The 63,447-nt window shown below is 65.4% G+C and overlaps 8 protein-coding genes across 11 annotated transcripts; 5 read left to right on the top strand and 3 right to left on the bottom strand.

Annotated features, from left to right (window-relative positions):
* The first annotated feature begins 5,190 nt into the window (after positions 1–5,190).
* On the top strand, positions 5,191–11,945 carry OCLN (occludin). Its single transcript, XM_074927982.1, has 8 exons — positions 5,191–5,294; positions 5,650–6,355; positions 7,416–7,574; positions 9,670–9,833; positions 9,952–10,140; positions 10,219–10,390; positions 11,135–11,176; positions 11,325–11,945. The coding sequence occupies exons 2-8, from the start codon at positions 5,672–5,674 to the stop codon at positions 11,424–11,426; spliced, it is 1,512 nt and encodes a 503-aa protein (XP_074784083.1). The 5' UTR covers positions 5,191–5,294; positions 5,650–5,671; the 3' UTR covers positions 11,427–11,945.
* Positions 11,946–12,611: 666 nt separating this feature from the next.
* Positions 12,612–20,364, bottom strand: NR2F6 (nuclear receptor subfamily 2 group F member 6). Of its 2 annotated transcripts, none has more exons than XM_074928084.1 (4): positions 19,983–20,364; positions 16,541–16,635; positions 14,761–15,315; positions 12,612–14,277 (listed from the first exon to the last, which is right to left on the bottom strand). In XM_074928084.1, the coding sequence occupies exons 1-4, from the start codon at positions 20,228–20,230 to the stop codon at positions 14,003–14,005; spliced, it is 1,173 nt and encodes a 390-aa protein (XP_074784185.1). In that variant the 5' UTR covers positions 20,231–20,364; the 3' UTR covers positions 12,612–14,002. The 2 variants fall into 2 exon arrangements, with proteins under 2 accessions (XP_074784185.1, XP_074784186.1); XM_074928085.1 differs by having other exon boundaries at positions 14,761–15,285.
* Positions 20,365–26,574: 6,210 nt separating this feature from the next.
* Positions 26,575–31,756, bottom strand: USHBP1 (USH1 protein network component harmonin binding protein 1). Its single transcript, XM_074927706.1, has 14 exons — positions 31,497–31,756; positions 31,317–31,417; positions 30,825–30,952; positions 30,532–30,750; positions 30,334–30,435; positions 29,655–29,761; positions 29,414–29,554; positions 29,260–29,339; positions 28,429–28,564; positions 28,102–28,360; positions 27,770–27,961; positions 27,596–27,681; positions 27,384–27,506; positions 26,575–26,746 (listed from the first exon to the last, which is right to left on the bottom strand). Exons 1-14 carry the CDS (start codon positions 31,754–31,756, stop codon positions 26,575–26,577), a joined length of 2,106 nt encoding a protein of 701 aa, XP_074783807.1.
* A 1,339-nt stretch (positions 31,757–33,095) lies between these two features.
* Positions 33,096–35,877, top strand: BABAM1 (BRISC and BRCA1 A complex member 1). 3 transcript variants are annotated; one of them, XM_074927934.1, is made up of 9 exons: positions 33,096–33,135; positions 33,682–33,989; positions 34,078–34,136; positions 34,250–34,370; positions 34,453–34,531; positions 34,893–34,917; positions 35,182–35,311; positions 35,425–35,511; positions 35,595–35,877. In XM_074927934.1, exons 2-9 carry the CDS (start codon positions 33,714–33,716, stop codon positions 35,793–35,795), a joined length of 978 nt encoding a protein of 325 aa, XP_074784035.1. In that variant the 5' UTR covers positions 33,096–33,135; positions 33,682–33,713; the 3' UTR covers positions 35,796–35,877. The 3 variants fall into 3 exon arrangements, with proteins under 3 accessions (XP_074784035.1, XP_074784033.1, XP_074784034.1); XM_074927932.1 differs by having other exon boundaries at positions 35,398–35,511; XM_074927933.1 differs by having other exon boundaries at positions 33,103–33,135; positions 33,655–33,989; positions 35,398–35,511.
* A 1,912-nt stretch (positions 35,878–37,789) lies between these two features.
* On the top strand, positions 37,790–42,074 carry ANKLE1 (ankyrin repeat and LEM domain containing 1). Its single transcript, XM_074927999.1, has 8 exons — positions 37,790–37,900; positions 38,067–38,166; positions 38,361–38,436; positions 38,549–40,399; positions 40,494–40,656; positions 40,761–40,920; positions 41,011–41,140; positions 41,795–42,074. Exons 4-8 carry the CDS (start codon positions 39,133–39,135, stop codon positions 41,953–41,955), a joined length of 1,881 nt encoding a protein of 626 aa, XP_074784100.1. The 5' UTR covers positions 37,790–37,900; positions 38,067–38,166; positions 38,361–38,436; positions 38,549–39,132; the 3' UTR covers positions 41,956–42,074.
* A 185-nt stretch (positions 42,075–42,259) lies between these two features.
* Positions 42,260–53,019, bottom strand: ABHD8 (abhydrolase domain containing 8). The gene is made up of 5 exons (XM_074928156.1): positions 52,682–53,019; positions 45,981–46,743; positions 45,206–45,376; positions 44,533–44,749; positions 42,260–44,429 (listed from the first exon to the last, which is right to left on the bottom strand). The coding sequence occupies exons 2-5, from the start codon at positions 46,733–46,735 to the stop codon at positions 44,280–44,282; spliced, it is 1,293 nt and encodes a 430-aa protein (XP_074784257.1). The 5' UTR covers positions 46,736–46,743; positions 52,682–53,019; the 3' UTR covers positions 42,260–44,279.
* A 1,301-nt stretch (positions 53,020–54,320) lies between these two features.
* MRPL34 (mitochondrial ribosomal protein L34) lies at positions 54,321–55,202 on the top strand. Its single transcript, XM_074928066.1, has 2 exons — positions 54,321–54,407; positions 54,603–55,202. Exons 1-2 carry the CDS (start codon positions 54,364–54,366, stop codon positions 54,904–54,906), a joined length of 348 nt encoding a protein of 115 aa, XP_074784167.1. The 5' UTR covers positions 54,321–54,363; the 3' UTR covers positions 54,907–55,202.
* A 578-nt stretch (positions 55,203–55,780) lies between these two features.
* DDA1 (DET1 and DDB1 associated 1) lies at positions 55,781–62,527 on the top strand. The gene is made up of 5 exons (XM_074928209.1): positions 55,781–55,839; positions 60,240–60,320; positions 60,771–60,822; positions 61,170–61,231; positions 62,179–62,527. Exons 1-5 carry the CDS (start codon positions 55,837–55,839, stop codon positions 62,287–62,289), a joined length of 309 nt encoding a protein of 102 aa, XP_074784310.1. The 5' UTR covers positions 55,781–55,836; the 3' UTR covers positions 62,290–62,527.
* Positions 62,528–63,447: the final 920 nt, after the last annotated feature.

Here is a 63,447-nt window from a genome sequence, read left to right as displayed (position 1 = left end):
CCATTGTAAAGTGCTTGAGATTCCTGGATGCAATATTCAACCCAGCCCCCTCCCAGCGGGGTGGGCAAGGACCCTCTGCCGGGACCCCCCCGTGGCCCCGGACCCCCCCCCGGGGGCCGGTCCTGCTCCCCAGCCGGGACCCTCGGCATGGGGGGGGCTGGGGGGGGCTGAGGCGCACATTAAAGGAGGCTGAACTGGACGCGTCGCTCTCTGCTCGTGGCAGCGGGGGCCCGGCGGGAGGGGGGGGGACGACGCACGGGGTCCTGGGTGGGGGGGGAATGCTCGGATGGGGGGGGGATGAATCTTTGCAGCTCCCCTCACCGCGGAGGCTCCCCCCATCTTGAGAACCTTGCGGGGAGGGGGATGAGGCTGATGTGGGGGCTCCAAACCCCCCCCGGGGGGTGCATGAGAGGGCTGCGAGCTTGCAGCGCCCCCCCCCCCCCACCTTGCCGACACTGGGGCAGGTTTGGGGGGGCTCAGAGCAGCGGATTTGGGGCGGGGGGGGGGGGGTGATGGGGGCCGGGCTCAGGGCACCCCTGGCCGTGCCGGGGTACCCAGGGGCCCCTCCGCAGCCCCGGGGTGTCGGTGCTGCTCAGCACCAGCCCCGGGGGGGGGGCAGGATGGGGCCCTCGGCGGAGGTTGGGCAGGAGCCCGGGGTGGGCAGGGGCCAAATCCTGCCCACGCAGGGCCCTGGGCCACGCTTCGGGGCGGCACCTGGCTGTTAATGCTTAACCGGTGGTGCCTGGCGGGCAGGGGCGCAGGCAGGGTGCGGGCAGCAGTGAAGGCAGGGGTGCAGGCAGCAGTGCAGGCAGGGTGCAGGCAGCCGTACAGGCAGGGGTGAAGGCAGCAGTGAAGGTGGGGTGCAGGCAGCAGTGCAGGCAGCAGTACAGGCAGGGTGCAGGCAGGGTGCAGGCAGCAGTACAGGCAGGGTGCAGGCAGGGGTGAAGGCAGGGTGCAGGCAGCAGTACAGGCAGGGTGCAGGCAAGGTGCAGGCAGGGTGCAGGCAGGGGTGAAGGCAGGGTGCAGGCAGCAGTACAGGCAGGGTGCAGGCAGGGTGCAGGCAGCAGTACAGGCAGGGTGCAGGCAGCAGTACAGGCAGGGTGCAGGCAGCAGCCGAGGGGTGTCGCGGGGAGCCCCAGGGCCGCGTCCCGCCATGAGACGGGCAGGTAACGCCGGTGGTGGGGGCTCGGGGGGGGCAGATGCCATCTGGAGGGGGCTGGCGTGGGGACCAGGGGACACCCCAGGGCGGTGGGACACGAATCCGCGGGGTCCGGGTGCTGGGAGCACTGGTGGGTGCTGGGAGCACTGGTGGGTGCTTTCCCACGCGGGGGCCCGGGGGGGGGGTGGCAGCTCCCGTAGCTGGGGAGGTGACACCCCCCCCCAGGGCACGGCCGGAGCTCCGGGCCAGGTCGCCGTGTCGGTGGCCACTGGTCAATCCCCGGTGGGCGCTGGGGGGGGGGCAAGGGGGCTCGGGGCCAGGCTGCGGGTTGGGCCCGTGGGGGGAAACTGAGGCACGGGAGAAGGGCCGGTGGCACCGTGCCCCCCCCGCCGCGGCTCGTCCCATCCTGCTCCTCCCGGGGTTCTCCTCCAGCCGGGCTCGGGCCGGACGCGGGGCAGCGAAGCAGCCGCCGGATGCACCCGGGGCCCCCCCATCGCCCCAAAGCTGCCGGGAGCCGGGGGCCGAGCCCCCCCGCACCCCCCGAGAGCCGGGTACGGAGCCGGGCGCTGGGGGGCTGAGCCCCCAGGCTGGGCTGGAGGGTGCTCAGCGCCCGCTTTGCCTCCGCAAAGTCCTTTCTGGGGGGGTGACGGGTGGGGGGGGCCTGGGGGCTGCTCACCCGCAGGCAGCTGCTCTCATCTTCCTCTTCCTCACGGCGCCGCTCGGCCCTCCGCAGCGGGAGGCGCGAGGTCCCCGGGAGTGGGGACAGCCCCGGTGTCCCCCCCACTTCCCGTGTGTGTCCCCCCCCCACAACCCCGGTACGGTGTGGGGGGGTCGTTCAGCTTCAACCCCCCCCCCCCCCCCGGCTCCTTCGTGTCCCGAAGCCTCCACCAGCCCGAGCCAGACACGTCGTCTTCGAGGACGAGGTGACACCCGTGAGGGTCCCCAAGGGGGGGGCCAGGCCCGTCCCCCCCGGGCTGGCACCGCGGCCACGCGCTGTCCCCGACTACGTGGTGTAAGTGACTCCCACGGGGATGGGGACAGTCACAGAAGCCCCCCGGGGACCCCCAACACACAACCCAGAAGGTCCTGCCCGCCTGGGGGGGGGCTCCCCACACCCCCCCCCACCCGCACCCTGAATTTCGTGGCGGTGCAGAAAGTACCCGGCGATCCGGAGCCCGCGGCAGCGGGAGGGCTACAAGGGCGTCTTCCAGGACCAGCTGGCGGAGTACACGGAGCTGCTCGGGGAGGTCCGCGCCGCGCGCCGGGGGCCTGGGGGGCCGGAGGGGCCGGGGGGCCGGTGGCTCCCCCACGTCACGAGCAGGCCAGCGGGTCCCTCGGTGGGTGCCGGCCGCGGGCAGCGGGTACGATTTGTGAGCGGCGTTGGGTGCGATGAGTTGGCCGGTCTCTGCCGGGACTGGGGGGGCCGCAGCGGGGGGGTGTGTGTGTGTGTGGGGGGGCCAGTGGAGGGGCCACGTGGCCACCCCGGCTCCTGCGGCCGCGAGCCGCGACGCTCCGAGGCAGCTGCTGGAAAATGAAGGAGCGGCCGCGGCATTTCACGGCTACGCCCTGGGCGAGGCCGCAGGGTGGAAGGCTGGGTGCCCCCCCGCTCTGTGTGTCCCCCCCCCGGTTCGTTAGTCCCGGCTGCCTCATTAGGGCCGTGCTTGGCCCGAGCTGAGCACCCTGGGGCTGCGGGCCGGGTCTTTCTGCCCCGCAGGATGGGAGCGGGGTGGCCCCCGCCTGCCACGAGCACGCGACGAAGATGAGGGTGAGCTCGGGATCTCGGGCCCTGTGCTGGTGAGCCGGGGGGGGCTACGAGCCCACGGCCTCCGCCACGGCGCCTCTCCCCACTCCCTATTGCTTGGAGAGGGGGTGTCCCGGGGCTGAGCACCCCCCCGGCCGGCAGGATTGGGCCTTCCTGGAGAAGCAGCAGCGCTGCCAATACCTGAAGCAGAAGCTGACGCACATCAAGGCGCGGATCCAGGACTACGACCGCGACAGCACCGGCCCTCCCTGAGCCTGCGCCTCGGCCCGCGCCCACGGCGGGGGGCGAGGACCCCGGGTCTGAGGGGGGGGGACACGCGCCCCAGCGGCTGGCTGCCGGGGAGGGGGTGGCGATGCTGCGGGGATGCACCCGCTGCCCACCCGGCCGTTGCACCCACCGAGAACCCCCCCGCCTGCTCGTGCTGCTGGTTTTGGGGTTCTCTGGGTGCTCCGTGCCCTGGGGGGGGGGCCGCCGCCCCCCCCCCCCCCCCTCCGCTGTGACCCCATGTCCTGGGTGGGTGCTGCCCGTCCCTGCGAGGGAGCCAGGCCCTGGCTGTGTCCCCCGCTTCACCCCACGGGAATTGGGGACCCCCCCCCCCCCCCCTCCCCTGGGCGCAGTGGGTGCAGCTGCAGAATTTGTTTTAATAAAACACGGTGATGGTTTTTTGGGGGGGTCTTTTATTATGGGGGGGGGGCTCAGCTTAACCCTGCAGTTTGTCCTACACCAGCACCCCGGGGACCCTCCTGCCCCCAGGAAAACAATAGGGGGGGTGTGGGGTGTTGGGGAGGGGGCAGAGCAGAGCCCCGACCCCAAAGCCCCCAGCCGGGGGGTGCCCCCCCCCCCCCGCACCCCCCTTTCTGGTCTCCAATTTATTTCCCCCCTTATTTCCTGCCCTCGGAGGCGCCGGGACGGAACCTCCCGGGCTGCGGCGCTGAAAACCGGGAGCGGGTGCGGCCCCCGGGGCTTCCCCCCCCCGCCTCCCTCCGCCAGCCCCCCCCCCCCCCCCCCGCCGCCATCCATCCCACCCCTCCCCGGAGGCGGAAACCGGGGCCGGTCTCCAGCAGCGCTCGGTCGCCGCTCCCGGCTGCCATTTTAAGGTGAACAAAGAGGCGGAGGCGCGGGCAGGTGAGTGGCTCCACGACGGACGGGACCCCCCCGGCACCGGCACCGGGGGGCGAACGAGCCCCCGGTACCGGACGGCGCACCGGGGGTCCCCGCTCCCCGCCGCGCAGGTGGCTCCGTCCTGATCCCGCCGCCCCTGCGCGCACCGGGCTCCCCACCGGCACCGGGCTCCCCACCGGGGTCTCGCCGGGCTCCCAACCGGCCCCGGGGTCCCCACCGGGGTCTCGCCGGGTTTCCCACCGTCACCGGGGTCCCCACCGGTACTGGGCTCCCCACTAGCACCGGAATCCCCACGGGGTCCCCCCCGGGGCTCCCCATCGGCACCGGGGTCCGCACCGGTGCCACTTCGCCAGCGATACCGGCACCGGGATCCCCACCGGGGTCCCCACCGGCACCGGGGCTCCCGGTGCCGCAGCCCCGGCGGGGGGAAGGCGAGAGGCGGCGGCTTTTCCCGTGGGGAGCGGGGCCGGGGGTCGCTCTGTGCTCCCGGTGCCCCCGCCGCGGGGGAGGGACCCCCCGGAGCCCCCGGGCCCGCGTCCTCCCCGCCGGCACCGGGGTGTCCCGGGTCGCCGCACCCCGGTTACAGCTCCGGGAGCCCGAGACCCCCCCAGACCCGCTCCCGGGGGGGGGGAGTGCGTGTCCCCGCCGCTACCGTGAGCTGGCGGCCGCTCGGGCCGGGGGGGCTCCCCGGTGGAGCGGGGGGGGTTAGAGCGCAGCCCCGGGGGTTAATCCAGCTGGGATCGGCGGGTTGGGGGATTTACCGGGGGGGGGGGGGCGCTGGGACCCCTTAAAGCGCGGGGGGGGGGGGGGTTTGGTTTGGGCAGCCGGGGAGGTGCTACCCCAGACCCCCGGGGGCAGCTCTGGGACGGCAGCTGCCCCCCCAGACCCACATTGCCCACCCTTGCTGCAGGTCAAGGGGTGCCCCCCCGCCCCCCCCCGTCCCCCCCAGGGGCCCGATCCTGCCCGCTGGGCCCTGGCACCGCCGGGAGCGGCTGGGTTGAGTTTCCCACGAGGGTTCAGGTTTCCCCCGCGCTGCTCCCGGCGCCGTGGTGGGGGTCTCCAGGCCGGGGGGTGTGGGGGGGTGGTGTCTCTGCATTAGGGCGTCGATTTTTAAAAAAACCAGTAATTTTTGAAAGCGAATTTTCCACTTTTCGCTGCCTGTTGCTACCGTGCCCTGTATTGTTGTTGTTATTTTTTTTAATCCAGGCAGAGCTGCTTACGGAGGAACCTCGGGGTTAGCGCCAGCCTTGGGTAAGAAGTTTTCTGTTTTAATTAGAATTTAAACAATCCAATTCATTCAGGTGGTGTCTGGTCAGGGAGGTGAGGTGGTGGTGGGGGGGTGTCCGGGTTTGGGGGGGGGCCCAGTGTGACGGGGTCTCACGCATGGGGCAGGGCTGGGCTGCGACTGGGAGATGCTGGGTGAGTCACTTCTCCTCCCCGTGCCTCAGTTTCCCCAGTAGCGTCAGTGACTCTGGTGGCGTTGGGACATGCGGGCGGGCGGTTCTTGGTGCTGACGGAGGGGAGGGGGGTCAAAGTCCCCGCTGGGCGCGTGGAGCCGGAGAAACCCGGCGGTGCCGGCGCCTCCATCCAACCATCTCCCCGCCAGGTTCCCCCCCGCCGCCGCCACCATGTTCAGCAAGAAATCCTACGACGGCCCCCCCATGGGCTACGGGCCCCCCACGGGCTACGGCCCCCCCACGGGTGATTACGGCTACGACTACGGCGCCCGCTCGCCGCCGCCGGGCTCTTACTACATCGAGGACGTGCCGCAGCACTTCTACAAGTGGACGTCGCCGCCCGGCGTGGTGAGGATCCTGGAGGCCATGGTCATCCTGCTCTGCATCGCCATCTTCGCCTGCGTGGCCTCCACCCTGGCCTGGGAGTACGGCTACGGCTTCGGGGCGGCTTACGGCAACGGGCTCGGGGGCTTCTACGGCTCCAGCTACTACGGCAACGGGTTGAACTACGGTTTCGGGGGTTACTACGGCGGGGTCACCAACCCGCGGGCGGCCAACGGCTTCATGATCGCCATGGCCGTGCTCTGCTTCCTGGCCCAGCTGGGGCTCTTCGTGGCCAGCGTCAGCAAATCCAGCAGCTCCCGCTCCCGTCGCTTCTACCTGGTGGTCATCGTGGTCTGCGCCGTGTTGGCCTTCGTCATGCTCATCGCCTCCATCGTCTACATCGTCGGCGTCAACCCCCAGGCCCAGATGACCGGCAGCTACTACTACAACCCCATGCTGACCATGTGCAACCAGATGTACAGCAGCATGAACCAGTACCTCTACCACTACTGCACCGTGGACCCCCAGGAGGTGAGGGGGGGCCCCCAACTCAGGCCAGACACCCCCCCACCCTTCTTCGAGCCAAACCGGCGGCGCAAACCCCTTCAAACGCGATGGGTGCGCAGCGCCAGGTCCCTGGCCGGCTGGGGTTTTCCCATCTGTTTTTTTTGTGTTTTTTGGTGGTCCGGGTGGCTGTTTCGGGGCGGAGGGGGGGGTGCTGGTTGTTTTCTGGAGTGAGCAGGAGGAGCTGGGCCGAGCCGGCTGCCTGCACCGGGGAGTTTCGGGGAGGGGACGGGCTCCCGTCCCGGCGCAGAACCCGGTTTCTGATACTTTGGTCTCCCCGGTTGTAAAAGTGTTTGAACAAGGTTGGGGCAGGGGCTGGCTGCGCGTGGCAGGATGGGTGCGGGGTCAGGGTGCCAGCTCTCCCCACGCACCCACGATGCTGCCGGCCCGGCTCGAGAGCCCGAGGGGTCAGTTTGGGGGCAGCGGGAGGCCTCAAAACGAAGTTCATCAGCCGGAGTTTCGGCTGGGGCCGGCGGGGATCCTGCCTGGCACACGGGCTGGGACTGGCGCTGCCGGTTCCCAGCCGGCCGGGCTGGCCGTGCCGCATTCCTGCGCCCTGAGCGGGGGGAGCCGCAGCACCCGCGCTGCTCCCGCTCCACGCCAAGGCCAAGCGGGGCCTAATCCGTCCTCACCCAGCCCCGGTTTTGGTGCAGCCGCAGCGATCTGGCTCGTGGGGAACCGTCCGGGCTGGGACCCGCCGGTGCGGTGCAGGACTGGCCCGTGGCCGAGCCGGCGGCGGGGTTGGGGTGCTGCGTGGAGATGCCAGCTCCCTGCTGCTCCCCGAGCCCCAGACTTGACCCCGGGGGGAAATCAAACCCCTCCTTGTCGCTTGAGCCAGGCCCAAAAGCTCTGGAACCGCCGATGGGCCTGGATGCGGGGCGGGGGGGAGCTCTGTGCCTTTCCCCCCGCCGTGGTGAGGGGTCCAACATCGGGAGGATTTGGGGGTGAGGGGAGCAATTCCTGTGGGATAACAACCCCCCCAGGACCCCCACCTTGAGGTTTCCCCCCCCTCCCTCCACCCCTTCAGGCCGTGGCCATCGTCTGCGGGTTCCTCATCGTCATCCTGCTCTGCCTCATCTGCTTCTTCGCTCACAAGACGCGGAGCAAGATCTGGAAATACGGGAAACCAAACATTTACTGGGACAAGGTGCCGGTGGTCCAGGAGGGTCCCAACGTGGAGGAGTGGGTGAGTCCGAGCGTGGGCTGGGGGGGGCAGCAGTGTCTCCCATCCTCCCCGCCTGCCCTTCATCACTGGGGCTGCACGTGGCAGCGCCCGGTCACCGGGATGAGCCAGGGCAGGGGGGGACACCGGGGGGGCTCCTCCCAGTGCCGGGGCTGTGCCAGAACTTTGTGCCAGGAGCTGTTTTCTCACCCGGTGTGTTTGCACCCGCGGGGGGGGGGGCGGCAGCGTTATCACCGCCGGTGCGACGCTGTGCCCGGCGCTCGCGGGTCCCTCCCCATCACCCCGTTTAGACTCCGTGGGTTTTGTTGTTTTTTTTTTTTTTTCCCCCGGTGCCGGGGAAGGTTTTTGCGCAGGGTGCTGGGCTGGGCGAGCTGGTCTCAAACCTCCCTGAAAGACAAACAGGGTGGGATCTGATGGGCCGGGCGCCAGGAGCACAGCGCCGAGGCTCCGGGTCCTCGTCCCTTCGCTCGCCCCGCGCTCGGTGACACCGGCCCCGCGTCGCTGCCCGGTGACGCTGCTGGGTTTCGGTCCTGGCAATGATTAACTCAGCTCCGCGAGGCCGGTTTGCCGCCACCAAACCGACACAGTTTGGGCATCGAGAGCACCCGAGTCCCTTGGGTGGGGGATGCTGGGGACCCCCCGCGGGCGCTGCGGCTCGGCCCCAGGGAGGTGCCAGTCCCAGCGTGGCCCCGCTGCGGGCGGGGACGTGCCCGTCGTGTCCCCAGAGCAGGTCCCTGAGCCGGTGCCTCCGCAGGGGCCGGTGCTGGGGGAGGGTGTGGGAAATCCGCAGCATCCCATGGGAAAGGGCCTTTGGAATCTGCCCCCACCCCTGAGCACGGCTCTCGGGGTGCTGCGGGGGCAGGGGCCGCGTCCCTGACCCTGTCACTGGCCCCAGCCTGTCCTTGTCCCCATCCCTGTGAGACCGGGGCAGCGGGGGGGGGGCTCAGGCACTGGGGACATTTATCACGTTTATCCCAAACCTTTGATGGAACCTGAGAGTCGAGGCCCAGCGCGCTCGGGCTCCGCGGCCCCTCGCCTCGCTCCCTCTGTAGGTCTAATATTTATTTTTCATTTTGCAGCAATACCTTTGTTCTGGTTTATTTATTTTTGTTAAAAGTCCCTCCCTTGAAAAGCATTTCCTGGCTTGCTGGGGGCCGGGCTGCCGGGGGGGGGGGGGGGGGGGCGGTGGGAAGGACCCCGCACATCCAGCGTCCCCCTCACCTGCTCCTTGGACGGGGAGGGGGGTCCCCACTCTGCCCTGGGGTCACCCACGGGTGCCATGTCCCCACTCGGTGGGGAGGTCCCGGGGTGTGAAACCCTCCCGGGACGTCTCGTTCCCGGTTTATGGCCGGGACTGAGATAAAGGGGTGACCTTTGAGTGGGTGTGAGCCGCCGGGCACCTCCGTCCTGACACAGGGACGTGGCTGTCCCCACGCTGGTGGCCGACTCACCTGGTGGCCCTGTCGTTAATGTGTCTTCGTTAGTCGGGGCGGGGGGAAGGTGCTGGAGGAAGCGGCTTCACCCACCGACATCCCCAGGGCTACCGGGACCGGCTTCCGTCACAAACAACCCACAAAGGCCAGGAAGGAAGGGGGAGGGAGGGACAGACAGACGCCCCACGTCCTCCTTGAGGAGCCCTGGCCGGCAGCGAGGGCTGGGGGGTGATGCTGGACGGCGGGGGGGTGAGCCTGCAGCCCCCGGCAGAGCCTGGGTGGTGCCACCCTCTGGGGGCGCAGAGCGGGGTGCCGGGACCCCCCCCGCGCCGTGTGTCTGTCTGTGCCGGGCTCCCAGCGCCCCCCGCCGCGGTGGGCCCTTCTCGGGGGCACATCCTGCAGCCTCCCCCCTCCCCAAATGCCCACCTATGGGGGCGCCCCTAACCCTTGCCCCCCCCCCCGCTCCCTGCTCTCCACAGCCCTGCGAGACGCCCCAGGGCTCGTCCCTTCAGGACCCCAGGCAGGATTTTCGCGGCTGCTTTGGGGTTTTGCCAGCCCTGTGGGGTGGAGACCAGCCTCCCCCGTGTGCCGGGAGCCCCCGTCCAGGTCCCACTCGTGGGTGGGGGGGTGTGTACCCCACAGCTGAGCACCGCTCCCCCCTCCAGGTGAAGAACGTGGCGGACGGGGCCAGCGTGCAGGACGAGACGGCCACGCTCGCCTACTCGGAGAAGCCGACGAGCCCCATCACTGCGCCGCCATACAGCCCCCCCTCCTACAGCTACCCCCCCCAGAACGGGTACTACCCCTCCGGGACCTACAGCAGCCGGGGGTGAGTGGCCAGGCAGGGGGGTGACAGTGCTCGGGGAGCAGGGGGGACCCTGGGGATGTCTGTGTGTCCCCCACCCCTCGCCATGCTGACCTGGCTGATGTCCCCGTGTCCCTCGCAGTGACCAGCCGGACCGGGCGGTCAGTCCCAGCCCGGCGGAGGAGAAGGCGTGGGAGCAGCCCCCCAAAGCCCCCACCCGCCGCGGCCGCCGCCGCCGCCGCAACCCCGAGCTGGACGAGTCGCAGTACGAGACCGATTACACCACGGCCGTGGAGTCGGGTGACGAGCGGGACCAGGACCACTGGGCCAGGTGAGGGGGCAACCCCTGAGAATCCCCCCAGCTCCCCCCACCCCCAAACCTGGAGCTGACCCTGCCCCTCTCTGCCAGCCTCTACCCCCCCATCACCTCGGACGGCGCCCGCCAGAAGTACAAGCAGGAGTTCGACGCCGACCTGAAGCGCTACAAGCAGCTCTGCGCCGAGATGGACGGCGTCAGCGACCGCCTCAACCAGCTCAGCAAAGAGCTCGACAGCATCTCCGAGGACAGTCCCCAGTACCAGGTCAGGGCTCGCTGGGGGCCACGGGGACATCGGGGGGGGTGCTGGGATGCGGTGGGGTGTCGGGGATGGATGGGGTGGGGCCTTGGGCTGCTGCAGGGTGGTGGGGGACATTGGGGATGCTGCAGGGTGTTGGGGACATCAGGGATGGAAGCTGGGGGATATTGGGGATGCTACAGGGTGTTGGGGACATCAAGGATGGAAGCTGGGGGACATTGGGGATGCTGCAGGGTGTTGGGGACATCAGGGATGGAAGCTGGGGGACATTGGGGATGCTGCAGGGTGTTGGGGACATCAGGGATGGAAGCTGGGGGACATTGGGGATTCTGCAAGATGTTGGGGACATCAGAGGTGGATGCTGGGGATGTTCTGAGGGTGTTGGGGACATCAGGATGGATGCTGGAGGACGCTGGGGATGCTGCAGGGTGGTGGGGACACCGGAGCGGATGCTGTGGGACATCAGAGATGCTGTGAGGTGTTGGGGACGTCAGGGATGGATACTGGGGGACACCGTAGAGGCTTGCAGGGTGTTGGTGGCATCAGGGGGTGGATGCTGGGGGACACCGGGGATGCTGCGAGGTGTCTGGGGTGCCGCAGGCCCTCAGGGATGCCCTGGGGTATCAGGGACGCTACCGGGCGTCGGGGATGCTGCGGGATGCAGGTCACTCCTTGTCCCCAAGGGGCACACCCCGCCTCGTGGCCCCCGGCTGCCCTGTGACCCCCCCACACCCCCCTTTGCCTTCGCAGGGTGTGGCAGAGGAGTACAACCGGCTGAAGGACCTGAAGCGGGTGAGTGCGGAGCGCGGCCGGGCTCAGCTGCCACCTGGGGTTGGGGTGATGCAGCTGCAAGGGGGGGGGTGGGGGGGGTGTGAAAACAGGCCAGCAGCCCCCTCCCCACGGCCCGCGCAGCTGAGGCCGGACCCGCGCTGCCTTTCAGAGCCCTGACTACCAGACGAAGAAGCTGGAGACCAAAACCCTGCGCAACAAACTCTTCCACATCAAGAGGATGGTGAACGACTACGACAAGGTGAGGGGGTAGCCTGTGGCCCCCCCCCCGCCCCGTCTCGCCCCCCCAGCCACAGCAGGATGGGCCTGAGGGGCTCCCCGCTCCCTGCCCGCCCCCTCCAAAGACTTTGGTGCGTTTTGTACCTTTGTATAAAAAAAACCCCCACAAAACAAATCCGAGATTCAAAGCCACCCCACCACGTCGGTGCCAAGGGCGCGGGGCTGGAGGCAGCTGCTGGAGTGAGACCCACAACCCCCCCACCCTCCGTCCGTGCCCCCCCTGTGCCTTATTCTACATGTTGGGGGCTGCAGGTCCCCTCCCTCTGCTGTAAATATTTTGGGCAGGGCCTGCAGCCCCCCCACCAGCACTGGGATGGGGCAGAGCATCCCTTGGCTGGGCAGCCGGGGGCAGGGGGGGCAAAACCCCACATGCCCTGAGCCCCCCGGGGCTGCCCTTTGGGGAGCAGCCCTGGGCAGGGGTGGTATTTTATAAGGAACTGGCTGAAACTGTGTAAATTTTTTTTTTTTTTAATAAATAAATTGTATCTATTGATTTTAAACCCGCGCCGGTGCGAAAGGGGCTGTGGAGCCCGTGTCCTGGGGGTGCCGCAGGGCTCCTGCACCCCAACCCCTGTGTGTGCTGTGGGGAGCGGCTGCAGGCCCCAGGGCAGCCCCCCCAAAGGCTGCAGCAGCCCCAGGGCTGCCCAGAACCCCCCATATCCCCCCCCCCCCGAAGCTGTTGCAGCCACTGGTGCTGCTCAGACACAACATCCCACCCTCGCAGGGCAAACAGCACCCAACTCCCAGCCTCTTCAAGATGGGAGAAACCCCAAAATGCCACCTTGAGGGGGACCCCCAAACCTATCACCTCGGAGGAGAGGCCTCCCCAGATCCCCCCCTTTGCCCCCACAAAGACCAGGTACAAACCTCTGCGCTGGCTCCTGCTCCCCTTGGTGCTGCTGATCCAGTTCTTCCCCATCAGGCTGCGGGCAACGGGATTTATTCACAAGACCCCCCCCCCCCTCGCGTTGAAGAACACCCAGACACCCCTTCCCAGATCCCCAGGATTGCCAAAAAAACCCCCCATCCAATTTCACGTGCCTTAAAGATCTTAAATTTCTGGGACTGCTTCATCTCCCCCCACCACCCCAGGGTGGGCTTCAGCATCGCCGCAGGATAAGCCCCTTTTCCCCGCTCGCAGAGCCCCGGCGTCGTAAGAAACATCTTTTATTGACTTCAGTTAATTTGTTTAGTATCATTGAACAAGGATTATATTTTCAGTGAATCAATCTAAATGACAAATCCTCGGCTAATCCTGCCTCCGTCTGTTTGCACGGTGGATACCCCTGAGAAGCAGAGCCCAGGGGTGGGGTAGGGGGGGGAGGCCACGGGGCATCCCCCATCCCTCCGAGGTGGCTCTGCCCCCCCCTCCAATCCCCACCATGTGTCCCTTCCTCCCGCACGGCTCAGCCCTGAGGACAAAGACTCCCCCAGCAGCGTCACCCCTTTCCAGCCCGATTTTGGTCCCCCACAACATCTCCTCTCTGCCCCAAACCTGACTTTTAAAAAAAAAAAAAAAAAAAAAAAAAGAGGCACAGGAATATAGCGAGCGTGGGGAGGGGGGGTGCTGGCACCCATCGCCCCCAGTGTGGGGATGGTGGCAGGTGCTGGATCCGGCGACAAAGCACTGAGTGAGGTGGGGGGGAGCGGGGCAGGGCAAGCGCAAAAAGGACCCCGTGGTTTGCACCCCGCGTGGGGCACGGCCCCGCTCAGCCGCCCCTGTACCCCCATCCCCGCCCCAGCGCCCCCATCCCCTCCCGTGAGCCCCTCCCCGTGCCCCAACAGTGGAGATGCTTCAGTGGAAAGTGCGGGGGGGGGCGGCTGGGGTGAGGCTCAGACAACCCGGGTCCCCAAAAAGGGGCCGCTCCAAGCTCAGCGCTGCAGTCCTCAAGGCTGGATATGGCCCGGGCGGGCAGGGGCAGCCCCTGGGCAGGGCACAAAGGGGCTTGAATTGCCCCTTTTCCACCATTTTCAGGACTGGGGGTGGCAGAGGCAAGGGCTCCCGCAGCAGGACTCCCCAAAAGATGGCTCTGCACATCCAGGGGCCCCCCCACACCCCAGCCCGGCTGGTCCCACCTCCCATCCCCTCCTGTCCGAGCCTCCTGGCACCTGAAATTCCGATTTGGAGGGGCAGCCAGAGGATGGTGACCCCCCCCCGGGCTCCAGCCCGGCTCCGACGCAGGGACAGAGCGAGGGACCAGCCCCGGGGATGCTCCAACGTCCCCGGGAGAGACTTGGGGGGGGGGCGGTTCTGGGGAGCTCCGCTTCAGGGGCGCAAAGAAGAGTTCGGTGTCCGACAGCGGCGGCACGGCCAGTACCTTCGGGGTTGGGAGGCCAACACCACAACCCCTCCGCTTTTGGGGGGGGTGGAAACAGCCCCCCGCCGCTGCGGCGGACGGACGAGCGACGAGACGGCTGCGGGGCGGGGAGGGGCCGGCGCAGTTCAGGGCTCCCCCGGGGACAGGCACCATCTCGGGGTGCTGGAGGGAATCCAGGTCCGGCTGCTGGGGGTTCCCCAGCGTTGTCCCTGGGGTGTCGAGGCTCTGTCCCCTACTGCCCCGTCCCGTAGGGCCAGTTGAAGGTGCTCCCGGACAGCAGCATGTCCCTGATTAGTGTTTCGATGGGCGTTTTCCCCACCAGCCTCATGAAGAAGAGTTGGGAGATGAGGGCGGCCGGCACGGCCCGGAGCGCCGGCAGCCGCAGCAGGAGCCGCCCGAAGCGCTGGGGCTGCGAGGGGTACTGCGACCGCACGTACTCCGTCAGGGCCACCTGCGCCTTCTCCTGCAAGCTCTCCACGTGCGCCGGGTCCGAGAGGCCGCAGGCGTCTGCGAGAGGGATGGGATGGAGAGGGGTCAGGCTTTGGAGCTCCCCCCGATATCCCCAGTGAGCCCCCCCTGGTCTTTCTCCGCCACCGGCTGCCGTGGCCGCGCGAGGGGCTGCAGTGGGGGGCAAGAAGGTGGCTTGTCCCTGCCAGGAAGGACCAGGCACCTCCGTGGCACGAGCTGAACGAGGGACGGGGCTCCCCAAAATCCCCCCCGCAGTGCACCGGGGGGTATTTGTGTCCCTGCAGGTCTCATCCCCATCGCCCCGGGGAAGCTCATCCCGGCACCCAGGCGGCCAAGCTGGGCTGCTGCGAACCACGGCGCGAAGTTCCAAGGCCCGAGGACTCTCTGCCCTCACCCCCAAGAGCCCCGCTATGCTCTCTGGATCCCAAACCCCTGGGGGAACGAGGGCGGGATGCTCCCCGAGATGGGGGGGGGGGGTCACAGCTCCGTGGGACGGAGATGGGGGGACAGGGCCCGACCTACCCGGTGTGAAGAGCGCGATGGCTTTGAGGCAGCTGTACTCAGCCGAGTCCACCTGGAGCCGGTTGAGCTTCTCCACCTGATCCTGGAAGATGCGGATCTGGTCCATGAAGGAGACGACGCGGTCGGCCGACATGGGGGAGGCGTGGAAGCCGGCGGCGGCCAGCAGCGGGGCCATGTGCAGCGGCAGCGCCGACTGCGCCGCGTTGAGGACGAAGAGCTCGCTCCAGCTGAGCCGCAGCAGGGCCACTTGGTCGGAGACGGGCAACTCGGGGAAGAAAGGAATATTCCGGGCCCATTCCACCGTGCTGAAGAGGAGGCGGGCGGCCAGCTCGCAGATGTTGTCGATGCCCATGACGCTGCCCTGCTGCGCGTACTGCGAGCCGTAGCGGGCGGCCGGGTAGGGCTCAGCCCGCAGCAGCTGGGAGATGAGCTCCGACACCGGCTGCCCGTTGAAGTACTCGCCGCTGGGCATGGTGTTGGGGCTGGTGCTGGAGTGGGTGGGGGGGATCCGGCCCCGCTGCACGGCTGGAGGCGAGAGGAGAGGTGTCTGCTTTGCTCCTGCACCCCATTACATCCCCCTGCCCGCTCCTGGGGGGGGCACACGGGGCCCCCCCAGCCCCATGCGAGGTGAGGGAGGACGGGGATGCTCCCACCACCCACCCAGCATCCCGCCAGGGCCGGATCCTGCCGCCCTAAGGGAACAACGGGCGGCTTTTGGGGAGAGGGAGGTGGCCCGTGCCCCCCCCCCTGCTGCGCTGCGAGAGCTGCGCTCGAGCTGTTTAACACCCGGTGATTCACCAGCAGCTCCCGGCGCCGTGGCTTGGCCGCGGCCTCCGACCAGCAGCCGGGGCTGGGGCAGCGTCCGTGCTCCCCCCCTCCTCTGCCAGGAGCAGCCCCTGTGTGCACCACGGCCCCCCCCTCCCGCCCCACCCCGGCTGCAGCAGAGCGGGGCGATCGCTACCCAAGGTCATCGCATGGCAGCGATCATTTATTTGCAAATAAAACGTCCATCTTGGAAGCGTCGTTAACCCGGGGGCACTCCCCCTCCTAATTGCATTCAGGGAGAGCCATTTTTCAGCTCCCCCCCCCCCCCTCCCATTAGTGCCCACTATTTGCTCAGTCCCTAGTAATTAATTTATGGGCTGTTCATGAGCCACTTAAATGAGAGCTCTAAATCATGCTAAGTGGCAATAATGCCATCTCGACTCCTCTGGAAAGCAGGGAATTACTGTCCTGCTTCCAGTAGCCTCCCCCCACCTTGCTCCTCGCGTTAATGCCACCTGCCACCGAGCCACCGAGCCACCGCCCGCGCCGAGCCCCGGCACCTCCAGCCCCGCACGTGCCGTTGGTGCAGCCCCATCCCGTCGCGGGGCTTGGGAGATTTTGGGCTAAACCCTGGTTTTCAGTGGGAAGTAATTTTGGGGGTTCGCACCCTTGGGGAGCAAGGGGAAACGCCGGGAGCTCGTCCCAGCCGACCTCCACCGCGCGTGGGGCACCGGGACCGGCTCCAGGTGTGTCACCTTATCAGCTCAAGGCTTTTCCAAACAAACACCACCTGCGCTGCTGGCACCGAGGGCGATTCAAGGAGAAAAAAAAAAAAAAAAAAAAGGGCAAATAGGGGGTTTTGATGCAAACGGGTTTTCTGGAGAGGTGGGAGAGAGCCCGGCTGTGGTGGGAGCAGAGCGGGCACCGGGAGCCTTCGCAGCAGCCCCAGGCCGCGGTGACGGGGCTCGGGGGGGGCCCTCGGGAGCCGTCCCCGTGCCCGCGGCGTCGCCGTTACCTTCCTTCCTCATCCCCACGCGGAAACACTTCTTCAGGCGGCAGTACTGGCATTGGTTGCGGTGGTGCTGGTCGATCTGGCAGTCGCGGTTGGACCTGCGGGCGGGATCGGGCAGGTGAGGCGCCGGGGAGGAGCGATGCGATGCTGCTGGGGGGGTCCCTGCACCCCACCCCAGCTGCTCCATCACCCATCTCCGGGCAGAGGCCTCGGAGAATGGAAACAGCCACTTCCTGATGCCCTGGGCCGACCGCAGAGAGACCCCCCCTCGGGGCACAGGACCCCCACCTGGGGGACACGGTGCCAGGGAGCGACGATGCCCCGTGTCCCGGGGCATGTGTGGGGCGAGGGGTGGTGGTGGGGGGGGAGAAGCGACAGAGCAACCCCCCCCCTCCAGCCTCCCTGCTAGACGTGTGAGGAATTTTGAGGAATTTCAACTATTTCCTCGCGGTGCTGAGCCCGTGACCCCTCGGGCACCGAGCGCTTGCCACGGCGGTGGCCACATCCCCTGCGAGCGTGGCAAAGCGCAACCCAGAGTGGTGCCCGGGGGTCTGCACCGGACGGGGGGACGCTTTTTCACCCCCCAAACAACCTCGGAGCCTGCAAGGGGGCCATGGCCACACGGGTCCTACCCTGGGCAAGGAGCTGCGGGCACTAGGTAGCCCTGCACCATGCGGCGGGGCACTGGCCACCACCAAAGCCAGCTCTGCCACGGGGAGCGAGACGCCGGGACAAGCCGTGGAAGATGTTCCCGAACGGCACCGTTAGAATCCAAACCCCCCAGAATTCCCAGAGGCCACATCGGACCCACGGACCCCGCAGGGCCGAGGGCCGGAGCTGGGCGCGGGTGACACCGGGCGCGGCGAACGGTGGCGGGGGGGGAAAAGGGGGTTATCACCAAAACAAGGATAAATTAAAGCATTTCAAGCAGCAGGCAGGGCCGGGTCGCGCCGGCGTCCGGCAGCAGCTCGGCTCTGCCTGGGAATCCTGACACGAATCTCCTCATCCCTACACGACTCCAGAGGCGAGACAGACGGGGATTCCCACCGCGCTCAAACCGGAATTAATTCACCCCGAACATCACCACTGCGCTTCGCACATTTTAAAACGTGTTGCTGATAAAAAGTTCTTCCAGCGGAGAAGCGATAGCTAATCAAAACGTCAGATTACATCTTCATCAGCCGCCCGCGCCGTGGCGGGGGTAAAGCTCCCGGCACCGCGGCCGAACCGCCCGGCCGGGGCCTGGCTGACCCTCACCGTGGCCTCGGGGCACCGTCCCCAGCACCAGGAAAACCCCAAAATCATCTCAGCTCCCGCCAGCCGCTCGTAGCCCGTTTCCCAACGGACAGGCTGCAGCGACCTGGGAAACTGTGAGAATACAAAAGGCGTATACTGTGCTAATTATGTAATTAGAACATGTAATTATTTAGTGCAAGAACTAAACTGAATCCAACTCACTTTTAATATTCAAATTAGAGCAATCTTGGCTTGATGCTGCTTTTGACTCCTTGAACAAAGCAGATGCCAAAGGCTGCTGGGGGAGCATTGTTCCGGCCCCTCTGACACTTTATTCCCTACTTGGAAAACCAACTTCCCAGCACAAAGAGGGGGGGAAAAAAAAAAAAAAAAAATCAAAAAACACCTGAAGTAGGTGCCCGGACACCAGTGACAGGCACAGGATAAAATCCTGGATGCTCCCAGCCCGGGAGAGGCCCCTCCATCACCCACGCACGGAAGCGGCATCTGGGACGCAGAGTCCGTCCCTCTCCCGGGGAGCCCTGACTTGGCCTTTCCTTTGTTCCAGGAAACTGGAATTTCTCAAAAGCCATCTGTATTCCCCATCTTCGAATCATTAAATCCCCAGCAGGCGCGGGGCTGGCTCTGCTGCTGGGCTCCCGCTGAGCCGATGGGGAAACTGAGGCAGGGCCCAGGGGCGCTGCAGACGCCCGGGAGGACACGGCGGGGCCGGGGGGAGCTGAACCCGGCCCCACGCCGGCAGCTCCGCGGCCCCACGCCACGGCCACCGGCGGCTCGGCTGACGTCAGCCGGGACCCGGCAACGCCGGTGCCGGGAGCTGCCGGGAGAGGAGATGCTGCGCACGGGGGAGGACGAATCTAGGCCGCCCAAACCAGAGCAAGGAGGCGGCTGGGAGACGGTTCCCGCCGCAGCAGCGGCGCTTGCCCCTTCCCCTCCCGCCGCGTCTCAGCACCGCCACGAGACGAAGCTCAAAGAAAGGAGAAAAAGCAGCGGGGTGCCGAGGCGGGGTGCCCCGTGCCCAGCCCGGTGGCGGGGTGCTCCCGGCCAGAACGTGGGTGCCACCCTCGCAGCACCCTCAGACGCCGCTGGAAGTGCCTGCACGTGGATCCGGACGTGCCAGCGAGCCCCTAGAGCCACGTTTCCCCCTCTGGGAAGAGCCCAGGGCTTGGGGGTTGGGCGGGGGGGGCGCGGGGGGGTGTTTGTTGTTCACATCAGCCAGCCCGATGCTCCTTTTGAGCCCGACAGAAACTCCGGAGTTATCTGCGGCTCCAAACTTGGCGGGGGTCGTGGCGCGGGGCTGCTGGTGGGCCCCGATCTGCCGCCCCGAGCGCGGGGGCCGCGGCCTCTTCCCACCACCTCGGCGGCTCGGGGCCCGCAGCACGCCCGGCTTGTTGACACCTCCGGTTAAAATTATCCTCGCTGCCGCACTGGTGCCTTCTCCGGGGAGAGCGGCCGTGACCGAAGTGACTCACAGCCACGGCGGGTTTTCTGGCATTAGCCTGGAACGGCAATTAATGCCGGAGCGGAGCCGGGCGATGACGAGGAGCCGGACAGCGGCGGTGGCCCGTGGCCCGGGGGTCGGGTCCTCCGTCCCTCCGAGGGCTGGGGATGCGCCGGGCAGAGGGGCTGCTTGTGTGGGGTGTGGGGCAAGGGGGGACCCCTGCGCTGCACTGGGGGCCACTGCGCCGGCACTGGGACCAGTGCACTGCACCAGGGGCCACTCTGCTGGCACTGGGGGCAACTGTGCTGCACCAGTGGCCACTGTGCCGTACCGGGGACCACTCTGCTGGCACTGGGGACCACTGTGCGGCATCAAGGGCCGCTGTGCCGTACCGGGGGCCACCGTGTCGCATCAGGGGCCGCTGTGCCATACCGGGGGCCATGGTGTCGCATCAGGAGCCACTGTGCCGGCACTGGCACCCCTGTGCCACACCAGAGGCCAGCGTGCCGCGCCGGGGGGGGCCACTCTACGGCCCCATCAGGGCCCCCATCAGCGCTGCAGCAGGGCCAGCGCCGAGCGTACAACGGGGGCCACTGCAGAGCCACGCCGCGAAGCCACAACCGGCGGCCAGCGGCCACCAGCACCGGCTGGGGGGTCACCCTTAGAGCCACAACCAGGCCAGGACTCTGCCCCCAGCCCCCCCGCGACCTCCCCTGCATCCCCCCCCCCGGTCCCGCAGCCCCTTACCTGCAGGTGTAGCTGAGGTTCCTGCGGATGCTGCGCTTGAAGAAGCTCTTGCAGCCCTCGCAGGTGAAGACCCCGTAGTGCTTCCCGCTGGATTTGTCCCCGCACACCACGCAGTCCACGGCCGCCCCGGCCCGCTCCTCCTCGCCGTGCTCCGCGTCGCTGCCGCCGCCCGCCGGGGACGCCCCCGCCTCCTCCCCGCCGCCGCCGCCGCCGTTGGGTTCGCCCCAGCCACCGGCCACCATGGCCATGGCTCCGCGGCCCCGGGCTCAGCACCGGCCCCGCCGCCGCATGGAGCGGAGCGCGGCGCCCGGCGCCTCCCGGAACGAGTTGAGCAAGTTTTTTTTGTTGGTTTTGTTTTTTTTGTTGGTTTTTGGGGGTTGTTTGGTTTTTTTGGGGGGGGGGGGGGGGGGCGGCCGGTTTGGGATTTTTTTAAGGTTTGGTTTGGGGTTTTTTTCTTGGTTTACCCCCCCCCCCCAAAAAAAAAAAAAAAAAAATCTCAGAGAGAGCTCGCTCCCTCCCTCCTCCCTCCCTCCCTCCCCCCCCCTCCCCCCGTTAACGGGGGGGCCTCACGGAAACTTTACGGCGGCGGGAGCGGGGCGCGGCGCGGCGCATCCCCCCGCGGGGCACGGCGGCTGCCCCGGGGCTCGGCCGCATGCGGGGGCCGCCGCTGCCCGCCCCCGGTGGCTCCTCCGCTCCGCGGCACCGGCAGGGAAGGAGGAGGAGGAGGAGGAGGAGGAGGAGAAGAAGGAGGAGGCGGCGCTGCCCCGGCCCGCCCTCGCCCCCCCGGGCCCCGCCGCCGCCGCCGCCGCCGCAGGCAGCCCGGTCCGGGTCCGGCGGGACCCGCTCCGCCGAGCCCCGGGGCTCTCCCCGCCTCCCGCGAAAGAGCAAAGTTCAGCCGCTGCCGCGGTGGCCGCCCTGGATGCTCCTCCCCGTCCTCCTCCCCTTCCGCTCGCCGCCCGCCGGGTCCTGCCCCGGCCCCGGCCCCGCCGGGCCCGAGGGGGGGGGAACCGGGCGGGGAGCCCCGCCGCACCGGGGCTGGGCCCGGCGGGGTCGGGCGGCTCCGCGGGCCGGTGGTGCCGGTTGTGGCGGAGGCGGGCACGGCCCCGCTGCGGGCAGGGGACGGGCAGGGCGATGCCGTGGCCTGGCAGCCGCGGCACAACAGGCGCTTTGGCTAGCGGAGGCGGCGGGAGGTGGCCCCCGGCCCGGCCCGTGGCCTCTGGGGACCTTTCGGTGGCCTCGGGAGCGGGTGGCACCTCGTGCTGCCCGGGGGGGCACCGGGAGCCCGGCGGGCAAGGCCGTGGCACGTCACCGGCTGCGCTCCTTGTGTGTGTCCCCCCCCCCCCCAGCAAGTGACCTCTAAGCTGCAGAGAGCGGCAACGGGGACCCCGGGGCAGAGCGGCCACTGAACGCTGCCCGTGGGCATGCTGGAGCCCCCCGAGCTGCCCCCGCCGTGGTACAGGGGGTGACACCGGCACCGTGGCACGCGGTGACACGGTTCCGGGACGATGGGTGGCAACTCCCCACGCCTGGCCCGTGGCCAAGCCGCCGGCACCGGCCGATCCCCCCCTCCGCTAGCCCCAGCGGGGTCTTTAACTGCCCGCGGCGCGAGGCCACCGCTCCCCATCTCGTGTGGGACACGAGGGCCGGGGCCGTGCCGGGGGGGGGGGGCTCCCGCCGCGCCTCGGGACGCGTCGCCCCGCGCAGCCCCCGGGACGGGGGCGAAGGGCCGGGTGCGGCCGGGCCCCCTGAAATCCGTTTGCAACTTGGTTCATCAAGTGGGACCCGTGTGAGCCCGTCAGCCGGCCCCGCAGGACGGGGGGGGCTGGGGGTGCCGGCTGGGGGTGCTCAGCGCCTGCCTGCTGCCGCCCGCTTAATTATTAACGAAGAAAATAAACTGTGCGGAAAGGTGCTTGACCCAGGAGCAGCCCCGCGCCATCGCCCTGCCTTCGCCTTTCACCCGCGGGCCAAACTCTCCTCCCGGCCGTGCCGCCGCGGCCCCGGTGTCTCCCGGCAGCGCGGCTTCACCCGGACTTCAGGGGCAAAGTCCGGCGGGCAGGGTGTGGAGCGGGGGTGCGGGAGGGCTGGGTGCCCCCCCACGCACCCCTCTGTGCCCTCGCAGGGGGACCCCGCGCCGCGGGGCCGGCTCGGCCCGGGGGGAGGCTGCTGATGGCGAGCGCAGCGGCCGGCGATGCCGGAGCCTCGTGCCGCCGGCCTTGGCGTTCCCACCACACGTGCCAGGGCCGGCGTCTCCGCCAGGGGTGGGAGAAAGGCGAAGCGAAGCGGGAGGGATAGAAAAAACCCCGGCAAAGAACCGAGCCCGGAGCCGGGGCGCAGCGGAGGCGGATGGATTACGACTCCGGCCATAAATAAAACCTCCATTTCCTCCTGTCTGGAGGGAATCTCTGCTCGCCAGGTACCTGCTGCCGCCGCGCCGAGGTGCCTGGCGAGGGCCGCGCGCGGGGCCGATGCCGCGGGGCTGCCGCGCTTGGGGAGCAACACCCGGCCTGGGAAGGGGCCAGGCTCGGGGGGGTCCTGGTTTGGGCAGAGAAGGCTGGGGGGGGGTCACCCCCACCTGCAGCCGGCCCTGTTTCTCCTTTCTCTTCTGTCAGGCCGTGATTTATGGCCCTTTCCCTGCCGCTCCCTCGCCTCCTCGCCCCCTGCAAAAAATAATAATCCAGGAACAAAGGAGGAAATTGGATCTTCTCCCCCGCGCGGCTCGCAGCCCCGCGGTGGGAGCCGGGTTTGTTTTGACGTCGGTGTCCAGTTGGCGAAGGCGTTTGATCTCCGGAGGAATTCCTCCTTCCTCGCGCTGCTCCGCTGACTCCGCCGCACAAAAGGGCCCCCGGGAGTTGCCGGCGCGTTTCGTGCCGCCCCGACGCCCCTGGGAAAGGGTCCGGCACGGCGGAGGCGCCCGCTGGGGCTGGGGGAGGTTTCTGGGCTCAGGGTCGGATCCGGATCCAGCGCGGGGTGACAGCGGCGTGTCCCCCTCTCTGCCACAGCCAGGAGGAGGGTTGGGCGGCCCTTGCCAAAACGGGCAGGGGCTGGGCCGGGTTTGGGGCTGCGCCGCTGCAGAGCCGGGTGCCAACAGCGCCCGAGAGCTGGGTGCCAGCACCAGTTTAGAACTGGGTGCCAGCACCGATGGAGAACTGGGTGCCAGCACCAATTTAGAGCTGGGTGCCAGCACCGATTTAGAGCTGGGTGCCAGCACCGATGGAGAACTGGGTGCCAGCACCAATTTAGAGCTGGGTGCCAGCACCAATTTAGAGCTGGGTGCCAGCACCGATGGAGAACTGGGTGCCAGCATTGATGGAGAACTGGGTGCCAGCACCGATTTAGAACTGGGTGCCAGCACCGATGGAGAACTGGGTGCCAGCATGGATGGAGAACTGGGTGCCATCACTGCCAGCGAGCTGGGTGCCAGCAGTACCCAAGACCCGGGTGCCAGTGCCACCAGTACTGACCCGGTCACCGACATCCCGGTTAGCACCACCCAGCGCCCTCTCCCAAACCCATGTGGGAGCTTCCCAGCGGCTTAAATAGTCACCACCCCGTCTGTCTGTCTGTCTGTCTGTCTGTCCCCCCCAGGCCTCGGTGTACCCCCGCCCCGATGTGATTTAGGTGGGTCCCCGCCAGGCAGGATCCGGCCCCGCTCTGCCCTGGAGCAGCCCCCAGCCCCGGTTTGCCGTGGGGCCGAGGGTGCTGCGCTCCTGGGGCCGGGGGGGGGTGACGAGGGCTGGGGTGAGCTGCTCCGGAGCTGGGGGGGAGCGGGGGGGGGCTGGGAAAAGGACCCTCATGGCCAGGGGGGTCCTGACTCTCCCGCGGCGGCCGCGGGAGCGCGTGACCTTGCCGGGCTGAACCGTGGCCGCGCCGCCGCAGGCGAAGGACAAAGGGAGGCCGGGGCCGGCTCTGCCGCGGCTCCTCGGCTCCCCGGGCAGGGCTGCCCCACACCCCTGCGCCCCACGGCTGCCCCATGGCGTGTCCCTGTGCCCCACGGCATGTCCCACTGCCCCACGGCTGCCCCATGGCATGTTCTTGCACCCCACAGCACATCCTGCTGCCCCACGGCTGCCTCGTGGTGTGTCCCTGTGCCCCATGGCATGTCCCTGTGCCCCACGGCGTGTCCCTGTGCCCCCCATGGCTGCCCCACAGCATGTCCTTGTGCCCCACAGCATGTCCTTGTGCCCCACGGCTGCCCCACAGCGTGTCCCTGTGCCCCCCACGGCTGCCCCACAGCATGTCCCTGTGCCCCACGGCATGTCCCGCTGCCCCACGGCATGTCCCTGTGCCCCACGGCATGTCCTTGTGCCCCACGGCTGCCCCACAGCGTGTCCCTGTGCCCCACGGCATGTCCTTGTGCCCCACGGCTGCCCCACGGCTGCCCCACAGCCCACACGCCGCGGGCAGCGCCCATCACGGGCCGGTGCAGCCAACACGCCTCCCCGAGTGCACACGTGTGTGCGCGGGACACGCAGCCCCACACTTGGGGGGTGCACACGCGCGTGCAAACAGCGGTGGGGAGGGTCACCAGGTTCTCTCTCCCCCATGTGCTTCCCACAACACCCCCCCCCGGGGAGAGGCGGCGTGTGTGTCCCCCCCCAGTGCTGCGATTTTGCCTCCAGCCCTGCAGAGGGGCTGAGGGAGACCTGACCCCCGTCATCCCCAGCCCCCCCCTTGCCCCTCCGGGCCCCCCCTCCCCGCCGGAGGGGGCCACTCCCTGTCCTGCATTCCCGGGATATCAGATCCCGCGCCCCTGGCCCCCACCCAGGCAGGGCCAGACTCTCCCTCCCCGGGGGGGCCATGAATCACTCGCCCTCCTGTCTGCCCCCCCCTCCGCCTGTCCCTGCTGCTCCCATCACCTCCCCGCTGCCTTCACCTCCGTGTGCCCCCCACCCCGCCCCGGGATGGTGTTTCGCAGCCCCCCCGCACCCATTCTCCCAGGAAACGGGCTGCGGTCCCACCCAAAGGTGCCGGGGGGGTGCTGCAGCCCCTCACGCTGCTCCACAGAGGGGAAACTGAGGCAGGGAACGGGCTGGAACGGCGGCTGATGCCCTCCCTGGGGACCTGCAGGTTTCTGGGTGCAGGGAGGGGGGGGGAGCAGCGGGCAAAGAGGGGGGGTCCTGCCACCCTCATCCACGACGCGCCGCACTGACCGCGTGGTGCCAGGAGCCCCCGGCTCCCCCCCCCCCCGAGCCCACGGCACCAGGGACACCGCGGCCTTGGGCACCCCGGCCCCGCCGGTGGCCCTGGGGTCAGCGGGACGTGATGGGGCGGGGGGGACACCCCTCCAGCTGGGGCGGGGGGGGCAGCGGGTCCCTCCTGTCCTCCCCCTCCTCCTGGCACCCGGGGCGGGGGGGGGGTTGCGGCCGCTGCGGCCCTTTCATGCGGCTCCCGGTGGAGCCTGACCCTGCACAAAGCCCCCAGGAGCCCATTTGAATCTGAAAAGGGGTCTGAGGGCAGAGCCCTGACCTTCAACCTGCGGGTCAGCCCCTCCACGCCACCGCCACCGGCCCCCGGCAGCCCCCGGGACCCCCCCCCGCGCCAGGGCAGCGTGAGCCGAGCCACGGTCCCCACCGGAGCCTGGCACGGGGGCTGCAGGCAGGGCCAGGGGCTGGGAGCAGGCAGCCCCCGGCAGCCCCCCCACTCCGGTATCTGGGTGCTGGACTCGTCCCTCTGTCACAGCGGTCATGGCCGGGCCCGTGGCACCGCTGCTCCCCGGTTTGTTTCTCCATCGTCCCAGCCCTGGCATCTCCGGGGCCACGGGGCTGCCCCCGTCTTGGAGGGCTCCTGGCTGGCGGTGAGATGGGGGGGGCAGAGGGCAGCTCGGGGCGGGGGATGAGCTGCATCCCTGCGTCCTTGCATCGCCGCAGCCCTTCCCTGCACCCTGCCCCCCTGCCCCGCAGCCCCGCAGCCCTCTCTGTGCCCTCTCCATCCCCACAACTCTGGATATTGATCCCCCGAGCTTTGCCCTCTGCTGCCGTTTCCCCCCGGGGAGCCACAGGCCTCGTCTGAGCCCGTGCGTGGCTCCGTGCCTCAGTTTCCCCTCCAGCCGCCTCGTCCCTGAGCCCTGGGCTGCCCCACAGCCCCGCGCATCCTCCCGCCGCAGCCCCACGCTCAGCCCAGCTCCCACCGTCATGTCGGGGTTCAGGCTGCTGCTGGGATTTAGCCCCCCGCTCCCCACAGCAGCCCCCGGGCCCAGCCCCACTGCCGGGGCCCCCCCCTCCCTGCGCAGCGAGGACACCCCCGGCGCGGGGTCACTGCTCCTCTTCCCTCCTGAATATTCATGGGCCCTGGCCGCCACGGCCACCGCCGTCACCTTTGATCCCACGTCAGGGATAACGAAATGGCTTCATCTGCGCCGGGAGATAGCGGGGGGAGGCGGGGGGGGGCCGGCCTTTGTTCCTGGCCCTGCTGGGATGAGCTGAGCCGGGGGTCCGCCTGCCTGAGCACCCCCCAACCGTAACCCCCCCCCAACCCCAAATCACGGCTGGGCCGAGCCATGAGCATCGCATCGGTGGTTTATTCTCCCGGGGGGTACAGCAGGCGCCCCCCAGCACGGGGCGAGAGGGGTCTTGGGGGTGTCGGGGGGGGGTCCCTAGATGCAGGTCTCGCTGCCGGGCACCCCCTGCTCCAGGGCTTGCAGCCGTCGGGCCAGCGCCTGCATCCGCTGGGCCTGCTGCCTGCGCAGGGCCCCTGCCTGCACCTCCAGGCGCCGCAGCTGGGCCGCCTGCTTCCGCCGGGCCCCCCGGTAGCCCAGGGCCAGCGCGCTGCGGGGGGCACGGTCAGCACCCCGGGGGGCACCCTCAGCACCCCGGGGACCGAGGGGACAGAGAGGGGGCAAGGAGGGACCATGCACCGGGGGCGGGGAGGGAGCCTGGGTTTGGGGTGCGCAGGAAAGGACCACACGTTGGGGATGCGCGAGAAGGGACAGCGGTTTTGGGGTGCACAAGAAAGGACCGTGCTTTTGGGGTGCGCAGGAAGGGGCCACGCACTGGGGATGCGCAATATGGGGCAGAGGGTTTTGGGGGGTGCACGAAGGGACTGGAGTTTTGGGGTGCGCAGGAAGGGACCGTGCGTCAGGGGTGTGCAATATGGGGCATCTTTTTTGGGGTGTGCAAGAAGGGAGCATGTTTTTGGGGTGCGCAGGAAGGGAGGGCACATTAAGGGCGCACAAGCAGGGACCGTGCTTTTGGGGTGCGCAGGAAGGGGCCACGCACTGAGGATGCGCAATATGGGGCAGAGGGTTTTGGGGGTGCACGAAGCGACCGTAGTTTTGGGGTGCGCAGGAAGGGACCGTGCACTCAGGCCATGCGGGAAGGCGTTGCGCTTTGGGGGCGCGCTTTCGGGGGGGGGGGGCCGGGACACACGTTGCCCCCAGCGGGGCCGCGGGTGCCTCCTGCCCACCTGTGCGCGTGGAGGAGGTCAGCGGTGAGGGCGAGGGCCCGCGCCTGCTGCGCGCGGCTGGCAGCGCTGCTCCGCTCCAGGGCCAGCACCAGCCCCTGCGCCCGGGCGCGCAGCTCCTCCGCCCTGGGGACACCCGCATGGCAGCCGGCCCCTCGCCCGCTGCCCCCGCGCCCCCACAGCCCCCCCGTGACGAGGCCCGTGAGGTTTCTTACCGGGTCAGGGCGCGGAGCAGCTCCTCCGCCCTCCTCTCCGGGGGGTTCCGGGGTGCCGCTGCTCCCACCCGGCCGCTTTGGCCACCCTGCAGGGATTGGGTGTGGGCCCCATCCCTTGGGGACACCCCCAGCCCCCGCGGAGGGTCCCTGTGGGGAGGTCGGGGCGCTCCTTACCTCCTCACTGCTGCTGGAGCTGCTGGGGGGGCTGGGGGGGCGGCCGGTCCCCCCGTCCCGCTCCCACTCGTGGTGCTGGAGCACCAGGCGCAGCGCAGCCTCCCGCGGCCCCTGCCCGGCCACCAGCACCTCCAGGCCCCGCTTCTCCCTCTCCACCAGCTGCAGCCGCGTCTTCAGGTCGGCCATGGCCTCCTGGCAGGGCAGCGGCACCACCACCGGGGGGGGGAAACTGAGGCACAGCCCTCACCCCCCCTCCCAGCCCCGCTCCCTCCTGCCCTTCTCCCTCTCAAAGCTTGGCCCCCACAAGGGTGCAGCCCCCCGCCGTCTCTCACCTTGAGCATCGCCAAGTCCTGCAGCAGCTCCGCTTTCTCCGGCCGCCTCCAGCCGGGCAGGAGGGCCCTGGCGTCCCTCAGCGCCCGCTCGGCCTGTGCTCGGGCGTCCTCGCTGCGGTGGGTGCCGGTGGGTGCCGGGGGGTCACGCAGGGACGGCTCCAGAGCCGCCTGCTCGGCGCGCAGCCGGCGGATGTGCTCGCGAAGGGCCCCCTCCTCCATCCTGGGGGGTGCTGGGTGGCTGCGGGGGACGGGGGGGACACTGCTGGGGGGGTGGGCACGGTGACACCCCCCGGGGACAGCTCAGCCCCTCCAGCCCCTCCCCGGTACCTCTGCAGCCCCGGGGAGCCGCCGTCCCCGCTCTCCTCCCGGCCCTCCGGCTCCTCTCGGCCCGTGAGCTGCGGCCCCTCGGGCACTGGGGGGCTGCACCCCCCCCCGTGGCCTGGGCCCGGCTCCCCCGGAGCTCCTGGGCACGGCGGGGGCGGCGGGGGGGGGCGGGCAGCGCTCAGGCGGGTGTCCTTGCCCCAGTATGAGCCCACTGGGGCTATGCTGGGGACTGGGGCTCCCCAGCACCCTTCCCGCACCCCCCTGACACCTGTAAGCATCTGCCCAGCATCCTCCCAGCACCCCCCAACACCCCCCAGCACCTCCCAGCACCCCCCAGCACCCCCCAGCACCTTCCAGCATCCCCCAACACTCCCCAGCACTCCCCAGCACCCCCCAGCACCCCCCAGCACCTCCCAGCACCCCCCAGCACCTCCCAACACTCCCCAGCACCCCCCAGCACCTCCCAGCACTCCCCAGCACCCCCCAGCACCTCCCAGCACCCCCCAGCACCTCCCAGCATCCCCCAGCACCTCCCAGCACCTCCCAGCACCTTCCAGCATCCCCCAACACTCCCCAGCACCCCCCAGCACCTCCCAGCACCCCCCAGCACCTCCCAGAACCCCCCAGCACCTCCCAGCATCCCCCAACACTCCCCAGCACCCCCCAGCACCTCCCAGCACTCCCCAGCACCCCCCAGCACCTCCCAGCACCCCCCAGCACCTCCCAGCATCCCCCAACACTCCCCAGCACCCCACAACATCCCCCCAGCACCCCCCCATCAATTCCCAGCACCTCCCAGCACCCTCCCCATCATCCCCCCAGCCTCTCACTCACCCCCACGGGCACCATCCTCCCGGCCCAGCTTCGCCCACATCAGGTCGAGGAGGGCGGCGTAGGCCCCCCCGCAGCGCTCACTGCAGGGCGAGGGGCTCAGCACGGCACCCCGGGGCAGTGTGTGTGTCCCCCCCCGTCCCGTCCCCGTCCCCACCTGCAGCGCAGGGCCAGGCGCAGGGCGGTGCTGCGGGACTCGTGCTGGCCCAGCACCATGCTGAGCCGCTCCGCATCGCTCTTGCAGCCCCGCAGCGCGGCCGCCAGCTCCCGGTTCACCTCCTCCAGCCTCGCCAGGCTCCTGCGCAGCGCCCGCGCCCGCCGTTAACCGGTGCCTCAGTTTCCCCAGCGCAGAGGGGGCTCGGCAGCGCCCAGGACTGGGGATGGGGCGAAGGACTCACCCCTGCAGCTGCTGCACCCGCTCCTCCTGCTCCTGGCTGGCACCCGCCAAGGGCTGGGGGGAGACGGGGCTGTGGGGCTGAGCGCCGGCACCGCACCGAGCCAAATCCTGCTGAGGGGACAGGCAGAGCCCGGCACCGCGGCAGGATCCCACCGGCTGAGCGCCCCCCCGCCCCCCCATAGAATCCCAGAATCACTCAGGCTGGAAAAGCCCCTCGGGATCACCGAGTCCAACTCGACAAAGTTCTCCCCTACCCCACATCCCCCACAGCTCATCCCAACGGCCCTGAAACCCCCCCAGGGATGGGGACTCCCCCTCCCTGGGCAGCCTGTGCCACTCTGACCACTCTTGCTGGGAAACATTTTCTCCTCCTGCCCAGCCTGACCCTCCCCTGTGGCAGTTTCCAGCCGTTCCCTCTTGTCCTGTCCCTGATCCCCTGGGAGCAGAGCCCAGCCCCAGCCTCTCTGCAATGTCCTGTCAGGAGCTGCAGAGAGGGATGAGGGCTCCCCTCAGCCTCCTCCTCCTCACCCTGAACACTCCCAGCTCCTGCCCTGCCTCCTCACAGGATTGATTCTCCAGCCCTTCCCCAGCCTCGTTGCCCTCCTCTGCCCTCGCTCCAGCCCCTCCAGATCTCTCTGGGATTGAGGTGCCCAGACCTGGACACAACCCTCCACACTCACCTGGGGCTCCCCCTGCCCGGGGGGGCTGCTGAGCCCGGGGGTGTCGCTGCCGCAGCCCCCCGGTTCCTCCAGCCTGGACAGAGCCTCCCGCAGCTCCCGGACCTGCGCTGAGCAGCACGGGGCTGAGCGCCGGAGCCGGGGGGGCCCATTCTGGTGGCACCCCAGGGGCTGAAGCAGGGCAGTGCCCCCCGCTCCCACCTTCTGCTGCAGGCGGTCGCGCTCCCCCCGCAGCGCCCGCAGCGCCGCGCTGGCCCGGCTCAGCTCCTCGTCCCGGCGCCCCAGGGCCGCCCGCAGTGCCACGTTCCTCGCCGCCATCGCCGCCTCCTCCGCCGGCGGCCCCTCGCCCGCTCCCTCCTCCGGGCCCCCGCACGTCACCCCCCCGGCCCAGCCCGGTGGCCGGTCCAGCTCCTCCAGGCTCTGGGGACACGGGGGCCCATCAGCCGGCGCCCATCCCCTTGGCGTCTGGGCTGCCCAGGCCGGTGAGGCCTCACCTTGGCCGCCCGCGCCCACTCCCTGCCGGGCCCGGGCTGCGCCGGGGTTTGCCAGTGCCGGGAGAAGACGGCGCGTTCCAGCGAGCTGACGGCGTGCTGCAGGTCCGCAAAGAGGTCGGGGCTGCGGGCTGGGGAGAGGGAGCGCGACGGGGTCAGGCCACGGCTCGGCACGGCTCGGCACGGCTCGGCATGGCACAGCTTGGCACGGGATGGCATGGCATGGCACGGGATGGCATGGTTTGGCACAGCTCGGCAGGGTTTGGCACAGTATGGCATGGCTTGGCATGGCGCAGCATGGCTTGGCACAGCTCGGCACAGCACAGTTTGGCACGGCACGGCTCAGCACAGCGCAGCACGGCATGGCACAGCATGGCATGGCACAGCTCGGCACGGCACGGCTCAGCATGGCTCAGCACGGCTCAGCACAGCGCAGCACGGCTCGGCACAGCTCGGCACGGCACGGTTTGGCACAGCATGGCCCAGCTCTCCCACCTGCCAGCCCGGCGTCGGCGTGCAGCGTGCCGTCGAGGCGCCGGGGCTGCGTGCTGGCAGCGGGGAGGCTGGCGGTGCCCTCCCAGCCCTCCTCATCCTCCCTGCGGGCGATGAAGAGCAGAGATGGCGGCGGCCGAGCGGTGCCGGCCCCGGTACCCCCCAGCCGCCGCATGCCGGTACCTGCCCGTGCGGCGCTGCAGCCGCTCGGCCCTTCGGTGCAGCCGGGCCACCGTGGCCAGCAGCCCGGCGATGCGCTCCTCGTAGTGCAGGATGCCCTCGGCGTCGCCCGCCACGACGTCCTCCTCCTCCTCCTCCTCTTCCTCCTCACCCAGCGGGCGCCAGGGGGGCTGCGGGGAGCAGGGGGGGGGCTGCCCGGTTTGGGTTTGCCGGGTTGACGATGAGTTTTGGCCACGACGCCGGCTCCCGAGCTGCCGCAGCATCCCGTACGGGCCCAGGGATGCCCGTGGGGGACACCGGGAGCCCCCCCCCGGCCCCGTGGGACCATCCCCTGGCAGCACCCACCCCACGGGACCCCCACTTGCCTCCTCCATGGTGGCCACCTCCTGCCAGGCCGCTCGGCCGCGGCTCGTCTTCCCGCTCCCTGTTCCTGCCCCGATTTCCTCTTCCTCGGCCGCCTCCTGCGCTTAACCGTTGCGCTGCCCCGTCTGCGGGCGCCCGGCGGAGCCATTTTGGGGGGGCTCTGCCCCCCCCCCCAAACCCTCCTGACCCCGCGGCGCCTCAGCCCCACGCTGGACCCTCGCTGTGTCCCCTCGCACCCACACAGGAGTGGGCACTCACCTCCACCCCCCCTGAGCACAGTTTGGGGGTTGGGGGGGGCACCCAGAATATTTTGGGGGTGCAGGGGGGTGTGTGAGCATTTGGGGTGCGAAGTGGCGTTGCGGGGGGGGGGTGTGCGGGCCCAGGGGTGCTGTGGGTAGTTTAGGGGCTGGGGGGGGTGTTTGGGGTGCAAAGGAGGGCTGCAGGGGTATTTGGGGGGGGCAGTGTGTGGGTGCTGGAGGGTGCTGAGGGGGTGCTCGGACAGAGCAGGGGTATTTGGGGTGCAGAGGGGTGGCACATGGGCACGGGGGGGGCCAGATGGATATTTGGGGTGCAGAGGGGTGGCACATGGGCACGGGGGGGGCCAGATGGATATTTGGGGTGCAGAGGGGTGGCACATGGGTACGGGGGGGGCCAGATGGATATTTGGGGTGCGGAGGGGTGGCACATGGGTGCAGGGGGGGGAAGATGGATATTTGGGGTGCGGAGGGGTGGCACATGGGTACGGGGGGGGCACATGGATATTTGGGGTGCAGAGGGGTGGCACATGGGTACGGGGGGGGCCAGATGGATATTTGGGGTGCAGAGGGGTGGCACATGGGCACGGGGGGGGCCAGATGGATATTTGGGGTGCGGAGGGGTGGCACATGGGCACGGGGGGGGCCAGATGGATATTTGGGGTGCAGAGGGGTGGCACATGGGTGCAGGGGGGCCAGATGGATATTTGGGGTGCGGAGGGGTGGCACATGGGTGCAGGGGGGGAAGATGGATATTTGGGGTGCGGAGGGGTGGCACATGGGCACGGGGGGGGCCAGATGGATATTTGGGGTGCAGAGGGGTGGCACATGGGTGCAGGGGGGGGCACATGGATATTTGGGGTGCAGGGGCGGTGCCTGGGTGCAGGGGGGTGTATGTGGGTGCTTTGGGGTGCCCCCACGTGCCCGGTGGGACCCCGGGGAACTACAAGTCCCAGCAGCCCCGTCGCGACGCCTCTTCCGGGGGGGGGGACAGGACGGGGCGGGGCGAGCGCGGCTGGGAGCGGGTGAGCGCGCGCCGTGGGGTGCGGGGGGGTGCGAGGGTCGGGGGGTGCGTGAACGGGGGGAGGATGTGGGCAAGGGGGTGCGCGAAGTGGGGGGGAAGTGGGGTACGTGGGCAGGGGGGGGTGCACGGGGCGGGGGGTGCGTGGGACAGGGGGTGCGCGAAGTGGTGGAAGTGGGGCGGGGGGGTGTGGAGCGGGGGGGGCCATAAAAGGGGGTGCGTGAAGTGGGGGGGAAGTGGGGCAGGGGGGTGTGGGGCAAGGGGTGCGTGATCAAGGGGTGCACGAAGTGGGGGGGGGCGTGGGGAGCAGGGGGTGCACAAAATGGGGGGAGAAATGGGGCAGGGGGTACGTGAGCAGGGGGTGCACAAAGTGGGGGGGGCGTGGGGCAGGGGGTGCGCGAAGTGGGGGGGAAGTGGGGCAGAGGGTACGTGATCAAGGGGTGCGCGAAGTGGGGAGGGTCGTGGCGTGGGGGTACGTGATCAGGAGGTGCAAAGAACAAAAGGGGGGGCCGGGGGGGCGCAGGGCTGCAGCAGCGCCCACACCCCGCAGCCGCCGGAGCCGCCCCGGAGCGCGGCCGCGGGATGGACACGTCGGAGCCCGGCAGCGCCGCCGAGGAGGAGGAGGAGAAGGTTCCGGAACCGCGGCCCAGGACCCGCTCGAACCCCGAGGGCGCCGAGGACCGGGCGCTCAGCACCCAGGCCAGCGTGGGCAACCGCAGCGAGGGCGAGGGCGAGGCGGCCAGCGCCGACGACAGCCCCCAGGCCGCGGCTGCCCCCGACGGCACGGCCTGGCCCGGCCCCGCGCCCCCCACCGAGGTCCAGGTCAAGACGCCGCGGGTCAACTGCCCCGAGAAGGTGGTGAGTGGTTTTGGGGGGGCCGGGGGGGGCGCGGCTGGCGCAGCCCCGGTGCCGGGGTGAGGGGCTCAGCCGGGGCTCCCGCCCGCAGATCATCTGCCTGGACCTGGCGGAGGAGATGGCGCTGCCCAGACTGGAATCCTTCAACGGGTGAGTGCTGGGGGGCTGCTCGCAGGACCCCGATTCTGCCATTCCGCGCTGGCACGGGGAGCAGGGAGGGGGGACACACGCTGAGCCCCGCCCTGTCCCCCCCGTCACGGCAGGTCCAAGACCAACGCGCTGAACATCTCCCAGAAGATGATCGAGATGTTCGTCAGGACGAAGCACAAGATCGACAAGTGCCACGAGTTCGCGCTGGTGGTGGTGAACAACGACGCCACGTGGGTGAGCGGGGTCGGGGGGGGGACGGGGGACGGCTCTGTGTGCCCCCCCCCTCACCCCCCAGCCTCACCCCGGCTCCTCTCAGCTCTCAGGGTTCACCTCGGACCCCCGCGAGGTCTGTAGCTGCCTCTACGACCTGGAGACCGTCGTCTGCAAGTCGTTCAGTATCCCACCGCCCGTGGGGGTGGGGCGGGGGGGGCTGGCACCCCGCAGGGTCCCTTGGGTGCAAAATGGGGTCCCTCGAGCATAAGCGGGGACCCTCCAGGCCCGTTGCCCGCCGATGGCGGCAGGTCCGTGGCCTCGCTGGCGTCCCCAGAGCGGTGTCGGCGTTTGAGGGTCAAACCGGGACCCCAACCCCCCCGCCACCCCCCCATGCTGGCTGAGCCTCTGGACCCACCAAACCCCCATTTTTGGGGGGTTTCTCCCCACCCTGGTCCCTCCCCGCTGCGATCCCCTCCCTGGCCGCCGGCTCTGGGTGCGGGCAGGGCTCTGTGTGCCGGGATCGGTCCTTACCCGCGGTCACAGATCTCGAGGGACTCTTCAACCTGATGTGAGTACGGCTCGGGGGGGGGCGCGGGGGGGGTGGGGTCGGGGCTCCCACCCACCTACCAGTTTTCCCCTTCGCTGTAAAAACACGGCGAGGTTTTACCCCAAAGAGCTGCTGGGGGCGGGTGCTGCTTCCCCAGACCCCCCCCCGGAGCTGTCAGCGGACGCTCATTGAGTTGTAACGAGGCGGGGGGGGACACGGAGCCCCCCTGCCCGCAGCCCCGGGGTCCCTGACCGGCCTGCGTGTGTCCCCCCACCCCCGGCGCAGCCAGCAGAAGATCGAGCTGCCGGTGACGGAGAACGTCCAGACCATCCCGCCGCCCTACGTGGTTCGCACCATCCTGGTGTTCGGGCGCCCGGGCTGCCAGCCCCAGTTCTCCATGTCGGAGCAGATGAAGGTACAGGGCAGGGCTGGGGGGGGGTGTGGGTGTCCCCCCCCCCAACCCATGGGTGAGCTCAGGGGGGGGCTCCGGGTCCATCCCAGCACCGTTCCCGGCGTCTCACCCCGCAGAAGATGCTGCAGTGTCCCTACTTCTTCTTCGACGTCGTTTACATCCACAACGGGGCGGAGGAGAAGGACGACGAGACGAGCTGGAAGGTAAATGCGGGGCGCGGTGCGTCCCCGCTGCGACCGGGGGGTGTCCCCCCCTGCCCACGCTGCCCCTGTGTGCCCCCCCCCAGGAGATGTACGCCTTCTTCAGCAGCCTGGACACCAAAGGCACCAACTACAAGTACGAGGTGGCGCTGACGGGGCCGGCGGTGGAGCTGCACAACTGCATGGCCAAGCTGCTGGCGCACCCGCTGCAGCGCCCCTTCCAGAGCCACGCGGCCTACGGGCTGCTGGGGGACGAGGAGCCCCCCGAGATCGAAGCCACCGTCTGAGCCGGGGCGGCGGCGGGGGGGTGGCCGGCAAAGGGCTGCCGGGGGCGAGCGGCCGGTGTCGGATAAAGCTGCGTTTTCCTGAGCGGGTTGTCGTGGGGATGCTGCGGGAGGGGAGATGGGGGGGGATCGCCCCTGTGGCACTGGGGTGTGACCCCCCCCCCCCCCCCCGCTGTCACTGTGGGGCGTGGGGACCCTGAGGGGGGGCTGCGTGCTGGGGGTGCTGCCAGTAACGGTGGGGCAGTTACTGGGGGGCGCTGGGTGGTGCTGGTGCAGTTACTGGGAGGTGCTGGTACAGTTACTGGGAGGCACTGGGTGGTGCTGGTGCAGGGCACTGGGTGGCGCTGGTGCACTTACTGGGAGGCGCTGGGTGGTGCTGGTACAGTTACTGGGAGGTGCTGGGTGGTGCTGGTGCAGTTACTGGGAGGTGCTGGTACAGTTACTGGGAGGCGCTGGTACAGTTACTGGGAGGCGCTGGGTGGTGCTGGTGCAGGGCACTGGGTGGCGCTGGTGCAGTTACTGGGAGGCACTGGGTGATGCCGGTGCTGGGCACTGGGGGGAGCTGCTGCAGCAACTGGGAGGTGCTGGCTGATGCTGGTGCAGGGCACTGGGTGGAGCTGGTGCAGTTACTGGGAGGCACTGGGTGATGCTGGCGCAGTTATTGGGAGGCACGGGAGGGAACTGTCGCAGGTTACTGGGAGCACTGGTGCGGTTACTGGGAGCACTGGTGCAGGTTACTGGAAGCACTGGTGCGGTTACTGGGAGCACTGGTGCAGTTACTGTGCAGTACTGGGCAATGCCAGTTCAGGGCACTGCATGGAGCTGCTGCAGTTACTGGGAGGCACTGGAGGGACCTGCTGCAGGTTACTGGGAGCACTGGTGCAGCTACAGGGCAGCACTGGGCAATGCTGGTGCAGGGCATTGGGTGGAGCTGCTGCACTTACTGGGGGACACTGGAGGGAGCTGGCGCAGGTTACTGGGAGCACTGGGCGGTTACTGGGAGCACTGGCACAGGTTACTGGGAGCACTGGGCAGTTACTGGGCGCACTGGCGCAGGTTACTGGGAGCACTGGTGCAGGTTACTAGGAGCACTGGGCAGTTACTGGGCGCACTGGCACAGGTTACTGGGAGCACTGGGTGGTTACTGGGCGGCGCTGGGCGGTTACTGGGAGCACTGGCACAGGTTACTGGGAGCACTGGGCGGTTACTGGGCGGCGCTGGGCGGTTACTGGGAGCACTGGCACAGGTTACTAGGAGCACTGGGCAGTTACTGGGCGCACTGGCACAGGTTACTGGGAGCACTGGGCGGTTACTGGGCGGCGCTGGGCGATGCCGCCGGGGGGCGCTGGAGCTCTGGGGGCGTGGCCGAGGGGGGCCCGGTGAGGCCCCGCCCCTCCAGCTCCGACCCCCATTCGCCGGTGTGGGCGTGGCTTCCACCGCCCGGCTCCTATTGGCCGCCTCGTCAGCCAATGAGCGGCGGGGCGCGGGAGGTTCGAACGGGGCGCAGTGCGCGTGCGCGGGGCGGCATGAGCGGCGCGGGGCGGCGCGAGGCGTGAGGGGCCGCTGGGGGGGCATTGACTGGGGGGGGGGGGGGAATGGGGACCCGGGGGAATGGGGACATCGCACCGGGGCTGGGGGGGCGCTTTGCACGGGGGGGGGCTCTGCAATACCGGCGCTGCACCGGGCGGGGGGGCGCGTTGCGTTGGTTGCATCGGGGGGGGGGGTGGGGGGGTGCATCGGGGTGCCCCCTCTCCGCACTGCCCCGGGGGGGGGTTGCACTGGGTAGGGGGACCCCTGGCCCTGCACCGGGGGGTTATGGGGGGGTCCGGTGCATGCACTGGGCGGGGGGGGGGCCTGCAGGGACTTGGGGGGGTGTTGGGTGCGTTGCATGGGGAGTGGGGGGGGGATAAAGGAGTGACCCCGGGGGGGCTGGGGGCTGCCCCCCCCCCCCTCCCCAGCGCTGACCGTGCCCGGCTGTGCCGCAGGGTGGTCCGGGCCCTGCTCCCGGGGGGGGGCACCCCCATTTCTCTGAGCCCCAGCGGAGAGCGGGGGGGCGGCGGGCGCTGCCTGGGGGTGCTGCTGCGGCGCGGAGGGGACCCCGACACCAGGTACCAGCCGGGGCCACGCGTGTGCGTGTGTCCCCCGCGAGGACACGGGTAACCCCAAGGGGACAGCCGTGACCCTGACCCGCCGGCCTTGACCTTGACCTTGACCTGCCGGCCGTGCCCCCGCCCTCTGGCCGAGCTGGGGGTGAAGCCCTGCTCCCCCCTCCAGATCCGTGGCGGAGCCGCCGCATGTCGCCGCGTCCTGGGGGTGCTGCGGGCGCCTCGAGCTGCTCCTGGGGACAGGGGGGGCCCCGGACCTCCGAGACCGGGTTAGTGGGGACCCCTCTGGGGACGGGGGCAGCACCCGGGAGGTGCTGCCTGCGCTGGGACCCTCAGCGTGGGGGTTGTGGGGGAGAAATGGGGGCCCGCCTGGCGTTGGCAAGACTGGTGTCACCCCCCTGGTGGCCCCGTGTCACCCCCTGGTGGCCCCGGCAGCGGTGCCAGCAGCGTCCCCTCCCCGCAGGATGGGAAAGGAGCCGCGGAGCTGGCGTTGGAGCGGGGCAAGTGGCCACTTGCTTGGGACTGGCCCCCTGCAGAGGGTGAGGTTCCCCAGGGTGCCCCCTTGGCCGGGGTGGGGTTTTGGGGGGGCTGATTCAGCTCCCCCCCGCCCCTCAGTTCGGGCTGGACGCTGAGTCCCGTCTCTGCCCGCAGAGCTGGGGGGGCCCGGGGGCTCCCTGTCCTTCCTGAGCGAGGACGGCGCCGAAGGCAGCCCCTGCTCCGGGCCCCTGAGCAGCACCCGCAGGTCCCTGCTGGAGGAGCGACCCCCGGGGGGCGGCTGCAGTTTGGGGGACCCCCCGCCCTGGCCGGGTTGTCCCCCAGAACCCCCCTCCCTCGCCCCGTGGCCACACGCGGCCCCCAGGGGCTCAGCTCTCCCCCCGCAGCCCCTCGCCTCCAGCACGCTGCTCTCGGCCGGGGACGAGCTCGGGGAGGGCCCCCAGGGCCAGACTGCGGGGGGAAGGACGGGGGGTCCCCCCCAGGCTCACCCCGAGCGGGGGTTTGGTCCCGGTGTGTCCCTGAGCTCCCCCAAGCCCCCCAGCAGAGTCCCGGGGGGACACGGGGCATCGCCCAGAGTTCCCCGCGGTGGCCTGAGCAGCTGCTGGGTGACACGCCGGACCCCCGGGGACGGTGACATCCTGGGTGCTGCGGCTCAGCACCGTCCCGGTGTCCCCCGGGGACCGGCGGTGGGCTGGGCAGGGCGGGGCACTGCGGCCCTGGCTGTCCCCAACTTGGGGACGATGGTGCTTGAGGTGGGGGCCGGGGACCGCAGCAGCCTTGGGGACAGCAGCGGTGCCAGCGAGTGCTTTGTCACCGCCCTGGAGCCCAGCGCGGCCGGGGGGTGCCAGGGGGCTCAGGGCCACTGCTCCCCCCAGCCCAGGGCAGCTGGGGGGTGGGAGCTGGGTGAAACCCCCTCCCCAGCTGGAGCTGCCCCCCGGGAGCTGCCCCCCGCCCGCCCCCTAAAAGCAGAGCGGGTGCAGAGTGAGGATTTTCAGGGGGGCTCGAGGGCAGCCCCTTGCTGCGAGGATTGCTCGGGGGATGTAGGGGAGCTGCTTGCTCAGCTCCAGGGGTGCAGCCTCCGGGGGTCCCCCCCCTGCACCCCGGACCCCCCTTGCAGCCCGGCCAGTCTCGCTGCTGGGGGTGTCTCCCCACGGGGCCGGGAGCACCCCAGGCACCGCCACGTCACCCCCAGGACCAAGAGCCGTCTCCAGGCCTCCGCAGCGCGGCTCGGCGTCTCCTCTTCCTCCTCCCTCTTTGATGAGACTCCGGAGATGCCCCGGAGGACCCTCAGGCTCAGAGCACCCCGGGATGTCCCCAGGGACCCTGCCACCACCACCTGTGTCACCCCACGGGGCGAGGATGTGTCCAGCAGGGACAGAGAGGGGACAGGCTCTTTGGATGACACAGAGATCCTCCCCAGAGCCCCCAGCCAGCCCCGCTCACCCCTGGGGGCCAGCAGCTCCCCTGGCTCCAGCCCCACGGTCCTGCTGGTCCCTGGGGACCACGAGCACCCCCAGGACTCCCCTCAGGGCTCCCCCGGTGCTGCCAGCAGCCCCAACCCCAGGGTGCTGAAGGATGGTTCCGGGTGTCAGGACCCCTCGCCCTTGGGGACGCACCAGCCCCTGTGGCCCCACAGGAGTTTCAGCCGCCTCCTGGCCCTACGGCCACCGGGCAGCACCGCGGTGGAGCCAGGGAGCCCGGCCGTGCTGCTCTCACCCCCCAGCCGCAGCACCCACTGCTCTGAGGAGCCCCTCGAGGACACGGAGCGGGGACAGGGACCCACTGAGTGGCACAGCCCCGGTACCGAGGCCACCACCAGCCCTGAGGACGCCGTGGTCCGGGACAGGCAGGTGGGCACGGTGCCACCACGGCCCCTCTCGGACGAAGCTCTGCGCCGGCGGCTGCGGGCGCTGGGGGACAACCCGGGGCCCGTCACGGAGCTCACCAGGCGGTTGTACCTGCGGCGGCTGGAGGAGCTGGCGAGGGGACCCCGGGGGGGGCCGGCTGGTGAGTTCTAGGGATCCCCCCACCTGGCTGGCTGGTCCCTGCCATGCCGGCGTGGGGCTGACGGTGCTCCCCGGTGCTGGCACGGCCACCCCAGGGCACAGCCCCGAGCTGGCGGCCGCGCTGCAGACCGGCCACGTCCCCGACTGCGCCCAGGACGAGCTGGCGCTCGCCCGGCAGTTCGACCGCCCCGACCGGAGCCGGCGCTGGCGGGAAGGGCTGGTCAAGTCCAGCTTCAACTACCTCCTCCTCGACCCCAGGTAGGGCCACACCGCTGCCCCGCGTGTCCCCTGTGCTAGGGGGGGTCCGAGCGGGGACCCCCTGAAAGGCATCGAGCCCCAAAACTGGGGGTTTGCACCCCCAGGACCACCCAGAACCTGCCGCTCCGCTCCCACCAGCTGAGCCCAGCCGAGTGCTTCAGGACCTTCGTCAAAGCCATCTTCTACGTGGGCAAGGGGACGCGTGCCCGGCCCTACTGTCACCTCACCGAGGCGCTGAGCCAGCACCGCGCCGGCACGCAGAAGGTACGATGGGCAAGGGAGGGGGCGGGAGGGAGGGGGCTGCACCAGGGAGGGGGCTCGAGGCCGTGGTGACGGTGCCCCGCTGTCCCGCAGGGCTGCCCCAAGGTGCGGCGCATCCTGGAGATCTGGGCGAGCGGGCAGGGCGTCGTGTCGGTGCACTGCTTCCAGAGCAGCGTCCCGGCCGAGGCCTACACGCGCGAGAGCTGCCTCGTCGAGGCTCTGGGTGAGGGGGGATGTGGGGTGGGGGGGAGATGGTGCTGCCCCGACCCCCGACATCTGCCCTGCTTGCTGTTATGACTCCCTGCGTCCCTCCCTTCCACCCCGTGGAGGCACGGAGAGGGGGGGTGCAGCCCATCCTGGGGCACAGGGGGATTTTTGGGGGGGGTCCCTGGTTGCCAGTGCAGGGTCTGGACACAATCCCCCAAATTTCCGTCTCCTGTGGGAAAAGGTGCCTGGGAGTGGGTGCTGGTGGTGGGGGGGGGGAGATGGGGCTGCCTCCAGCTCTGTGGGTGCTGGTGGGGAGTGGGGTGCCAGGGTTTGTAGGTGCTGACCCCTCCCCGCAGGTCTGTGGGTGCTGGTGGGGAGCAGGGGGGCTGTGTTTGTGGGTGCTGACCTGCAGAGCTGACCCCAAAGGGCAGTGGGTGCTGATGAGGAGCAGGGGCTTGGGTTTGTGGGTGCTGACCCCTCCCCGCAGGGCTGTGGGTGCTGATGGGGAGCGGGGGGCCAGGTTTGTGGGTGCTGACCCCTCCCTGCAGGGCTGTGGGTGCTGATGGGGAGCGGGGGGCCAGGTTTGTGGGTGCTGACCCCTCCCTGCAGGGCTGTGGGTGCTGATGGGGAGCGGGGGGCCAGGTTTGTGGGTGCTGACCCCTCCCCGCAGGGCTGGAGACCCTCACCAACCAGAGGAAGGGGCAGTGCTACGGCGTGGCAGCCAGCTGGGCGGCGGAGCGGCGCCGGCGCCTGGGCGTCCACATGCTGCACAGGGCCATGCGCATCTTCCTGGCCGAGGGCGAGCGGCAGCTCCGGCCAGGGGACGTCTAGAACGGGTGCTGAGCACCCCGGGGTGCTGGGGGTGGACACCCCCTGCCCACACCTCCCCTCTACGCCCCGGCGGAGGAGGTGGCTGTGCTCTGGGCGCGGGTTTTATGTCGTGAACACTGGCGAGAATTTTTCTATTTTTCTATCTCCTAAAGGGTGATAAATAAATCACTGCAGGGTTGGGGGTTTTTTTTGCTAAGAAACCCAAGCTGCCCGTGCTCTGGGGCTTCGCTCCCCGGCTCTGCCGTGCTCCTAGGACAGACCCCGGCGCATCTCTCCCCACCATCGAGTCGGAGGCGGCTGAGAATATAACGCGGCTTTACTGTATGAAATGGCACTAACGCGGCGCGTGGCTCGGCGGCGGGGTTCTGGTGGGTGCTTTGCCTTGGCCTTGGCACAAGCGATGTGGCTACAAGCGGCACAGACTCGGTGGCAAACAAGAGGTTGAAGAGCTGTGGTGGCCCACAGCCGGGCACTGACAGTCGCCCAGAACCGACTGTGGGGGCAGAGCCGTGTTTTGGGGTACTTTGGTGGTATTTCTGGGTACCCCTCTTTGCAGAGCCCGGCCGTGCTGCGGGGATGGGGTGGAAGGGGTGTTGCGGGGGAAGGCTTGTGGAAACTCCAGGGTTGTTAAAATTCTCATTGTGAGACAGGTTGTGGCAGCAGCGGGCGGGGGCAGGCGCTGGCAGAGGGACGGCTCTGCCCCGGCGCTGGGATGGAGCCGAGGGGCTGCCTGGGGGGGGACACATCATACAGGGTCCCCATCACACCGGGGCAGGCTCTGCAGGACCCTTCCTCTTCTCCATCGCTCAGGGGAAGGTGGGCTCAGCCTCGGGGAAGGCGCGTTGCAGGTGGGGGCCCAGCTGGGACCCCCTCGAGCCAACCTGGGGTGCTTTGGGGCGGTGCCGGCCCCGTTCAGGGCGAGGAGGGGGCTGGGTGGGACGTGAGCCAAGGGTTTGGTTTTTGTGGGACTGGTGGTTTCTTTGGTTTAGATGAGGGGAAATAAGAGGGAATCAAAGCAGGGAGCGGCTCCACTCTTTGGGGTAGCGGGGAGGATGGGGGCACCCCCTGAGCACACCATCCCGGCGCGGCCAGGAGCCCCCAGACCCCACGATGGTGCCCAGGTCCCCGCTCCACGCTTGTCATGTACCTCCTCGGTCCTGCCCGGCTCCTGGCAGCGGGATGCGAAGCGCAGAGGGGAGGAGGTGACGGGACCGGTGGGGTACACACAGAACGGCCTCAGCAGGTCACGAGCCGTCGTCCCTTGGGATCCGACGGTCGCGGTTTGCTTCATCACTCCTGTGTTGCCCCAAGACCCAGCGGATCCGTCCAGGAGTCACCGGCGAGGACGGACACGGCGTCAACGGGACGGTGTGTTCTGGTCCCCCGGGGCACGGGGGGACGGGCGCGATCCCGGTGGGCGGTGGGTCCCGGCGGGAGGTGGGAGCTGGGAGGGGCGAGCGGCTGGGACGTGCTGGGAGTTGCTGCGATGGTTCCGAGCCCTCGAGGATGCGGCAGCAGGAGGGAAGCCGAGGGCTCTGCAGAAGCCGACCTAAAGCGATGGTGGTTGGGGACGTGATTGCACAGATGGTAGCGCTGGGGGACCACGGGAGAGCTCAGGTTTGGCGATGTCCTCCCCGCCACAGCCACGCCGGTCCCACCGCGGCGGGGGAGCTGCTGACGGGCCTTCTGGTCGTGCCCATGGGAGCAGGTCACCTCCTCATCCTCATCTCCTGGCCAGGCAGAGACGAGCTGCGCAGGCAGGAGCAGTCATGGTGGTCCTGTCCTCCCAGCCCCACCGACGGCTCGAGCGAGGTGCTGCGGGGCTCAGAGAGGCGAATCCCGCTCCCGAGGCTGAGGAGCCTTTGGCTTCGCTGAAAACAACCCCAGCTCAGCTCCTCCGGCCCTGGCCAGGACGGTGCTGGAGCCGACGCGCTCTCCAGGGAGGAACCCCTCCAAGTTCTTCCCACTTCGCTGCAGGTGGGACCAGTCTCCCCACAGCCGCCTCCTCTCCGTCCCTGGGGGTGGGGTTCGCTGCGTGAGGAAAATAATATTACAAAGAAACAGGATGAAGACGCTCCAGCGGCTGCCACGCTGTCCCCGAGGGGACGGGGACCAGGTCTGCCGTGTTCCCGCTGCCGGCCTCGCACAGCCCTGCCCGGGGGAGCCTCTGTGCTCCGCCACCAGCCTCCAACGCGGCCGGGAAAGAAAATCGGCTGAGCTCCCGGCGAGGGCAGCCTCCGCCGCGCCCCTCCGCTCTTGCAAACCCCTCTCCACTCCGAAACATCTCTCCCATCGGAGCAGCCCGGTCACCGCGTTCCGCCGTCTTATTTCTTCTCCCCTTGCCCGTCCCCAGCTGGCGTCTCGGGCTCCCACAGGACGAACTCGTGGAGCAGCGTGTTGACCGTCTCGGGACACTCCATCATCACCATGTGGCTGCCCTCGTCGATCACCTTCAGGAAGGCGATCAGCAGGATCTGGAGGGACACGACATCAGCCGCAGGCGTCAGCGCCGGGATGAGCCCCCTGCCTGACCCCAGCCCTCGCCCACCCCCTTCCCCAGCCCCCTCGGTCCCGTACCTCAGCCATTCTCTGGTCCTCCTCCACTGGGACGAACTTGTCGTGCATGCCGTGGACCAGGAGCACGGGCACGGCCAGCTCCGCGTGGTAAACCTCGTCCCCCTCGGGCCAGTACTGCCCGCTCATCATGGCGCGCAGCACGAAGGAGGAGACGTTGAAGGCGTTGCCTTCCTTCAGCAACTGCTTCTCTTTGGCACCCTGGCGAGCGAAGCCAGCCCTGTGGAGCGGAGCCAGCACGGGCACACAGAATCACAGAATGACCTGGGTTGGAAAAGCCCTTGCAGCTCCTCCAGCCCAACCGTGACCCTCCCCCTGACCCTTCCCAACTCCCCCAGATCCCTCAGCGCTGGCTCAGCCCGACTCTTCAACCCCCCCAGGGATCCCGGGGACTCCCCCCTGCCCTGGGCAGCCCATTCCAACGCCCAACAGCCCCTTCTGCACAGAAATCCTTCCTCAGAGCCAGCCTGACCCTGCCCTGGGCAGCTTGAGGCCATTCCCTCGGGGCCTGGAGCTTGTTAACAGCGTTAGCCTGGCGCGGTGCCTCGGCAGCGGGGGGACAGGAGCATGGGGGACGTTGCTGGCAGGACGTGGTGTCCCTGCCCGTGGTGGCTGGCAGCCAGGTTGGCCGGGGGACGACCCTCCCCAACACCGCGGTGCCAGGACGGCCACTCACTTGAGGAAGCTCCAGGCCAGGCACGGGGACAGGCAGTGCAGGACGCAGGTGGGCATGTTGAAGATGGAGCAGAGGCTGGGCTCCAGCGCCGTTGGGCCCCCCCCGTTGATCATAATCACCTTATGGACCAGGTCTGGGTACTCGTGGGCGAGGAAGGTGCAGAAGGACACCCTGTGGGGAGAGACGGACGTGGGAGCACCGGAGGGTGCTGCTTCCCAAAGCAGACTCCTAAGATGCGTTGCCAAAGCCCTTTAGTTTGACCTGGGCTCCCCCCTTTTGGGGCAGGGTAACCCCAGTTAAACCCCACAGTCCTGTAGAGCCTGAGCAGAGGGGCTGAGCTCGGGGTTCCGCTCCTGTGCAGAGCAACGCAGGGTGCTGGCACCTGCTTGGGTGCCTGCCAGCCTGGACCAGCCTTGTCCTGGTCCAATCCTGCCCAGCTGGGAGCCCGGCTCTGCCTCCCTCTGCTCCCAGGGCTGCTCTCTTCACTGCTTAGTAACCGTCTAATTGACTTGGTCAGGTTTACTCTATTTATAGGCCGTGCTGTGCCAGGCTCCTGGCTGCAGGACGGGCTCTGGGATTAGCTGGGCCCAGGGACACACCCTGAGAGGATGGAGGAGATCAGAGCTGAGGGATAAACCCAGAATGGGAAATCCCACACCCTTCCTCTGCTTCTCAGCCCTCAAAGTGCAGGATCTGTTGGGCATTTAGTGCCAAAGAGAAGACGAGGCGGGGGATGAATCCACCCCTTCCCTCCTGGGACCCCCCGGTCCCTTACCCGTATGAGTGACCTATCAGGATATTCCTCTTCTTCGCGTAGCGTTTGAAGACGGCCCTCATGTCCTCCGCCAGCGCGTAGAACGTGTACGCGGCGGCAATCTGGGGAGCCGAGCTGCAGCCGTGGCCGGCCAGGTCGGGAGCCACCACTTCGTAGCCCAGCTTGGTAAAGAAGTCCAGCTGCTCCTTCCAGATGTCGAGAGAGCCACCCACGCCGTGGATGAAGAAGAGGACCACGTCGCTGTGCGTCCCTTTGCAGCTCGTGATCTGCTTCTTGCAGTCGATGTTGACGACTTTCTTGGGTTTACGCTTCCGACGCTTGCCGGGGGCAGCGGTTGCTTCCCGCGTGCCGCAGCCCGGCGTGGCGGCGGGACCCTGGGCGGGGGTTTGGCCGGCTGGGTCGGGGAGCTCCAGCTCCATGGTGCCGTTGGGTTCCCCCGAGCCGTTCTGGCAGTGCAGGATCTCGGAGCGGACGGCCTCCCCCAGGTTCTCGATCACCAGCTGCCCGTTGCGGTAGACGGTGATTTTGCGCTTGCAGTGCACCGTGCCGCGCTCCGGGCCCCCGGGCTGGGTCTCCTCGGGTCCCTCCGGGGCCGGGCGGTTGGGTGTGCTGTGCCGGACCCGCAGGATTCTCCCCGGTTTCACCTCCATGAAGCTGTAGCCGTTGCTGGACTCAACACTGTCCAGTGGCCCCACAGTGTTCGTCGTCTTGCCCATCAGGCAGCACAGGAGCCCATCGGTGATGCTGTTCAGCATTATGCTCCCTGCAACGAAGGCAAAAGTGGGGAGGGGGGGGCATAGGAGAAGGGGGGGTTAGTCGCCAGCTCCAGCACCCCACAGGGACCTGCTGGGAGTTCTGGTCGCAGCACAGGGGACCAGGGACAGCCCCATCTCCCCCGCTTTGTTGCCAGCCCCAGGCAAAGCCGCAGTGGGATGAGCAAGGGCAGAACGTGCCTCTGGGGTTGTGCTGGGGCGGTGAACGTGGTGCTCCCCAAAGCCGTCGGCAAACGGCTCCTGTTTCAGATCAAAGAGGGCCCCAGCGCTCCCCACCCAGCTTTGTCTGGGCCACCTCCCTGTCCCCGAGCCGCTGCGACGTGCGCTGGACCAGCAGAGCTGAACTCAAATGGCCACAAACCCGCGCAACCGCCGGCCTCCGAGGGGGGATCTGCTCCGGCCGAGGGAAGGAACACGCAAAGCAAAGCCTGTTTGAAAGGAAAATGCTGTTTCTGGCACCAAATATGCAGCTAAGGAAAGGTTCAGCTATGAAAATGCATTATTTATACCAATTAAATATTATATGTGTCTCTAATCTGAACCCTCAATACAAACAGCGAGAGATGGAAATTACAGGGATGGGAGATGAAGGTTTTAATTAAAGTCACTCCGCAAACCAAGGCTGAAATTAATACAGCAAGAGAACCGGGGCAGGGTATAGTGACCCAGCGCCCGCTTGGGGGGTGGGAAACCCCCTCCCCACATCACCCAGCACCATGTGGGCTGGTGGAGGGGGGACATGGCACTGTCCTTGCTGTCCCCAAGGCTCATTCCTGGACATTTGCTCTTCCAGATGCACTCGGGTGGCTTTGGGGGAGGATCTGCAGCCACCGGGACCACAGAGCCCGGCTGAGAGTGAGCCAGACCCGAGCAAAGGTGGATGCAAGGTGGGAAAGGCCGGTGGCACTGGGGGTATCGGTGCCCCGATGCCACCCTGGCTGCAGAGGGACTGGGGAGGTCCCTGCATCCCCTGGCTGGCAGCCTGATGTGCGTTTATTATTGATGAAGCCAAACACGGTGAATTATTTATGCTGATGAGCAAAGAGAGCCAGAGCGGGTGCTGCACAGAGGGGCTGTCCCTGCAGGAGAGGGCACCGGCTGCCCCATGAGCGGTGGCTGCGGGTATCGACCCCCATGGAGGGGAGGAGAAGGAAAAGTGTGTTCCCAAGGGGGAATTTGACATCTAAATCCCAGTGACGCTGTCAGGAGCAGCCCCCTTAACTCCCCAGACAAGCCCTTCAAGTGCACCCGGCGGATGACGGGCGCTTTGCTGGCAACCCCCGCGAGAGAGAATTAAACAAAATAAGGGATGGAGGCAGGCTGGGAGCACAGGTCTCCTCCTCCTCCTCTGTGGCTTTTATCATTCCCTGTGTTTGGAGAAGTCAACGCTGCATCCTCCTCAGACACCCCACGGACCCCAACACGCCCAGCCTGGCCCCAGCGTGCTCCTGGGGGCTCTGCCGAGAGCTGCCGGCCGGTCCTGGCCCAACACGGGGCTCGTGGGTTTCCCCGAGGAAAAACCAGCCTGCTTGTTCCAGGCGGGTGATCTGGGTAATGGTTTCCTTGGCAAAGCCGGAGTGGCTTATCCGGGGAGCAGTGCCAGCTCTCGGGACAGCAGCCAGCCTTTGATTGTTGCCCGGTTCTGCCACGGACAGTGGCCCAACCTCCGTGCAAGGCTCCGGGTGCTGAACTGGAAGGACTGAAGATGCAGCAAAGCTCATCCCGGGTTCCTCTCCTCGCTGCTGGCTGGGGAGCAGCCCAGGGACTCCCCCCGACGTGGGGCACGGTGGTCCCAGCTCCCTGTGGCTTGGTGATGGCATCGGCGATTCCTCTCCTGGACCCAAGCACATCCATGGAGGATGCGGCTGCACTGGAGCTTCCCAGCAGCCCTCTGAGCACCGTGCTGAGCAGCCGTGTCACCCGCTGGGCTCCCTTCGCTCCTCCCAGGATGGTCCCATCTAAGCCGATGGGCAAGAGCAGGAGGTCTCAGAGCCCTGGGAAGGAGAAGCCAAACCCAGATCTCGTTGGCAAGGGGCTGGTCTGCTCTGCTGAGCCACACTTCCAGATGGGCGGTGAGCCCGAGGAGCTGGGTGGTGCTCAGCTGCCTCTTGCTGTGTTTTTGAGCTCCAACTTGGTGCCAGGCCTGAGCTGCTCTTGAGCTAGTAATGCTGAACAGAGGGATGGAGCAGGAGGAAACCCAGCAGGGAGAGGGGAAACCAGGCAGACCCTGAGCCTTGCAGTCCCTGTGAGCAAGGCTGCGAGCTCTCCGCAAGCTCTGCCTGCAGCTGGCAGGCCACATCCTGCACCTGCACTGGGTACGGGTCCCCCAGGCTCAACCTGCGAGACCTGGACGTGATTCTGCCTCTGATGTCTATAAAGCCTGGCTTTGCGCTGCGCCTCCATTTCACAAGGTACTAATGATCTCTGCATGGATTATAAACAGGACTTCTGGCCAAACTGCGTCGACATTGATTAACTTCTCAGGATTAACTCAATTAGTCCATCCTGTTCATTTCCAGAATTGATTTGCTGGAAGGCTCTGGCAGGCAGGAGCTCTGCAGGCAGATCCAGGAGGCCAGGCTTGGGCTTCCAGCCGCTTTCCAGCCTCATCAGCTCTGGGTACGAGCCCAGATCCCACGGCAAAGAGGGGCTATTCAGCAGGGCAGGGCCTGGCTCCCTGAGCTGAGACGCCTCCGCTCGGATACGCCCAGGCCGGAGCTCGTGGCAGTTCCTGACTGAGAAAACATCACCCAAATCCCACCAGCGAGCGCAGCCCGCTCGAGCCGTTCAGTGGGAAATGGTGGGACGGGGGGGTTAAGCGACTCGCCTCGATGTCAGGCTTTGGCTGAGGGGCTGGGAGGCAACGCACGCCCGTCTCCCACCTCCCACGCGCCTCCTCGAACCCACCGCACCGTCTGCCGCGGCTGATGCAGCCAGAAACATCAAGGGATGTTCCCTCCGCGAGATGAAAAGGGCTGAGAATGAAACCAGATGGATGCAAAGAACTTCGCAAAGATGCTGGTAACCATGGTGATGAGCTGTTTCACACACCACCACCACCCCCCCCCAGTCATCCCAGCTCCCTTCCATCGTCACCCCCAGCAGAGAGCGAGATTTCGGCACCGGTTACATAAGGCCAGGCACAACAATGAGTCAGGCGCGGCAGGAACCTGCTGGTGGCCCCGTGTCCCGCGAGGCCGAGGACACGGCGCAGGCTTGGGAAGGTGGACGGCATCGCCCCGAGCTGATCCCCATGTCCTGGTCCCCCCCAAAATCACAGCTGTCCCCAGGAAACTGCTCCCAGCAGAGAGGAGATGCTCGAGGGATGCTGGGGATTAATTCTGGGAGGATGATTTATTGTCCAGGTCCAGACCTCATCCCCGAGCGCCCGTGTGGGGTTTTCCAGCTTCACCCTCCCCACCGCTGCAGAGAATAAGCCGGCTGGGGAAAAACATCTTACTGACCTACTTCAGGCTGCAGCGCCTCACCTTGTCTACACTGACGGCACCATGTCACAGCTGGAGAAAAATGGGACGAGATGTGATGTGGCTTGTGGAGGATGGAAAGTCTGATGGGGTAACGTGACAGGAAGCCATGTGGGGCTGACATACAGCCTGTGGGGCTGACACAGAGCCTGTGGGGCTGACATACAGCCTGTGGGGCTGACACAGAGCCCATAGGGCTGACACAGAGCCTGTGGGGCTGACACAGAGCCCGTGGGGCTGACACGCAGCCCGTGGGGCTGACACAGAGCCTGTGGGGCTGACACGCAGCCCGTGGGGCTGACACAGAGCCTGTGGGGCTGACACAGAGCCCGTGGGGCTGACACGCAGCCCGTGGGGCTGACACGCAGCCCGTGGGGCTGACACAGAGCCTGTGGGGCTGACACACAGCCCGTGGGGCTGACACAGAGCCTGTGGGGCTGACACGCAGCCCGTGGGGCTGACACAGAGCCTGTGGGGTGGTGTTTCAGGGCAGTGCTCACACCATGTCCACCTCAGGGATGTGACAGCACGGCACGGGCATGCTTACAGCCACGCTTGCCATCCCTGGTCTCCCCTGGCCCAAACAGCCTCATCCAGTGGTGGTTCTGGCCCTGCTGGGTCCCTGCACACAGGGCTGGGGACAGCCGGTGTCCCCAGCGTCCAGTGTGCTGGGAATGACAAAAATCTCCTCCTCCTGTCCCGTCCCTGCCGGGGAGACCTTGAATCACGGGCAGGAGCGTTCCTCCATGACAGCTCCCAGAGCAGCCGTGAGCCCGTCCCTGCTGAGAGAAATCCTGGGAACCATTTGGCCCCAATAAACGAGCCGAGAGCATCGTTTACCGCAGGGACAGCACGAGCAGGAGCCAGCGCCGGAGCCGACAGCCACAAAGCTCCCCATCACCACCCAGCACCTCCATTCCCCTCCCTGCACAGAGCCCTGGGCCCTCGCGGGAAGTAGCAGGGACTTGATATCTGCTAATTCCTTGCAAATCCTCAGAGGAGAGATGCCAGAGAGGAGCGTGAGATGTGCTGCAGCCAGGATCCGACCTGCCATAATAATTTGTTCAGCTCTAATCCCTTCCCTCCGGGGCTCACGAGTATTAATGATGACACACGACACTCCTGAGGAATGGGCAAATATTATTACGCTCTTCCCAGCCCTCCCCCAGTCATTCACTCTCTGCAAAGTGGAGAAACTGCAGCATCGAGAAACACATAAAGAGAACGTCTGTTTAAGCACCAATCTCAGATAACGTGCAAGAAAATGTTTATGCCGCTTAGTCTCAGTCCTGCAAAGCAAACTTCCCTCTGGGGGAATGTGAAAAAGCCACTTCAGCTGGTGGCAAGCACCTGGATTTACTCTGTTACGCCTGGCCTCCCACTCCTGATACAATTATAGCAGCTTTATCAGGACAGTCAGGAGTAAGTAGTCAGGAAAGCTTTATCAGACGTACAAATAGAAAACCAAGGAGGCAGCCCTGAAATCCTCAGCACAGGCAGGGATGCAGCAGCCTCCCAGGAGGGGGGAGGACCGGTCCCCAGGACTTCACCGAGGGCCCGCAGGACGCAGACAAATCGCATTCAGTCAAGAAACAGCAGGGCAGGGAAAGCAGAGCGTCTGCAAGACACAAGGCAGCCTGGAGCCGCGGCTGGCCGCCTGCCACACGTTTCTCTTTAGGAAGGAAGAAGACCTTGAGAAACAAAAGATTATGCAATGCACAGTGGAGTAACCTGTGCCTGACCTCTGGGACCAAAATCCTGCTTAACCTCCCTCCGTTTCCCAAACCTTCTGGATTTCCAAGGGGGAATCATCCCCCCTGGTCCCACTGCACAGCCGTAAAAAAAAAAAAAAAAAAAAAAAAGCCGGTTGGATTCATCTGGCAGCAAACGTCCTCCAGCAGCAAGCTGGAAGAAACCATTGCAAGGAGGCAGGAGAAGAAGAAAAAAAACCCTGCCCCCTCCGCTGGGCAGCGATGCGTGCAGGTGCCTCCTCGGTCTCCAACCGAAAATCCAAGCAGATTTGACACCACATAGCAACAGCAAGTCTTCGGGCAGAGCCAGCAATCATTAACTGCAATTGCATCACAACAGAAGCCGTCCCTTAAGTTTTAGCACTGGGCAGCTTTTTATAACCCCGCGCTCAAAGCATGAGGAATAGAACAGGGTTATTTAAACGCAAGCAATGCCGTGCCGCTGCGAGGCTACCGTCTCCCCTTCTCTCCCCGCAATCCCATCTAACGCCTCTCAAATCCCTTCCCGTTGTCAGCTTCGGAAAAAAAAAAAAAAAACAAAAAAACCACAAAACCCTCACAACATCTTTTTGGCCATTTTGCTCCCCGTGCAGAGCACCTTCCTCCCCTCCACCTCAGCACATGCCCTACAGCACAGCCTGCGCTCCGAGTCCTCCGCACAAAGAGAGAGAGAGACAGAAGAGGATGCTCACCTCATTTATTGACAAGGATTGTCAGGAGTCGAGGTTGCAAATGAAAGGCTTAAATCTTGCAGGAGGCAAAGGGGGAGAGGAAAAGATGCCTGAGGCGGCAGGAGCCTGTGCAGGATGCAGGGTGCCAGCGCTGGCAGGCTGCTCAGACCTTCAGCTCCTCCGATTACATTTTTTTGCCTGTCTGGTGGGAAGGATGGAGCGATGCCTTCAGCTCAGCTCATCTGCTTTAGACCGAAACCTCTCCTTCCATCTTCTCCCCACGAGCAGCTTCATAACTGAGCTCTGGGGTTTGGGGGTGCTATTTGTCCTTGTAGTCTATAGCCATAGAAAGCCCCTTAAATCCCTCCTAAAGAGGAGGGCTCTCGGTGTGACAGACAAGGAGACTTGCCAGTCAAAGCAAGACCCAGCGCAGCCCCACCACCCGCCCATGGGAGCCTGCCAGGAGCCAGGGGAGCCGGAGGACTCACCCTGGTTTTTTGCCGCTTCCAGTGAGACGAGTTACCGGGTTCCTTTTCTTACCTTTTACCGTTTTTGTCGCCATTCTGGTATTTGTGGCTTCCCAGAGGCCACGAGCGTGTCGGTGCCACGAGCGTGTCGGAGCTCAGCACAGGTGACCACGCTCTGAGAACATGAACATGCAGATCCCAGGGGCCAGGACAAGGAGGACGAGCGTAAAATCACCAATGTCTTTTGGGTTTATTTTCAAAGCTGTGGGTTGGGGAGAGCTGGAATCGCATCCCCTCACCCCAACGGGCTGACTTCTGGCGGGAACACACCAAACCGGTACAGAAAAACCCCGGAGCTGGTGCCTGCTCTTGGCGGTACAGCTGGGCTTGACTCCAGCAAAGCAATCGGAAAGGATCCCTTCGATGTTCAGAGCAGACAGAGAGGACTGAGATCCTGCGGGTTACTGCTCGCTCACCCTCTGACCACCCAGCTGTCCCTCCTCATCTGCTTCCGCCTCTTCTTCCTCCTCCTGCACCTCATTTTTCTGCCTTGTAAAACACACACAATCACATTCACCTTCTCAGGAATGGGTGGAGGCTGAACTTTTCTGTAGGTGCCTCGGCACATCCTACACGACGCTGCTCTATCTACATATATATGTGTATGTTAGAGGATGAAGGCGATCGGAGAGTCTGGTCACACCAGTTTACCCTCTTGCCCAGTCGCGGTGCCCACTGGGGCTTCCAAGAATGGGTGCCTGTGCTCCACACTGCTTGTCGTGGCAATCTGGGGGGCAGGCAGGGCGCACCCCTCACGGGTGAGGAGGCCGGGCCGGGAGGGCGGCGGCTCAGGTCCCGGTGGTGGCAGGACCCTGGGCCTGGCCCTCCCGTCGCGGAGGGGCCCCAACACCAGCAGAACCACCCCGGGTGCAATAAATCAGCCTTTAGAGGCGGATTTCGCTCCGGTAGCGGTTTGTGACGGGGACGAGCCCCCGCCCCGTTGCAGGAGGCCTCAACGCTTCGCAAGGCCGGGGGGCTCAGGCCGTGCCCCGCGGCCGTCACCATGGTAACAGCCCCCGGCCATTCCCCAGAACTACAAAACCCATCGGCCCTTGCGGCCCGCTCCCGCCCAAACGCGCATGCGCGTTCTCCACCGGCCGTGATTGGCAGGGCGGAGGGAGCCAATAGGGAGCGGCGTTGTTGGAAGGACGGTGTTGTCAGGACGGGCCGAGGGCGATGGCGGCGCTGGGCCGCCTCTGGCCCCGGGCTGCTGGCGGCAGGTAACGGCGGCCGCCGCCTGCCCGGGAGGGCTGAGGGCGGGCGGGGTGTGGTGTTACCCCGGGGGGCAGCGGGGGCGAGACACGGCAAGGGCAGCTCCTGGCTGCAAACAAGCCCTTTATTTTCCTGTCAGCGGCAGCACCAACCTCTTTCTTCTCACCTCTCTTGTTTTTTTTTTTTTTTCCCTTTTCCCAAAGAATTTTTCTACTGCAGCAAGCTACCGCCTGGCCTTTCCAGCTCCGAGCAGCTTCTGTCCTCTCAAGCTCCCAGGAGCTGCGTCTCGGAAGCCATTTTGCCTTCAAGCCTGCGGATGTCTGCCCTGTCCCGGTGTCTTGCTGGAACCACCAGCAGATCCGCACAAAAGCGCGTGGAAACGAGTATCAGCCCAACAATCGCAAACGCAAACGGACCCACGGCTGGATCAAGCGCATCAGCACGCCGGCCGGCATCGAGGTCATCCTCCGGCGGATGTTGAAGGGCAGGAAGTCTCTGAGCCACTGAGGGCTCTGCCTGCGAGGTCGGTTTTATGTCGGGCAAGCCCAAATGGAGCCCTTAGAGCTGCTGCTGTGGCTTTGGAGTGACCCAGCGTGGGCATCCGCGCTGAGGGAGGCTGCGCCGAGCAGCAGCGACCGACCGTCCCTCGCCTGTTGGGAGCATATGAGGAATCGCACTGGCTTGAGGGCGGCCTCCCGAAGGCTTTGTTTAACGGCTGCGCTTTAAATTGTAAAATTATTGCCACTTTGTGTGATTCAGAGATAAACTTTTGAAGTAATTAAAGCCCGGTGCCTCCCCTTGAACTTGCTGTGTGAAACTTAACAGGGGGAGGGAAGCTGGCTCGTTCACGGGGCTGCAGCTGCGGGGGAGCCTGCGGAAGGACGGCACGGGCGTGGGATTAGGGCTGAGGGTGGAGGGAATTTGGGGTTTAGTTCCCGCCGGCAGCGCCTCTGCCCGCTCCGCTCCCCCAGCCCCCTGAGGGTGTCGGGGACCTGGGTCTCAGCTGCAGCTCTGGGCTGGGGGTGGGGTGCAGGGGAGGAATTTCCTTCTCCTGACCCCTGTTCTCCCAGCGCTGCTAATTGAACTGCCTCGCTCCTGCCGTAATGAGCGGCGCGTTCATCAACGAGGGCAGAGGGTAATCGATGAGCGGACTACAGCTCCCAGCATGCCCCGCGGCCGGCGCTACATCCGGGTTCTTCCCCCCCCCCGCAACCCCCGGCCCCCTCCCGGGGCCTTCCGAGCGGGCATTTCCTGCCTCAACCTAACCCCACGCTCCTCGGCGCCGCGCTGAGTGATGGGCGCGGTGTCCAATAGAAGACGAGAGCGAGGTGCCGCGGGCCAATGGAAGCGCACGGAGCGGGCGGCGCAGGCAGTGGGCGGGCTGAGGCGCGGCGCTGGCGGGGGAGGGGCGGCTCCTCACGGCTGGCGGCGGTGAAGATGGTAGGTGCCTCGCGCCCCCCGCCCGAAATGGCGGCGCCCCCGGCCCGGTGCCGTGAGGGGAGCGCGGCCCGTTGCGCCCCGCTGCTCCGCCGGCCGCGCTCCGCTGCCCCACCCAGCCCGCGGAGGGTGTGTGGGGGCCCGCGGCCGCCTCCGGCCCTGCAGGGCCCGCACCCTCCGGCGAACCCGCCAGAGGCCTCGGCGGAGGCGGGAGGGCGGTGGGGCAGCGGCAGCCCCGGCCGGGGGCTGGGCACCCCGAGGTGGGTGCTGGGCACCCCGAGGTGGGTGCTGCCCCGCCCTCTGGGTCGGGGGGGGGTGCGGGGGCCCGAGGGTGTTGCGCGTCCCTCGCGACCGCAGTTGCGGGGGGGCCCCTACGCCCCGAGGCGGGGTTGTCCCGCACCCCAGGGGGTGGAGGGCTGTAGCGCCCCAAGATGGCGGGGATCCCACCCCAGGGGCGGGAGGGTGAGGCAGGCAGGGACACCCCGAGCTGGAGGTGCGCCCCTTTCCTTGGGGCGGGGCACGCCAGGCTGGGGGTTCCCTCCCTTACAGTATTGGGGGGGGGGGGGGGGGCTGTTGTACATCTGGGTACAGGGTATTCCCCACCACGGCTGCAGGGTGAGGGCTCCACGGGGTGTGGGGTTTTCTCCTCCCTCAGGGATGGGGGGCTGAGAGCAGTGGGGGCATTCCCAGGATGAAGGACATTTACCCCACCCCTAAGGCTGGGGACGGGGGTGGGGGGGGGCAGAAGGGGGAAATCAGAGCACCTCCGAGGTGTGGGGTGCTCCCCCAACCCCAGGGCTGACGTGCACTAAGGGGGCGGGGGCGGTGTGGGGGTCGTTCAATCCTTTTTGTGCCGTCTGAGCAGCACCAGACCCTTGGTGTGGTGCCTGAGCCTTCAGCAGCAGCTGTCAGAGCCAAGGGGCTTCCAGCCTCTTTCCCTCCCTCTAGACCAGCGTAACAATTTTTGAAGAAAGAGGATTTCCCTTCTGCCCCTCCGCAAGCTGAGTAACTAAGGGAAAACCATTGGTGTCCCTGTGGTTTCCGTGTACAGGCGTACCGAGGCCGTTCCCAAGGCTGTGTTAGTGGTTTTCCTGTAACCCACGTGTGTGTGCATCACGCTGGGACAGAGCCCTGCTTTCAGCATCTCTGTGCTGGGCCTCGTCTTTCTGAGCGTTGTTACTGCAGTTCCTTTCAAAAGCTGGGAATGGGGCTGGGAACGTTTGGGTTTTTTTCACCTTTGTGCTTTTAGATGTGGACGCTTGTCTTTCTTGGGAGCTGAGCACCCTCGTTGATAGACACAGTAGATACATCTTATCTCTACCTCACTTCCCAGAGCATAGAAGGAACCGCTGTTGTCTTCTGAGGTTGCATAATCGCGCTTGTTTGGTTGGTTTTTTGGGTTTGCCTTTCCCCAGAGGAAATGAGGCATCTGCTTGGTGCGGGTGCTGGTTTTTCCCTTCCGTACAGGACGTTCCATCAGCTTCGCTAGCTTGGCCGGGCTGTGCTTTCTTTGGTTAAAGAGTGGCAGAAGGCACGCAGGGGGAACGTTTCCTTATGGGGCGTTATACCCGAGCTATGACTCCGTGTGCCGTGTGCCATAGGTGTGTAAACACAGCAGCGACCTACTGGCGCTTATTTACCTGCTGCCCTTGGGGCAGATAAGGATCATTGCACTCGGAGTATTGTCTAATTCTGAATATCCAGGAATGTGACTCCAGGCAGTTCCTCCCAGGGGGCTTTTTTGATATCAGCAGATGGCCGCTGAGATGGGCCTGTAGGCAGCAGGGTTATCCTTATCGGAGGGGATGGTCCGTGTCATGGACAGACTTTTCAGTTGAACTGGTGGTGAGTGTTTAACCCGCTGGCTGGAGGGTGGAGAAATGTCCGTCTCGCGTGCTTGGCTTGTTTTAGTGTCCCTGTTTTTCTACTCTAGCTAAGTTAGGGCTGAGCAGTGGGTGCTGCTGGCGGGGCTGGAGCTGGTCGGCCCAAGCGACTGTTGGCCTGAGAAGAGGAAAGGTGGTGGCCGAGAGCCAGGGACGCTGGTGGCTGTTAGAGCTGAGCGCTCCAGGTGTGTCTGAGCCTAGTAACCTTCCTGCTTGTGAGTCTGCACTTAGCTGGTGCGCATCCTGCTTTGCGTGGTAGAGAGCGGGGAAAAAAAAACCGTGTTCGCCGTTTAAATTGCATTTTGACGGGTAATTTTTAATAGTATTTTTGCAATTTACTGGATGTAACTCATTCAGCTGTAAAAGTGCATTAAAAGACCGTGGAATCCCTGGTGAGAGCTGTGATCCCACTTGTCCGGCCTCTTTCTGGGGAAATGTGGGTTTTGCTAGGCCAAATCCCTGGCTGGAAGGTAGGGAATAGTCTTAACGTGAGGAGCTCGGGGTGAGCTGTAGCTTATTGGAGAGGTGCTTGAAGTTGTGTGCTCCTAAATAAGGGCAGTTATTTTCCATTCTTGTAAGTGGTAATAAAGCCAAGTAGTTGTCAGGCTTTTGCTGCAATAAAAGAAATCAAGGACACGTCTGTCTCTTTCTGGATTAGGCTGGTGGAGCGGAGCAGGTTACTTTGTCATGAAAAGCCTGCAAATTTAATGTGATGGGAAGGTGAGATGCTTTGAAATGTAACAGAATCTTTTTAAAGATCCTCAATCCTTCCAAACGGAGTAATATAATTAGTTTGCTAATCGGTGCCGATGGCGGAAGTTGGTGAGAACAGATCAACGGAGAAATCCACGGGGGCAGACACGGGAAGTGGTGAGCTCGGTCCGAGCGCTTCTGGTGCAGCGGAGCCCCGAGATCCTGCCGTAGGGCCTGAGCTCAGCCGGGGACTCTGTCCGGGAGAGCTGGCAGCCGAAGGCAGGGAGGGCGCAGGGAAATATCTTTGGGCCCATGGGGGTTAAAACAGGCAAGAGAACTTTGCAATCCGCTGTTTGAACCCAAGGCCGGTATTTTAACAAGATCGTTTGTAAAAGCAGGCTGATGGGAAGGGTTGGATGTGGAAGCTAGAATGTCAGTAGAGTTCTTAAGAACAAAAGTATGAATAATATTTTCTGGTTTGGCTAATTGTAGCTCTTTGTTTTGAATTAAAGAAGCAGTGTAAATAAAAATAATGGCTTCTATTGAAATGAAAACAATGTCTTCCAACCTAGCTGTTTTGTAGCAGTAGTGGCCATTTATTTGTTGCTTCTAACGCTGAAATTAAATGACTTCTCATCTCCTGCTTTACTGTCCTTTTAAAGTTGCTTATAAAGAAGGTGATATGTGTCCTGGAGTAGAACGCTTCAGTGTTCAGTTTAAGAGGCTTTGAATCGTTAAACAAGTATCGTTAGGATACAGGTAGCTGGTCTGATGATTTAGAAGGGACAACCCGGGGACTCTCTCTCGGCTGCTCATCGCACACGTACACCTTACATTTATTACCCATCTTCTCTGTGCTTTAAAGACCCTGCTGGGCATCTTCCTTTGTCTCTGCTGTGAGTAGAGGGGCTCCAACACGCTTTTAAGCTCGGTTTTCTCCTGACCCTGTCGTATTCTCTTCCCACCCTCCTTTTTTCACTTTGGAGAAGGAAATTCCTGTTTCACGCTGCTACGGCTTAATTAAACTGAGAGGGCTCTGCAGGGTTCCCACGGCTGTTTAGCAAACAGCTTTGCTGGCCTGTGATACCAACAAACAGTTTTGTTGTGAGTGGTGATCTAACTGCTTCCAGCAAAACTTGGGATTATTTTTTTTTTGATGTGCCAGTAGCCTTGATGTGTGTAGGGATGTGAGCCTTTGAAAGAAGGAAGAAGAAAAAAAAAAAAAAAAAAAAAAAAGTTGGGCCAGGCTGATAAGCGTGTGATAAGGACTGGGCTTTTGAGGCCACGCAGGCTTGCTCTGCAGAACCAGCCTTGATCTGTGACAAAGAATGTTAACTGGGAAAGCGAAAGAGCAACTGGTTTGATACGGTGTTGTATTCAAGGACCTCAGACGTCAGCGTAGCCGTGGCAGAGCTCCTGGCGTGGTGGCGTGGTTTGTGCTGGGGAAGTGCCGTGATCCCAGCCCGCTCCTCGCGGGGCTGGAGTCTGTCTGCTGCAGATCTTCCTCCTGTCAGAGCTCACCCACTCGGGCACGTACCTCTTTTTAATCACCTATATGCCGAAAAAGATTTCATTAGCAGCTTCCTAACTGAATTACTGAACTTTGAGGATATAATGAGCCTAATGCAGAAGCTGGGGGCTGGCTTACTTCACAAAACCAGTTTGGGGTGTGTGTTGGTATCCGGGGCCTGGCAGCATCCTTCAGTTCCTGCAGTTATTTATCTTAATGACCTGAGCGACTCCTTCGAGAATCAGCACAAAGCAAACAGCCCAAATATCACTCACTTTCCTCACCTACTTCTTTGTTTGTATTCTGTGTCTTTTTAGGCAGATTTTTTGAAAGGATTACCAGTCTACAACAAAAGCAACTTCAGCAGATTCCATGCGGATTCTGTATGTAAAGCATCAGTAAGTATTGCCACATCCTGGTGCTTTGGGGGAAGGTTTTCTTGTACGGCTCGAAGGATGCCGGAGCGAAATAAACTTGAAATGAGTGTTTTGTTTCTTAAAAAACACGTGTGATCACAGCTGATAGTTCATGAGTTGAGACTGGCAAGGAAAACTTCCTGCTTGCTTTGGTGAGGAATGTGTCCTCGCATCAGCCAAACCACATCTGTGGTGCTTCCTTTATATATACATTCTTTAATAGTAGTCTCATGTCCTGAAAAAACATGTAAAAAATGGACCTCCTTCTTTATATGTCTGTTTTAAAAAACGATAGCCACGCGGCGTCACGGAACAGAGCAGAACATCACAAGGCATTTGTTAATGAGGGCCTTTGGGTTGGTTTAGCTGTGCTTGGGTTAAAAATCACCTTTTTGCTGTCTTTGTTCTGTAAGTGTTCTAATTCTCCTACAGAACAGAAGACCATCGGTATATCTTCCCACGAGAGAGTATCCATCTGAACAAAGTGAGTCCGTCCTCCTAAAGTTTGAGTTTTTTAAAAAACTTTATCCTGTTCTGATATTAAAAATCCAGCGTACACGTAATCTCCCTTATTTTAAACTTCAGATATGGTGATATTATTGAACTGTCACTGCAGTGGTTAGCAGTGTATGTCTAGTGGGGTTTTTTTGTGCTTTTCCTCTTATCTTTATTGTTCCTGTGTAGTGTCCTTTCATTAAAAGGGACCATGCTTAGTATATGAAGGAACGTGGTGATTAGTACGTGAAGGAATGTGGTGATTACTGCACCGTTTTAAGAGTCGTCTTTAAAATGACCTCAATATGTTTCTTTTTTTTTTTTTATTTTTGGCAGTTATAGTAACAGAAAAGACAAATATACTTTTGCGTTATCTACATCAGCAGTGGGACAAAAAGGTATGGTTGTGTTTTCTTAATATTAACATTTTGTCTTGATTTGCTGACCTGGGCTAAATGAGCTGAATATTAATCACAGTCAAAATACTGACGATTAATAAAAAGACAGTGCAAGGAGGCTCTCCCTCTGCACAACACTTTAAAAAAACACCACATTTTTCTTCCCTTTCAATGTGAGGGACATTAACTCAGTGTTTAGTCTAGAGCTTGGGAGTCTGCAGTTACATCTCCCAGTTACTGCTGGTTTCCTTTGTGACTGTGGCAAATTGGTCCCTCTGTGCCTCAGCATCTACTTTACAGCTGAGGAAAAGCTGCTCTCGCCTCCCAGGACTGTTAGGAGAAGACAGATGAGTTTGTGCAGAGTGTGAGTGCCCTGTGGAGGCTGTGTAAGTACCTTGGGTACAAAATCAGAGTTCTCAGATGAGGAGTATAACAAAAATGAGCGTGCTCTGGCTGGTGTTTGAGACTGGGGTAGCTGGGTTGGGACTACTGGGAGCAGTGCGGTGACTTAGGAGGGGAGACGTTGAAGCAGTGAGTGAATCATGGGCAGAGGTTGTGCAAGAGTGTGGAGAGGGGTAAAATTGTAAGGAACCTTGAAGCTGAAAAGAAAGTATTTGTATGTGACAGAAGGCTTTGGGAGATTTTGGTAAGTTCAGGGACTGACTCAGAGTAGTGGGAAAGAGGCTCTTACTCATGTTTATGCAATATTTGAGATCTATAAATAAAAGGTGCTGAGATCAGTGGTGGTTTAGTCCCACCCTCAAATTTGAAGAACAATCTAGAAGGAGCAGCTCTGGGCTTTGGGCAAAATCCTTTGCAGTGTTTGTTCCAGTGTGTTAGTTAAGTCTTTGCATCCAAAAACTTGTACAAAGAAAAACTTGTTCTACTGATACTAGCTTCCACTCAGGCTTTGGAGAGTTTCACTGTGGCTTTCTCTGTCCCAACAGAATGCGGCAAAGAAGAGAGATCAAGAGCAAGTGGAAATAGAAGGTGAGAATTCGGCGCCGCCCCGGAAAATCGCTCGAACAGACAGCCAGGATATGAACGAGGACACTTAAACTCTTGGCTTCCTCCTCTACTACTTTGCAGGCGCTTCCTGTTTTGTCTCAAAGTGTGTAAATTTTGCCCCTTGCCCCCATCTCTCACCCCTCCACTACACAGCCCAAACCACTTCTGACTTCATAGGAGCCAATGTATTTATTTTATTTTTTTTTTTTCCCCCTCTCCATTTTTTTATTTATGCCGTAAAACTTACGGAGCAGTGGTGGAACAATTCAGTAAATGACGTAGTATAACCTTAGTTCCTCCTTTCTAAAAATACACACTGTCACTTTCACAGGTTTTGTTGAATCTGTTACCTAATCAACCAGGTCTAGCTGTGGGAGCCTGGGTAGGAGACGTGGGTTATTACCAAACCCTCCAGTGGTAGAGGCTTTCCGATTCGCATACCTGCTGACATATTACAAGTGGTTAACTCTTCTTCAGATGTGCCCAGTCCAGCCAGAAGTGTGGGACCTCACTATTTTTCACAAGTATTCTGAAACTGGCCCTGCACTAAAAAAAGAAAAAAAAGAAAAAAAAAAAAAAAAAAAAGTTCATGGGTGTCGTTTAGGGGTTATGTTGGTCTTAGCAAACGTGTTGTCAACCTGATCTATCAGTTGTGTTCTTTGGGCCTGCTCTGTAAGGGCCGCGGTCGTTCGGCAGCGTACGTTATCTCATACATCAGTGGTCATGGAGAATTCAAGTGAAAGGTGTGTTGCTTTTGTTGCTCTTAAATTCTAAACCGTCTCTTGGTCTTGACCGGACTGGTGTGTGCAACTTCTCCGTTGGAATAAAAGGATACTCTTAGCCTTTTCTGAGTATTTGATCAGCAGCGTGTGGAAGCAGCAGCTGGTGGAGCGGAGGTGGGGAGGCCCCCGCAGGCTGGACGAGGCTGGGAGCGCCTCGGGATAATGGTACGTTGTCCTTTCCTGTGATCTCGGCACGTCTGGAATGGAGTCCAGGACTCGGAGTTGTTCGAAATGTGAGCTTCCATGGTCTCTGATGAAGACCAATCTCTTTTGGACTGTGACAGTTCAGTGCCTGTTGCCTGTAACCCTTCACTGACTCTTTGACAAGAGCCAAAATGGAGACCTGCAAGTCGTCCGGGTGGATTCAGAGGTTCGGAGACTAAAAGGAAACGAGCGTCGTCACCTGAAGGGGACAGGGAAGGTGTA

The sequence above is a fragment of the Athene noctua genome, chromosome 27 (assembly GCF_965140245.1).
Source record: "Athene noctua chromosome 27, bAthNoc1.hap1.1, whole genome shotgun sequence".
Lineage (NCBI taxonomy): Eukaryota > Metazoa > Chordata > Aves > Strigiformes > Strigidae > Athene > Athene noctua.
Note: the sequence above shows the minus strand (reverse complement) of the source record. Positions and strands in the feature narration are given on the sequence as shown.

Excerpts from the sequence above, each read along its gene's own strand:
- OCLN (XM_074927982.1), top strand. The coding sequence starts at position 5,672 with ATGTTCAGCAAGAAATCCTACGACGGCCCCCCCATGGGCTACGGGCCC. Across the intron at positions 10,141-10,218 it reads GACCAGGACCACTGGGCCAG|CCTCTACCCCCCCATCACCT; the intron begins GTGAGGGGGCAA and ends CCTCTCTGCCAG. Across the intron at positions 11,177-11,324 it reads GGCTGAAGGACCTGAAGCGG|AGCCCTGACTACCAGACGAA; the intron begins GTGAGTGCGGAG and ends GCTGCCTTTCAG.
- NR2F6 (XM_074928084.1), bottom strand. The coding sequence starts at position 20,230 with ATGGCCATGGTGGCCGGTGGCTGGGGCGAACCCAACGGCGGCGGCGGC. Across the intron at positions 16,636-19,982 it reads AACCTCAGCTACACCTGCAG|GTCCAACCGCGACTGCCAGA; the intron begins GTAAGGGGCTGC and ends TCCCGCCCGCAG. Across the intron at positions 15,316-16,540 it reads CGTGGGGATGAGGAAGGAAG|CAAAGCAGACACCTCTCCTC; the intron begins GTAACGGCGACG and ends GGGGTGCAGGAG.
- USHBP1 (XM_074927706.1), bottom strand. The coding sequence starts at position 31,756 with ATGCTGCGGCAGCTCGGGAGCCGGCGTCGTGGCCAAAACTCATCGTCA. Across the intron at positions 27,962-28,101 it reads AGGACTTGGCGATGCTCAAG|GAGGCCATGGCCGACCTGAA; the intron begins GTGAGAGACGGC and ends CTGCCCTGCCAG. Across the intron at positions 27,682-27,769 it reads GCTCCAGCAGCAGTGAGGAG|GGTGGCCAAAGCGGCCGGGT; the intron begins GTAAGGAGCGCC and ends CAATCCCTGCAG.
- BABAM1 (XM_074927932.1), top strand. The coding sequence starts at position 33,714 with ATGGACACGTCGGAGCCCGGCAGCGCCGCCGAGGAGGAGGAGGAGAAG. Across the intron at positions 35,312-35,397 it reads CCATGTCGGAGCAGATGAAG|CACCGTTCCCGGCGTCTCAC; the intron begins GTACAGGGCAGG and ends GGTCCATCCCAG. Across the intron at positions 35,512-35,594 it reads ACGACGAGACGAGCTGGAAG|GAGATGTACGCCTTCTTCAG; the intron begins GTAAATGCGGGG and ends GCCCCCCCCCAG.
- ANKLE1 (XM_074927999.1), top strand. The coding sequence starts at position 39,133 with ATGGTGCTTGAGGTGGGGGCCGGGGACCGCAGCAGCCTTGGGGACAGC. Across the intron at positions 40,921-41,010 it reads ACCGCGCCGGCACGCAGAAG|GGCTGCCCCAAGGTGCGGCG; the intron begins GTACGATGGGCA and ends GCTGTCCCGCAG. Across the intron at positions 41,141-41,794 it reads CTGCCTCGTCGAGGCTCTGG|GGCTGGAGACCCTCACCAAC; the intron begins GTGAGGGGGGAT and ends CCCTCCCCGCAG.
- ABHD8 (XM_074928156.1), bottom strand. The coding sequence starts at position 46,735 with ATGCTGAACAGCATCACCGATGGGCTCCTGTGCTGCCTGATGGGCAAG. Across the intron at positions 44,750-45,205 it reads CTGGCCTGGAGCTTCCTCAA|GGCTGGCTTCGCTCGCCAGG; the intron begins GTGAGTGGCCGT and ends TCCGCTCCACAG. Across the intron at positions 44,430-44,532 it reads AGGACCAGAGAATGGCTGAG|ATCCTGCTGATCGCCTTCCT; the intron begins GTACGGGACCGA and ends GTGTCCCTCCAG.
- MRPL34 (XM_074928066.1), top strand. The coding sequence starts at position 54,364 with ATGGCGGCGCTGGGCCGCCTCTGGCCCCGGGCTGCTGGCGGCAG. Across the intron at positions 54,408-54,602 it reads CCCCGGGCTGCTGGCGGCAG|AATTTTTCTACTGCAGCAAG; the intron begins GTAACGGCGGCC and ends CTTTTCCCAAAG.
- DDA1 (XM_074928209.1), top strand. Across the intron at positions 60,823-61,169 it reads AGAGTATCCATCTGAACAAA|TTATAGTAACAGAAAAGACA; the intron begins GTGAGTCCGTCC and ends TATTTTTGGCAG. Across the intron at positions 61,232-62,178 it reads ATCAGCAGTGGGACAAAAAG|AATGCGGCAAAGAAGAGAGA; the intron begins GTATGGTTGTGT and ends CTGTCCCAACAG.